Below are 60,222 nucleotides of genomic sequence, written 5' to 3' on the forward strand. Positions count from 1 at the left end.
CGTTGTCATTTGTGCCATCTGTACATTGCATTACTTTAAATATCAATAACTATTTTGGAAGGATTTCTTTTTAGCAAACTTCCTAAATTTGTAGTGAATTTTCCAAATGCTTTGTGGAAGTTTTCCTCAGTTTAGCAGAAAAGAAGGTCACCAATTCTCTAGAACACGAACTTGAAATCTACCATTTAACTAAAATAATCGTCATGTCAGAGCCCTTTTTATTTTAAAATAGCAGTCGCTTTCGATGATTTTTGTAATCTTTTCAAAGATGTTTTGTACTGTGTTTGTAAGCATTGGGTGTATTATCTCAGTCAACGAGGTGTATTACCTCAGTCAAAAGTCAACCATTTTACATCATTTTGACATTTGGCGATTAAAACGATATAAATGCGGGAACTTTTGTTAGCTGAAGTGGCTTTCGCAGTCTTGCTGAAAACGCCATATGTGATAATTATGCTGTTGTGTTTCATTTATCCTTTTAGTTGGCAGCTTTTGTCGGGTTGTGGCTGCTCTTTGTTTTTGAATATGTTATGGTTAGATCAGCTAAGCCTAGGTGTGTGTGTATTTGTCACAACCTTGCTGTAAGGTAGTGGTTTTAAGGTTTATACCCAACGCACTCCGTTTGCTTTCTGGATATAATGGAGGCAAGTTGGTGAACATAATTAGTCAATGAATGAATTTAAAAGATGTCGTGTTGACCCCTTGGAAGTTTTTCACGGACTCCAGTCTGAAAACCAGTGGTTTTAAACCACTGCTGTAAGGTCATGTCATTGCGTAGAAGTTGTGATGCAGAGGATTTAAAACTGCATAAAAGGCCATTTGTACAACTTGGAAAAGATGTCACAGACTTAATTTTGTTTCGCCTAAAGGTAAATAAATTCCTTTATGATATAATGTGATAATTATTCATAAATTTACCAAAAAGATTTTGAAGCTAATGTCATAAGCACGCATAATGTATCGAATTTGGCAACTATGTGTTGCTCTGACTGGATTTTGGTTTGAAACACAGATAAATCGTGTAGAATAGAATATTCATAATGTTTTCAGCTGTTCAAATATAATACAATATGCAAGATTTGTTATAGACTCGTAATGACTTATCAGCAAAACCCAAACTAGCAAGTAATATACAAGCTAACAATTATTTACTTTATAGATTGGTCAGATTACCATTTTTAAACATCAAGCTTGCAATCTCAATACAGTATTTGCACGCGTGGTGGACAGCCAATGTTGCCAAATGCTAAGCCCGACCAATTGAGTTTTCTATTGGCGCTTCTAAACTTGCATTCTCATTTTCAGCAGCCCTTTTTCTTTGAAGATCATCTATCTCATCGGTCTCACAGAAGGGTCTGAATCACTCAAGCGATACGTAATCCTTTGTGACATCACAGTGACGAAGGACTTGACTTTGCACAATAAACTTTAGCTGTTTTTGTTAGTAAGCAACACAAAAGTGAGTGGTGAGTGACTATCAAAATCTTAAAACGCTAAAGTTCAACTTTTCTTTGTAAACAAAAACAACAAGCTACTGCGTAACTTACAGAAGGTTAAATTTCAGAAGTTTTTATGTGACTACTTAGAAAAATAACTAAATTTTGTTCTTTTAACGCCAAGCAAATCAACATTACATGGAGCAGTGATTCTGAACCTTTTTCCTCTTTGGCACCGTCTTGAAATCACCAACTATAATAATAACAATGTTATAGTTTATTTATTTTCGCTCTACTTCTACAATAGCTAAGGTCTTTTAGCGACAGGGCTCATTTTTAATTTTATATCAGGTTTACTAAGTCATCACATTATTACCCGACTTATTTTCACTGCGTTATAGAAGAAAAAACAAAATCGCTACGGTTTTTGAAGTCTTTGGTTTGACCCGACCTGGAACCGAACCCGGAACTACCAGCACTAGAGCCGAAGGCGATAACCACTCGGATCCTGATCTGGTCAAAATCACTGACCAGTTCAGGCAGCTTCCTTTGGCGTAGCTGAGAAGTAATAAGCACATGCAGTTAAAAATGTGGGTTACAAGCCTGGTAGCCTATAGCTTCTTACAACATGTTACATGATTAATCATATGGATTCAGCATTCTTGTGCCAGCACTTTTGGTTAAGTATCATTGGCATAAAGGTATACAGAGTTGCATTTGTTAGATCGTTGCCAAAAAATAGAAAATAAATTTTGATATGCAGAGAACCTTTTCAGACTTTTGAGCTTGCCTTGAGTAGCAGTGCTACACATTTGAAATTATTTCATAATTTACTTGTCTGAAAAAGCCAAAGAATACGGAGGCTCGATTGTTAAGACTCAGACATAAAATGTAGGAACGTTTTTGAAATGATGGATTTGTTTTTGACCAGTCATTTTTCGGCTCTTCCTCAAATGACGGAGACGGGCGTCTGGCTAACGGGACAGATGAACTTTTGCCTTTTCAGCAAAAGCCTTGAATGTATTCAATTCTTGTCACGAATTGCGTGTGTTGGGAAAACCGTAATCACACGTATATGGCAAATTATTGATGGCAACTGACTTGCAGGCAAACTTCCAAGCCAGCATTTTAAAGCGTCAGTTTTGCCACTGCTGTGTATCCTGTGGGGTTTTATGATCTAATAGTTGACGTAGTTGTGATGCTTTGGACGAGGCTAGAGGTTGTGGCCGCGTGAAAAGATTGTTTTCTGTTGATTGATTGCAAAAATGGTTCATGCAAAAAAATTACTTACCTATTTTTGTTGAAATAAGGTTTCAATTTCAAATAAACGCTTCTGGTGTGATGCAAGTTATGGCTGTTCTTCAGGTTTTTGAATCGAAGCGTAATTCTCAATCAAGAACTGAATTCAAAATCAACACAACTTTTGTCTAAAAAAAATTGAAAATTTTTGATACCGTGTTTCAAAACATTCTTGTATTTGTAGCCTAAGCTTAAATACTGCAGTGGGCGAATCGTTTCATTTTGAATTTAAAACGAAAATAAGACAAATCAATTTTGTGTTGAAACGAAATATTTCGAAATATTTATTTTTGAACAATCCAAATTCAATGATTGCCGATTTTTTTGTGATTGTTGAAGATAGAACTAAACGCCTTGGTGGAAAGGTCGTTGGAACGTTTGGTCTATCTGGAGTAGAAAACACAGAACCCCAAAAACATAGACCAAACTCATGTTCAGTAAATTTTGCCGAATACCAGTTACCATTAGCAACTAAACCCTGGTTTACAAATGGTTCACGTTAAAATGTGTAGGACTATTGCATAAATTGTAAACAAGGTGTTATCTATATCCTTGGACCGACAAAGCCTTGATAAGTTATTCCTGGCACTTGGCAGTTTCGCATACTTGTGGAGGCTTTTGACGCACGGCCGGTTACCGAGATTGACAGAGTGAAGTTTTCCGATTGTCCAAAGCTAGGCTCAACAACTTGAAGTCTTGTTGCCGGGGAATTATTGCATCCATTAGATGCCACTAAATGTAAAGCAGTCCTTAGAATGCGTTGCTCGAGCGCACACCCCGAGAGTCGAACCAGCGACGCTTGATCTTGAAGCTTCGCGCTAACCAACTAAGCTATCGGGGCGGACAACTATCGTTGGCTTTGTTTTCCAACAGTTAAATATACTAAATTTCTACTCAGCTAACATTGCACTAGTAAAATATGAGTTGAAAGTCAATATAAACATTAAACAACTTCAATTTCACATCACATAACTGTACTTTGAAATTTACTCTTAAATTGCAACTGTTTCTTCACACCGTACTATTTTTAAACATTTCTTGCAAAAACGGAAACCAAACATTAGGTTTTTTTGCATATAACATTTGCACATAAAATATGTTTCAATGTTTCATGGAAGCATTTATGCAAAGCATTGAATACCTTGCAAAATTGTGAGAAAGTAGTCCCGTACTGTGGAATGTGGTTTGCAAATTCTTCAAATTGTTCTTTGCCAAAATTAGACAGGAAGCCAGCATAACCCCAAGTCAAGCAAAGGACAATGAGCGTGTTGAAAAATGAAAGAAAAGTGGCAACGAGTGAGAGAAATGAGAAAGAGGAGTGAGAGAACAAATTGTGTGACGTCAGGCGACGTCAGCACAGTCTATTTTCGTAGCCACTTGGGCTAGTCTGTGGTCTGAAAAGCATGTTTACTTAGTGCGTGCTTGGAATCCCAGATAGCACGTGGTTGAGATGCATTGACTGTTTTCTGCGCTTTTATGCAGGACCATCCTACATTGCAGCGATAAGGTTTGCTTTTGAGTTGTTTGTTTTTATTCCTCTTAGCCATGGACGTTTTGTCGCTTCTACTTTTTTCTGGACTTCTGCTATGTTTGTCATATATTGTTTTGTTTTTTTCGTTGTGATGGTCAGAAAAGTCTTTTCTTGATACGTCATATGATGCGTCTTTGCCTCGTGTAATTTAAACGCCATGTGATGTGCCTTTCTCCTATGCTATGCCGTTTCATTTTGCATTTCGTTTTTTCAATTCAGTGTTTAGATCAGTTATTCATTTTCAGTGTAGATATGATAAGCAGTTATTTTTTTTTGTTACTTGATAAGGGCTAACGTGTGTATGGCCGAAAACGTTTGTAGCTTATAGTTTATTTTCAATTTTAATGGATTATGTTAAATGCCGTGTGGTTGCTTGGTTGTATATGTCTGTGGTTGAAGAAAGTGACCTCTTTACCAAAATTGTATGGTCAGAAATAAAAACAAACTGAACTGACGTTCTCACACTTTTGCTTGAACATTGCTTGAACATTGCTTGAACATTGCTAGAGAACATTGCTTGAAAACAGCATTATTGATTTTCCGACTATTTGCTGAGGCTGTTCCAAACACAAATATCGACAAGTATGTCGTTCCATTTTTTCTTGATTTTACATCATGTCAAGTAAACTTTTTTGGTAAAAAATTTTGAAATGAAATTAATTTTGTTGTTTGTACGAAACGCACTTGCAATTTAGGTTGGATAGCTTTGTTTGAGCCAAAGTTTTCCAAGAGTTACAGCAATGATTCAGGCTAACGTCCATTGCAAACAAATATGCTTGCATTATTTTTTGAGACGAAAAAAAATGCTTCGTCTTGAAACTAGTTTAGAATTTTGTTTCGGCTTCAGCGGCCTGGTATTGCATGTAGCCGCACTATGGTATTGCATGTAGCCGCACTATGGTATTGCATGTAGCCGCACTATGGTATTGCATGCAGCCGCACTATGGTATTGCATGTAGCCGCACTATGGTATTGCATGTAGCCGCACTATGGTATTGCATGTAGCCGCACTATGGTGTTGCATGTAGCCGCACTATGGTATTGCATGTAGCCGCACTATGGTATTGCATGTAGCCGCACTATGGTATTGCATGTAGCCGCACTATGGTATTGCATGTAGCCGCACTATGGTATTGCATGTAGCCGCACTATGGTATTGCATGTAGCCGCACTATGGTGTTGCATGTAGCCGCACTATGGTATTGCATGTAGCCGCACTATGGTATTGCATGTAGCCGCACTATGGTATTGCATGTAGCCGCACTATGGTATTGCATGTAGCCGCACTATGGTATTGCATGTAGCCGCACTATGGTGTTGCATGTAGCCGCACTATGGTGTTGCATGTAGCCGCACTATGGTATTGCATGCAGCCGCACTATGGTATTGCATGTAGCCGCACTATGGTATTGCATGCAGCCGCACTATGGTATTGCATGTAGCCGCACTATGGTATTGCATGCAGCCGCACTATGGTATTGCATGTAGCCGCACTATGGTATTGCATGTAGCCGCACTATGGTATTGCATGTAGCCGCACTATGGTATTGCATGTAGCCGCACTATGGTATTGCATGTAGCCGCACTATGGTATTGCATGTAGCCGCACTATGGTATTGCATGTAGCCGCACTATGGTGTTGCATGTAGCCGCACTATGGTGTTGCATGTAGCCGCACTATGGTATTGCATGTAGCCGCACTATGGTATTGCATGCAGCCGCACTATGGTATTGCATGTAGCCGCACTATGGTATTGCATGCAGCCGCACTATGGTATTGCATGTAGCCGCACTATGGTATTGCATGTAGCCGCACTATGGTATTGCATGTAGCCGCACTATGGTGTTGCATGTAGCCGCACTATGGTATTGCATGTAGCCGCACTATGGTATTGCATGCAGCCGCACTATGGTATTGCATGTAGCCGCACTATGGTATTGCATGTAGCCGCACTATGGTATTGCATGTAGCCGCACGTCTGTGTATAACTCACCCGGTGATCGTCAGTGCGAGCGTTATAATAGAATTGTTTGGTCTGCGATCAAGTTAGCTCTGAAAACTGGATACTTGTCAGTGGGAATTAGTGCTTTCTGATGCTGTTCATTCAATTCGATCACTTCTTTGTACTGCCACCAATCAAACCTCCCACGAACGTCTATTCAATAAAAAACTTAAACCTTCATTTGGAACGTCTGTGCCTACATGATTGAGTAGTCCAGGATCTGCTTATATGAAACGTCATGTCCGCAACAGCAAATGCCACCCGGTAGTGGACGAGGTTGATGTGGTACACACAACACCAAGTTATGCCATGGTCCGGTTGCCAAGTGGACGGGAAGCAACTATTTCGTTGCGTAACATTGCTCCGAGGATGGAAGAGCCTGCTCTCAATGAAAGCGCTTCCCCCAGCGGTACGAGTATTCGTCAAAGTGACAATTACTATGTTAACGGCTCTACCGAAGAGCACCCAAATGCTTTAAACGAACCAGCAGATCAACCCTTCAACAATCCTCAGTCTGCATGCTCCGAAGGATCCATTCAAGAACCGCGTCGATCTAGTAGTGTTCGAAAAGGAGTATCAGTAGACCGATACGGAGTTGTACTTTATATGTAAATGCCTCGTTATCTTTTTGTAATTCAGTATATGCTCATTTGTTTGTATGGAAGAATCTGGTGAAATTGCGTTATTATTACGTTACTATTATTGCTATTGTGTTTCCCTTACTGTGCTTGTGATTGGCTGATTGCTGCGTGACTCTGCTCTACTCGATGAGTCTGCTACTCACACTGTAGTGCAGTGGCTAAGAAGCGTTGTATGCTGTGTAATATGAGGGCAACTTTTATTATTGTTTTAATTTATGTTCCATAGAGTTAAGTTTGCAACCAGCTTATTAAAGCCTAACAAACGTTTACTGAAACTAGATGTGTTTTATTACACTTGGTTTTATTGAATAACTTTTTATCAGAAATTTAAAAACTGAGAAGAATTAAAGCATCCTATGTTATACTACTAAGATACCCGTCTAACCGCCCGATCGTTTTAAGATATTAAAATAAACTAGTGTAAAATAGTGTTCACACTGGCCCGTAAGATTTGGCAAAATTAATCTAGGTTTTTAAATGAATCAAATCCATCATATAACTTTGAAAGCTTATTGCATTTGAGGCGATTTCAAGCTCTCAATTATCCTCTTTTTTCCTGGAATATCTTCCGATTAAAACGTTGACATTTTTCGGAAGTCCGTTATATTTGCCATTATGCTTTTATTTACAACCGTATTTTAAAACTGACGTTTAAATGAGTTCAAGAGACGTGGTGGTAAGAACACAACTGACTTCCAGTCCTTTTTAGCTCTTGTTTACTGCATAAAATGCATTGTTTTTACGCCAGAAACGTATAACCAACGTCATTTGAAAAATGTATAGACAATTAGCAACATCCATCCTTTTACAAGGATAGTATGTCTGTAAACGTTGAATCCATATAAAATAAACCGACTTTGCTAATTGGGATAGACATATTTTGTTTTTGTCTTTCCCAAAAATACAGACGTCGCATAACGTAATCTAGGACACAATATACATACAATGAAACCAATTCTATTTCTTTTAGTTACTTCCTTTTATCATTTTCACGCTATTTTTGATACGGTTCTATCTTTGTCTCGGAGGCTTGTTTTTTTAGCTTTTCGACTAGATTAGAGTGTGCCTGCATGTATTTCTGGTACTAATTTCAGCACATTATAAAACTATACCAATGGAGCAAGACTAAGCCAACACAAATATAGTGAAGTTTTTGTTCAGTTTTCAGACGTGATTTTCAAGAATAACATTTTATTATTTATTTCAAAACAAAGTTAATTTGCATGTTTGTCCACCAGACCACACAATTGACGCACTTCAGAACAACCTATTGTACGTATAAATTGATTCTTGAGTTTAGGCAACCAGTAGTGGTATCGCCTTTTTGTGAAAGACAAAGTTGTGGATACCGTATCGCGACGTTAGTACCTTTAGTTAACAAATTTGGTCTTTTTTACATTGATACAACGTATGCATAGGTTGTAACGACCAGTTTTGCCTCTTTACATCAGCCTTTGAAGCTTTTGATCATAAATAAATCATGTGAAGCTGTAATCGTTCGATTACGTCACAGTCAAAACACTTACCGCAAGTTGCAAGTTAAACTAAAACTCCAGGGTTATCGAATTCATGACTTTCCCAAGAAAACGTAGTATTTGTACAAATTACGCTTTCACGCATGCACGTATGCTTATCTTAGTATCACCTTTCTTAATAGTTATGACCCAGCACCGTACGAGTACGCAACTTTGAACGTACATCATCTGGTTTGTCCTTTTAACTACAACGTTTTTGGTCGTAAATAAGCTAACTTTTAGCTGGTAGCAATTTGGCACTAAGATTACCAAAAACGACATAATTTGCTGGTAAATTGATATTGCTTACAAACTTTGACATCTTTGAAAAGATGTTTGTTTCAGATATGAAACAAAGTAATATTCACATTTAGCTAGATATCGATTTCGATCTGTAAGATCATCTTTAGTTATGTATAGCCCTGTTGAAAGGATATTCTCCAAAACCTGTTTTATGTGTGGCCTTGTCATGTTACCTGGCTACCTTTGGGTGTTTTATAAATGTTGTTAGCTTGTCTTTATTTGTCGGTTTAAAACTGTGTGTAAATAGATTTAGTTTTATTTAGAAGCTTTTATTTTTTAGTGTGACTTTCACAATTAGACTACAGTAGTAGAATGTTAAAAATTGAATGAGGCTGTTCATCATCCATTTAGTTCAATAAAATAATATCGTTTTCTGGAGCAAACTAAAGTAAGTTTACACCAGAATTTTGATGAATATACGTTTTTTTTTTACCTGAATGCATTTTGTGAATAAAATCACTTCTGCAGAAATTTTTTGTTTCTACGTTGGTTTGAAATTTGCCACTACGTTGGCCCCAGCTAGCAAGCCAGCCCTTTTTATATTGATTCAACATCTGTAGGCGTTGTATCAATGTCAAAAGAGTCTGATCTGCTAGCTAAGTGCTGATTTATATCTTCTGATTACTGTGAGAGTTTTATCCATCTCACCACCCTTGCTGCCAATCGATACTACTTTTCTGTACCTATATTTACCCTACGTATTCGACGTACGCACTTCGTCGCCGTACATCAGTTCTCACGCCCGTCCGTCTCTAGTATATTTACGCAATTTATGATTAACTGTGAAATCGATGTTTTGCGTATAATTAGCACTTCCAGACTTTTGATGTAATTAGCTACAATTTTAGTAGCTTTATAATTGATTTTACATCGTTTGACGTTTAAAATGGTAAGCGTAAATTGTAATTGGCAGTCGCCAGCCGTAGCAATGTAATCGACATCCGAACGAAGCTCTTAGTACTTCCTTAATGGGGAATAATTACTTTATTAATAATTCGATTTCTATTTGCTACCCTAGATAAGAATATCGTTGAGAATTTGGCCGATCTTTAGCCAAAATGAGCGCCAATTCAAAAGCTAGGCTCAACTACTTGGACCTTAATTTTATACATCATATGTCTAGTTTGTCTTGTCAATATTGTCACATACGCTGCAAGCTCTGATAACATGATTGGGATAGATTCGAGCAAAGATATAGTAGTGCAGTTAATGGTCTATTGCATCAAGTTCAATTAAATTTATTATAAAAAATGGGCATGGCCGACTGGCCATGTTACTCATTGTTTTTGAAAAACGGATTAAAACACCAATTTTGGATATAGTAGCACGTTCGTTTAGATGACTACCTCTCTGGATTTCCCATATATTGTCAAAAGTTGATTAAGCGTCATAACTGAGGGCAATGTGCACTTCATTTTCTACAATTTGAAAATGAGGTGCGATGGCAGGTCTGCTTGTCATAAATCTTCTTGGATCGCTTTTCCATTTAGCTTCCATTCTTGAAAAACTTTTGTAGACGCTCATGAAAATAAGTAAATCCAAGCCCAGGCAGCAAAATCCCTCATTTTTACATTGATTCGACATCTTCAGATGTTGAATCAATCTAAAGGTGGAGGATTTTGCTGTCTGGGAAGTAGTTAGGCCTACTGGTTCCAACTGTTTGAAAGTCGTTCATGGATGCGATAACATTTTTTTACAATGATTAAACGTGCATATTATTTGCAACATGGTCTGGTATTGTAAAAACATCTTTATCACAGCCATCGCATTATGATCTTGATTGCTGTTGCACACTCTACACTGGGACGGATGAAGCAAATAGTTTTAGGGGAGCGATTTCTAAAAAAAACACACTGATGTGTAAGTCTACGACTCTACGTTAATCCAATCTTGCAATATACCGTAAATAGAGTTACTTTTCTGTGTTTTAGCAGGAGCGATCGCCCAAAGAGCCACCCCTTTGTTGATCCGCTACAGACTCATCAGTACATCTGATCTGACGACTCGATGTCACACTGGAACGGAATCTTGTCGAGGATCAATTCGTGGCTCAGGTAATCCAACTTGGCCAACCCCATCTTTAACTCTATGTTTCTGGTTCGTGCATATTATTGTGGAAGAATAACTTTGTCAACAAAATGTTAAAAGAAATGATACAACGTATGTTGTAAAAGTACAAGATAAACTAAAAGCTGAGTTGAAATTCTCTTATTAGAGAGCGCAGTGCCTTCTTCGCTCTTCATCATAGTTGGAGAACAACACTAAGGATGGATGATAACATAAGCACAAATTAAGTTTGTAAGTTGTGTCGACAAAGTATTGACAAAAAAAAGCATGAGTTTAAATGTGCATGAATAGGAGCATAACCTTACTTTTAATAGCTGGGAAGGTACTTGATTGCTTGAAGAAACCGCTGGTGGTAATCTTTTGATAAGTTTCTAAAGTTTTTTATTGCATCCAACATTAGGGTTACAATATTCTAAACCTGTTCAAGTATTAGGTTTCTGATTTATAATTTTTGCATGGGATCCTTTGATAATCCCAATAAGCGTGATACAGCCTCTTAAAGTTTTTAGTGAACAGTAACTTCATTTGATGTAATTTGCTCTGCTTGGCTTTTTTGCTGGGCATTGAGCACTTGTTTGCAGTGCTAATAGTATTGTTTTTATTTTGTATGGATATTTACCAACAAATACCAATGCAAGCAGGGTATTCATGATTTTTGAAAGCTTAACTTAAATTTGTTTTAACAAATTTAATGCTTTTGTCAAGCAACTATTGCTTCGAAAAATTATTTGCTGGTAACAAAATGAATTTTTTTGACTTGTGAACTAACTTAGGTTTCTTGTCTACATCTGTTTTAACATCCACCGACGTAAAACCGTTTTGAAAGGTCGACTATCGTGAGTTAAGCAGCAATGAGTTCGTTTTTTCAAAGCAAAACCGGTACCCGCCCTTCATCAGATTCATTCTTTCAACGCTTTCTATTCTTGTCTTTCCTTTCTAAGAGGAAACGTAACATGAAACACGATCCTTGTTTGCGTCATTACGTTTGCGCTAGGCGTCGCAGACAGCTGACTTCCCAAGAGTAATATCGAGCGGACGTTTGCGTAAACGTAATGACGCCACATGCGTCAGACGTTAGCTAAGAATAGACCTGATACTATATTCTATATCAATTCTTTAGTATTCCGTGGGTGTTGATTGTGTAGCGGTTTTCACGCAGGTTTACGTCACTATGCGTGAGAGAGAGTAGAACGGCTGGTTGCCAGAGCGTACGGCCCTCATGGGAGATTGAACGGTTTACGCATTCAAAGCTAAGTTTCCCAAGATGGTTCATTTACACTTCATCAAAGCTTTGTTCTTTGCCCAGTAGAAACATATGTGAAAGTGGAACTGACTCCTAATTGCTTCAACTAATTGCCAACAAAGTCGCAGAACATCGAGTATTTTACTGGAACGCGTTGGCATTTCGCCTTAATTGAAATTAGCCTTTTGGAAGCTTTCTCTGCAAGAATTGTTTGCACGCAAAATGACAATTTATTCATGTTATTTTAAGTCACGAGTGTAGGCCTAGTGGCATGCTTTGAGAGGTTAAGCCAGTGCTAATTCGTAGAATCCCGTTCTGAAAAGTGGTTAATACACCGTTAAATCGCCACACCAACATATAACATTGTTACGATAAGCAGCAGTTGGCTTACATTTTTTGTTTGTCAAACTTTAGTAGTTGCAGTTAACAAATATCTTGATTTTTTGCGTTGAACAATTAAAATTGCTTGATAAATCAAAAACTTTTCAATAATCGGCTTTTTCTGTAACTTTTTCGTAGCAATGATTGCTATTTGCTATATATTTGCGTAGTGCACGATGCATCGTGAAATCATGCTTTCATCTGCCCCACACAACCACAGAAAACCAAATTTAATTCACGAATTATTCTGTGATGTTTGGTGAAATTGTTTCTGTTAGGCTCAAGAGAAGTTCGGTTCTTTTATGGTGTGAACCAGGTCTGTGGTAAAATAATGTTACAGAACAAAAAAAATATTTTTGTAAGTTGATTTGAATTGTAAAAACTGAGCAGCTGTTATAGTCTTACTTATCATCATCTCAGCTCGCCTTTGTGGCCATCCCGAGGCAACAAAGTAATCTAATAGTTAAAACATACGATGCACCACGCCAATTGAGAAAGACAGGTAGAAAAAATACACAAGGTTTGAAATATTAACCATATTTGCTTTATCAGAATCGAGTAAATTAGCCAGTTCATCTGTAACTACTTTACTGCTGCAAAATTTATTTAAGTGCAAATCTACTTTGAATAAATATGAAACAACGTGAGGTAAGTTTTTATTGGTGTACAACTGTACAAACCGTTTTCAAATTGGTTGTTTAATCACTTTTGACCGAAAACAGCTTTTGCCATTGCTACCCATCTGCATTCTGCAAAACCGAGTTTATAACATTTATTTTGCTTTTTTAATAACATTTGCTGCTTTCAATCCACAGGCATTTGTATGTTATTATAAACTGTCCAATATAGATATTATTGAATATCATTTCCGTAATTGGAAACAATATGTTTTTGACAATGCTTGCTCTAAAAATACAACAAAGGTATGTATAATAGGCACTTTATCTTTACTTGCTACTTTTCTTTATACCTTGTGTGTTTTCTATAAATAGTTACGTCGTGACGTATTTGCGTGGTGACGCTTTTACGTTCCGTCACGCAAAGAAAGGGTTCAAAGGGAATTGCTCGCTTCAGCGATTTTCAATTCTAAGTAAATTCTATTATTTTTTCTAGATCTATTTTATCCTATTGGAATTTGTACGTGCTCGTTTAAACGCGAGAACTCTATTGAGATGCATATGCTTTGTGTATATTAAAATTCCGATCTATTTTAATTCTTTTTCAAGGTGCAGTTGTATTTAAAAACCTTTTTGTAATAAATTGGACATTCATTTAGTAAAATATATCTTGTCTGAAGAAGTTTTTATTGGCTTGCGATGACAATCATGCTTTCAAATTCAAACATAACAGAATTATCGCTGGCTGGGGTGCTGATGAGGCCAGCTGCAATGTGAAACAGCTATATACCGCTGTAAATCGTTTTTTTTTTTTACATTTTCCTGTCGAACACATTGAACATTATAAAGACAAAACATGCTTTATCTCCCAATATGAGCGAAAAAGAAAACAAGACGGTTGATCTATAAAAGTGCCCAACACAGTGTGGAGGTTGACAGTAGGTCCAAAATATCTCTTTTTGTCAATTCTTATATTGCAGAATACAACAAGCTTTATAGCGTAATATTTAGCCAAAACATTAACCAGTGAACAACAAGTTTTATATTACTTTGGCCACTCAAACTCATCCCTTTTATCTTATCATTATTTCACTGGTCGTTGTTGTTCCTTGTGAGTTTCCTTACTTGTGCTTCCATCTACACACTATTTAATCATTCGAAAAATACTTGCAAATGTCACTAACATTCGTCTTCATCTTAAACGAAAGTCACAAATGGAAGAATGATGTTGCATTGAGCTGTATTGTTGTTCCTGATTGTGTCTTTGCAATTGCATGTAACGTTTTTATTACGCTGGCAACAACTTTATGGCAGCAACGTCATGGAACAGACTAGATAAATGTCTTATACCTACTTTTGTTTGACATTAAAAGCAATAAAAAAAGTACAAAGTGCTGTGTGAAATGTGAACTAACTGGCTGCAAAGGTACGTTTGTCGCTCTCCGTACCATTGCTGTTTTATGTACACTGAACAAATTATTATGTGATTTATCATGTTTCACAGCTTGTTTCACAACACAACGTCTAGGTTGCGAGGTTAAATCATTAACCTTTTTAGCCTGCTCTTCAATAGCAGCATGTCACGCTTTTCTCGTGTGCGTGAGGGTGCTGTATAATGTTTACAGAGCACGGGGCCGAAATATTCGGTAGCTATTTAGCGACATAGCACGCATAGCTGCTGCACCGATGACGCATTGTTTGATCATAAACAAGGCGTGTATCGCGAATACACTGAACACAAGTCAACGATGGGAATTTCTCTCTTTCGTAACCGCTTTCTCAAACGAACATTTACAGTTTACGCATTCCATCCACTGTGTCAACTTCACGGTTGTATGGTGTATGGAAGCGTTGCCTGCCATCTAAATACATGTTGTCTGTCAATGCAAAGCAAAAATTTCTTGAAACAATTCGTTTGACGAGCGGTTCTTGAAGGTTCTTGAATTGATTTTTATTGCAATCATAACTTTTTTTTTACATGAGACGGGCTTCTTAACGTCGAGTGACTGCACTTGATTAGGAAAACAAGAAAAGCCTTGATAACAAAGTTACAACATCCCCCAATGGAAGCATTTTGAGAGAGAAAACGAAATTAAGAAAAAGACAAAAAGGTAAGAATCAAAATTGACAGTAGCCTAACTGGAACGCGACAACTTTCAAAAAACATAACAAATGGAAACCCTCAACCAAAAGCTGCGATGACACGACGTTTAGGGGCCATTATGTTGGCACTTTTACAGTACATGTTGTGGGCCTATTTGATGTACTGCTTAATGTGTTACCGTAGAATCAGTATAATCTTGACACATGTTTATCTCAAAACATATTTGTATACACAAAAATACCACTCACGTAGTTATCTAGTGTTGCAAGGAAGACTATTTATTGTGGTTGCAAACATCCTCAAAAGCAATTTGTTGAGATTTTCGGTTTTCGTTGGCGATTAACTTTTAAATAGCAGCAACAGTGATAGTTGCAAAGCAATATGTCCGTTATGCTTCAATGGTGAGTTAGTTACGATTTGCGTATTTCATGCGTAAACTATCTGTCATCCTTGTGTCATCAGTATGTGTGAAAATGTCTTTTATGGTCACAAGAAATGCATGTGCAATGTATGTATGTCTTTACATTGCTATAAAAATATTCATGTGCAAAAGCTCGTGAGTTCACATTGTTAAATTAATTGTCCAAATGACAATTTGATGGTGAGGCTTGACCAAAATGATGCATTGATGACTTGGCTACTCAAGTGCTTGTTGATTTCTTCTGGCGGCATGCTGCAATTTGCTCCGCTTGACTTTTTTGCTTGGCATTGATCACTTTTTATAGTGTTAATAGCATGTGCTGTTCCATCTCTGATAGAAATGCAACGCGCACGCCCTCTAACGGGCATAAAAATCTTCCTAATATTTTCAGAATAGATAAGGACGATGTAGTTTTGATCATGTTCTGTTTTTATACTGCTCTGTCGTATGAGATTTTGTGCTTTGTCGGAGACTAAATAGTTTAAACCTTTCAACACCCCGGAGAATGAAAGGGTTTTACCCAGCATATATAGCAAAGCAATGATTTGCTACCACAGGTTTGTTAACACATTTAACCCGCAGTGGCAGGTCTTTAACTCCACTTAAACGCTACGCTGCAATTTGAACGTTAACTGACCTAGCATTACATTACCGCCTAGTTGATGCCGTGGTACTGTAATTTTCTGGCCTGCAACTTTGTCATTGCGATTATCAAAATACAGATTATTTTGTTAATTTGAAGATTTGCTGTTTTAAAAATGTGACTGGTAAAATTTCAACAATTTGTAATAATTTGACACTAACTTGCTAATTAGAAGGAGAAATCATAAAAACTTTTGCCTTGAGCCGCCTTGTTCAAATCATAGAAATATAACGATGCGTTTAACCACTTTTATAAAACTTTGCTAATCTTTAATTACAGGCTTAGCCTACATTACATTAAAATTAGACCTTGAACAAGTTTTTGTCTTTTTTTACATATTGGTTAAAATCAACGGAAACCTTTTTTCGCTTTGACAGGCTAATTCAACTTATAATTTATTATAGATTTTTTTCTGTAAATACATAGTTGTTAACATTCAGGTTATAAAACATCTTTTGCTTACAATATGATAACGTACAGCAGGGCGTGTGGTGCAGTACCCTTACTGGTGAAAATTATTCACGATAATGTGCTGAGTTCGTTTTGAAAAGCACTTCAAAGGCAACTTTCTATGTGGAAATGTTTTACGACTTATTACAACTTTGAAAGAGATATCTTGCTTTTCAGTCGAATGTTATCTGCCCCTAGTTGACAAACGTAGAGGTTGAACTATTAACCTCTGCAAGCCGCCGTGTACTTTGTAATTAATGGCTACTTGATTGGTACATCTTGGTAACGTTAACGCGTCAGTGTATCCGTCGTCACGACTTTTGATTCTTTTGTTTTTAGTTTAGATTCTAATTTGCATTTTAAAATATAACCTGTAAAACAAATTCCATGCCACCCGGTCTTAAAAGTGTTGTCAAACTTCATGCAAATGTTTTCTATTTGTAGCATATTCGAGGCATTATACGTTTTTTTAACTACAGGCCGGCTGGAGTGAAATAGCGGTGTTTAAAGCACTAAAATGTACGAGATATTTTCAAATCGTAATAAGTTTTCTAGGTACACAGCTTTAAAGTTGTGAAAATCCCCGAATGAACCTCCTTTTTTATAAAAAAGTTTATAACGTAATATTGAGCTGGGGTTCCAACTGCCCTCCCCGTCATATTTTGCCGACATTTTCTCATTTTCACTGCTTTTAGACAATGTAAAAGATTAAAACAAAACTAGGCCATTTTTCAAAGTAAAAGGGAAGTTGACAATGTTAAGCTTTGAGACGCCTCTTGCTAAAGTAACGTTTAATTGAAAACAGACTTAGACTGTGATTTTGTTACTTAGACAGTTTTAATTGCAGTTCAATGTAAAGCTGGTAATTACGATCGGCAACTTCTCACGCGAAGTAGGTCACTTGCGCAATTTGCACAGCTCGAAATGGAATGTAGCGACATCTTGCGGATACTTTTTTAAACTTTTTGAAATGGTTGGTTTGGCCATTGCAAACTGTTTGGAGCACACATTAACTAAAGACTCCATTTTTTTGTGTTTTCAGGGTTTTCATATGTTTTGTGTTTTCATAATCTGTGGCAGATTGTAATCACTATCTAAAAGGGCTGCAATTGGGTGGTCTCCAGCATAAGGGAGAGGTAGTGGATGACAAGAAGGTCCTTACTGAAGGATCAAGAAAGTTGATTCAGCAATAATAATTGATTCTAGTATTGTAACATCACAAACGTTTAAAAATGAGAGATTGTGACCCACAAATCCCCATCTTATGACTGCCTTGTTAGTCGTACCAAATTTGCGCATACACCCAAGACCATTGTCTTTCTGTAGGATCTCAATTTTTCCACACCGGCTCACTACACTACCAAATGTGCTTAGAAAGACTCGCTATGCTTAAACACGCAAAATTAAAGCTGCGACCTAAAAAATAACGGTCACAATACGGCGCCGTATGTAGGCAATACGCGCATACTTTTTGGATGTATCTTGTGTACAGTACACAATGGCCGAGATTTTTCATGCTTTTTTGGCTTGTACTTTTGTGTAGAGTGTACAGTGTACACCCTGGATGTATACATCTGCAACACCACCACTGATTGTAGTAGCTACTCCTCGTTAGCCTACACATTGTTTGTTGCACAATGCACAATATGCTTAAATTTTGCCATCCTTTAAATGCAGTTGCACTTGTAAAAATAGTCCTTCTTGATCTGAGTTTTTGCATTTTCTTTATAAGCGCTTTATTCAGCTTAACGCCTTTACCGTAGAATGAGCGTCGTTTACGTTTTGTGAATCACAATGGTTACACCCTTAAAATTTCAATTTTTGACCTTTATATGTTTGATAGGCTAAAATCATGGTACCCGGTCATTTGGTCGACAGGACGTTTGGTCGACAGACATTTGGTCGACAGGACGTTTGGTCGACAGGACGTTAGGTCGACAGAACGATTTATTTTAGGGTTAGGGTTAGTTAACTAACCATAACCCTAATCTAACCCTGACTCTAACCCTAACCCTAACCCTAAAATAAATCGTTCTGTCGACCTAACGTCCTGTCGACCAAACGTCCTGTCGACCAAACGTCCTGTCGACCAAATGTCTGTCGACCAAACGACCGTGCACCAAAATCATCTGGTTGGAAAACATGTTTCACGCTGCTCGTTTATGTGGCTTACCAGTTACCATTGTACTGTAGGATGCTTGAAAGGGTACCGGTTCGATACCGCTAAAGAGCTCGGAGTTGTGCCTTACGTTAACATGGAGATTGGCTTCCTTGCCTTCCCGTCTGCAATTTTTTATGTACATTATCAACCGGACTTAGCCTCAACACAGCTTGAAAGAAAACGGACAAAGTACTCACGACTGGAGATTGCTATCATTTCTATAATCAGGCAATGTACCAGTGGTGACAAACACATCCGCACCTCTTTTCTAAACGTTTTTGAACATTGGACTTTGTTGTTTATATCATAACAAGGGTCTTATGCAACGATTTACTAAATAGTGGAAAAAGCCGGTGTTATGTAACCGAATGAAAAAACTTTACATAAGCATGGTCACGATGTTACATAACTTGAAGTTTATCAGCGGTTACAAACTTACAATGATGATCAGTAATCGCGTTGATCGGTTCACGTCCAGCACTTACTGTAGTTCGGTTAGCAAAATGTCTCTTCAACATTAAATTTACATTGGATTGTAGAAACAATGAGCCATTTGGCTTAATAAGCACTGTGTGGTAGAGAAAATCACGAAACTGCGTATTTACAAAATACCAAGCCGGTTGTTTTGTAGCTAACTGCACAGCAATGAAGACCTACAGATGGCAACACTTTTCCAAATAAAAAATTTTGGTAGAAATTGTTTTGGCACAAAATTATGGTTCTGATTTTGTTTCGAGTTAATTTTTTTGTTCCGTTTTTGACAAAAGGTTTTAAGCAGTTCCATTGGGCTGTCACAATCTTCTATCATGCGTTATCGCCGCCAGCTCTGTTTAGTTCCTCATCGTCATGCTACAAAAGTTTCTTCACGCAATCTTTACGTCATTGCGTCAGCGTAAAATAGCGTAGCCACGTAATTAATCCCGACGTAAAATTCGACTAACAAAACAACAATTGGTAGTGCTTGAGTGGTTTCATATTTGGCTTAGTGGTTTTAATCTGTGGTTATACCTACGTCATTTCATGTACTGAACATGTTTACATGTCGATACTACAACGATTTATAAATAGGTAAACGTGCTTGCAAAACTCGAGGTTATTTGAAATCAAATGCCTTTTTGAGGCTGGCTGCAAAATATATTACGTTAGAATGGGAAAGTTATGATTAATTTTGTCCTAACGCACGTAACGCAAATCCTTGTAATGCGATATAACTACCTCAAACAAGGCTGATTTAAACTTGTGAGTTCAAACAAATACATTTGGACATCGCAGATCGCACCTATACCAATACGGTCCTAACAGATACATAACGCTGGAACAGGAACTTGTTTTTTTGCATACGATTCAACCTGAAATGAATTTGCACCAACAAGAAATCAGAAAGCATTTGCAAACAAATGAGTGGTTCATTCAAGTCTTGGTTAATTTTAAATAACTTTGTATTAATTTAACACTTTTAATCGGCAATGTTTAAAGTATTGTAAATTGAAATGAAAGGCACAAAATAGTGCAGTTTATAAAACCTTGTGGTCTATACATACATGGTAGTCGGCTAATTGTTATCCAAATCAGCACATAACGAGGTTTGTAAATATATGGGGTTATATAAAATATTTTTAAACAAAAACGCTGGAAACATTGATAAGCCAATAGATGTAGGCCGAATGTTTAGAAACTTAAGTTGCTACAAAACGTTTCCTTCCAGCAATTGTCGGTTAATTCGAATGCAAAAACGTCGTCCCATCGCGTTGGTCTCTATCAAGCCGCTAATTACATTCGAGTCGCGTGCGAGAACGCCTGATGTCAATCAATTTTCCAGACAGCACTACATCTTATGACGTAGTATGCAAGTTGTGTCAGTGGCACGCGACGCATCAGCAGGGTTTCATTTCCTATTCACCATTTTGTTTTCCGAAAACTGGAACGATTATTATCAATTGTTACTATTAGTATCAATAGGGCGTTTCCGAAAATCTTCACCAGTTTTGTGGATAAATCAATACCTTCCTGTTGAATAACAGTTCCTGCAAACTTATATATATGGTCACCGCCTTGCACTGGATGTGTGTTTCAACTGAAGTGTTTTGGCCTTTCAACCACATGAAAGTCTCGCCAAGATTTGGCCTACGTTTGAGCTTCGCACTGGAACCACTCAGCAAACAACACTTGAAGGCTTGAACGTTAAATGAAACTTCACGTCATCAATCTTGGTCACTGGACATTTGTCCGTGGTTAAAAACCTTAAATCTTTCTAGGTCAGGTAAGATGATAAAGATGCCTTTATAACAGAGAGGTTGTCCACAACCAGCTGTAGCCTACATGTCCACCAATAATGATTTTTACCACCAACGTTGTGGTATAAAAACAAGCGTTAAATGTGTAGTCAGTTGCTTTGCCCAGTGTTCAAAGCGCCTCTCAACGCACGAATGGACGTCGCTTCAACTCCGCTCCAGAGCACGGAGTTGCATCTAGGCAAAACACCCAATTTATTAAAAAATAACGGGAGCAGCTGATTCGGAAGCTACATGACCCTTTGCTGTTTCCAGCTTTGTAGTGTTTCGACTTGAATTTTCTGTGCACTGATGTTGTTGCAATAAAAGCAACAAAAAGATCAACCTTACTGACTGGAGATGCGTTATTGGTTTAAAACCTCTCTAGCCCAAGTATACAAAAATTGCTAAGATTTAACTTCTTAAAGACACACAAAGGATAAGGATAGTCAAAGCATAGGATTTTTACCACAGCATGCTTTACATGTCCAGCGATGACAATTTTGACTGTTTACCATGTTGTGATATAACTAACAGTTGAGCAAAAGTTCCATGTTTTCCAAGTTACTTGCATTTTTTAACAGAGAAATAAATTGTTTGTCAACATGATTGTATTTAAATTTTCTTTACATGCTTTGGCTGCGTATAATTTGTCGGAAAAAATTTCGTTTTCTCACCAAGCTTTATATCTGTTGTGTGAAAACATCACGAACAAATACAAGAAACAGACAAACGTGGTTTTTAACAGCATCCGCAGCAGGTGGTCGGGCATGGCAAAAAATTGTTTCGTTTTAAATTGATTTTACGTCTGCAGACGACAAAATATAGTCATAGGATTTTTTTCAAATATCTCTATTTTCTATTTTTGAAAATTTTGAAAGAGACTTCCAAAAGTTTGATTATTAAATTTTAAAAACTCTATAAAATCGCCACGTGGAATATTTAAGTACAGTGAAGTCATTTAACTTGTTTGCAGTTTCGTTTGAACCTAAAAATGAAATCAATCTTACAGCAAAATTTTGAGTCAATTGTCTTTTTTCAAGGAACTACACAAGAAAAACTCCAAATACTGGAACTGCAACTCACGTATAGATGTGTGTTAAAATTAAAATAACATTTACAAGAAAAAAAGAAAATTAGACTCACAAAGTAGCTGAGAAACTGGAACAAAGTTTTCGAAAACAGGATGTTTGTTTCGCAGGCCATTGCGTGCAAGCCTTCGTTACACGTCATTGTGTCATTATAAGAAATGAGTTGAAAGTTCTTATATAACAACAAAACAGGGTCATGCCCTTTGTGATTATATTCTTGGAGCAAGGAGAAAACGAAATTTGACTTCATAGACATAACGAAGAAGTTGCATAAGTAAAAGTAATTTATGAATGTACAAACGTGTGGAGATGGAAGACAGTCTTGTAGAAATGGATATTTTCTAGGTTGTACTTCAGACGAAAATGATTGTCGAAAAGCACTCCCCAAATGGCGAGGAAAAGTCTGTTTCTCGTAAATTCATGACGCAAAACTTTGATTGCAGCACTTTTTGGTAAAAAGCGTGTGTCGGTTTTTCACGTTATTTTGAAAATAAATTCATTCTCTATTCAAACGTTCTTGATTTTGCGATAATGACTGAAGCTTTATTTTGGGATTGCATAACAACCTATTTATTGCGTGATTTTATATGGTAGTGTGATTAATGCCAATAGACAATGCGTGGCTTTTTAACGCTTTTATATCCAAACAGCTTCAGCGTAACTGTAGAAACTTACACCAAAATATTATTTCTTGACTTCAAGCTCAACTAAATAAAATTTAGTAATTTCTTTGACTTGATAGGGCTTCGAATCCATGTTTACCGACATGGTGGGGCTTCGAACCATGTGACGGGCACTCGGAGAGCGATTTCAACAGACACAATTATGTGCAGGTCTACATTAGTCCGGCCTTGCAAATATAGCCTATGTGAAAATCTTAAAAGTGCTTTTCTTGGTTTTAAGAGAGGCGATCGCTCCCCCTCTCTGGATCCGCCGCTGCATTATACAGTATTGACGAATAAAAACATTGAATGCTGCTTTACTCCTTACTTCATACTTATATGTGGAAGAACTTTAGCTCCCTAATGTTATAAAATACCTTGTCGGTTTGTTCTCGTGTTTAATAACAATATGCTCATATGCAAAAAGTACCAAACTTAGCCTTCGAAGGCAGCTTTCCTAGTCAAAGGATTAACAGTTTGAAAAAGTCAATCGTTTTACTCTTGACAGAAATTAAAATCTGAGGAAAAGATTAAAAATTTTCATAGCGAAAGTTCAGTCTTTGGTGATCAGCAATGCGAACTTGTTGGATACAATGCTCTTTGCTGTCATCTTGCGGTCAAGATATTTGTATTTTCAAAGACACTAAAAATTAATTTGGTGCTCTTTTTTTATTGCATCTTATTCCAACGCCACAACTTTATGTATTTAAAATAACATACCCAGACCGGGAATTGAACCAAGGCATAACAGAACCAGCGATGTGGATGCCAACCACCAGTTAGTATCAGACCTAGCATTTGTTTGAGAATTTGAACGGAATAAGTCAACCTCGCTCAACCGGCCACCGGCTTAATCGGACCGATTTTGCTAGTCCCGAATCTAATTCGATTTTTCTGTACAATGTACTCAGTTTAATCGGACCATTGCTTTTGGTACATGTGTTCGTTCGCTTTTTGTACATTGTGTAGTTTATTGCTTTTTGTACATGTGTTCTGTGAGATAGCACGTCAAGAGTTGATGTTGGGCATTGTGCTATGTTTATACAAAGCTATTAGTGGCAAGGTTGCCAGATATATTGTATATTTTAGCCCAACCTATTTACAAGTTGAAACAAGACCAAACGTAGCCTAAAACTGATGACTAATTAGCACCACTTAACGAAATTTTCAGCGAGAAATGATGATTATTTTGTTTGAAATAAAATCAAACGGAACCAAAATCTACAAAACCCCGTGATAACGCCAAAAGACAGTAGACCCTAAATGCATTTTTTTTTAATGACCGCCTTTTTTGCAGCACTTTCTTGTGATGATTGTTGGTCGTGTCAGTTTAGTGTTTAGTTTATTTTCCTATATCTTTTGCGGATTAAACAACGCGGGACAGGAGTTGAAGCCGCACTACACGGAAGACTGGCAGCAAAAGACGTTAATAACACGCAAAAATAGTGAAACTTATTTTTCATGCTTAATCGAACCAGTATGGATTGGTTTCGATGTGGTCCGATTAAGCGGATTTGACTATTTCCACAAATCGCTAGAGATCGGGGACCTCCCCTCCCAGCCAGATGCCACAGGGGCGGTTTACAGGGCCCTTCTCATTATCAACACCTGACGACAACAGTAACCCTCCATGGTCGACGCAATCATGAACTGCTTTTGTTAGGTGAAATAGGCTCATCAGGGATAACAGAGTAGTTGGCACACTAGTGTAAACAGCGCTTTATGGTGAGAAAAAAAACAACTTCAACTGACTCTCAATCAGAACACTTGATGTCGTTACCATCGAGTATATTTAACGGTCGTCGGACCAACATGCAATAACTCAGCAAGTGCTTCACTCAGCAAGTTCATTTCAGCTACTGCCATGTCAGCAAATAAGATTTACGTGTTCACGTTGGGAGTGCTTGGTCATCGCTTGTCAAACTCATTTTGCTGACTTGTGGCTTGCTCAGTTTCATCATTTACCAACTTCAGCCACTTGCTGAAATTTGCTAGCTCAGTTGTCACTTGTTCAGTTGTCGCTTGCTCAGTTCACAACTGCTGACTTGTAGGAGACTCATATTTAACAATAGTACAATAAGTGACGCAACATAGAGGTTTACCAAACTATGCCCCATGTGCTGTAGCTCGCTTTTAGCTGCAATACCGGGTTGTTGAAAGACCAACTTGGTTGGTTGGTTTTGAATCTTTATCCTCGGACTGACAAAGCCTTGATAGGTTATTCCTTGTAGTTTCGCATACTTGTAGAGGCTTTTGATGCAGGGCCGGTTACCAAGATTGGCAGAGTGAAGTTTTCCGATTGTTGAAGTCTTGTTGCCGGGATGGGGCCCTATAGGGGAGAGTAATGTCAGAACCATCAGATTGGTTCGCGTAAAACGTTTATTTGACGTCGATTGTGAAGCAGGGTAGAAATTTGACATCATTCGATATTTCAATAGACTCCAAAGTGCTGGGCAGAAGTCCCGATGCGCAATATAAAGTGAAATTTGAAAGTACGGTGGCAAAGTACACGTGTTACTAAACAAATCTTAAATTCCCTTCAATACCAGAAGCTTTGAAGGCAACGTAAAGATCTGAAACGTTTGCAGTCAAAAGTGAAACAGACAAACACATTGAATTGATGAGTAGTTTTGTAGAAAGGTAATCAAATACAGTACGAAAAGGTCGATCCTCATGGCAAAACCAGTATGATAAACATTAATAACACATAAAGTTGAATACACTGATGCCGTTAGTGTACAATTGGCTACAGCACAATAGGTATAGAAAAACATGATACAAAATATCTTATAGGTCTAATAAGTTACGACAGTTCTCAAGCACAAAATTGTCTCTATAGTGAGGGCCAATACTTGAGCATAAACTCAGCGACAGTGTGGCAGTCATATGAAAGAATACAAAATAGCACGTACAAGATGTCGAAAAGTACCAGTGTTAATGTAACATTATTATGCGTTTATACAACGTAAGTACCACAATCATATTCTTACAACTTGCTATACATTTGATTGCATATGAATATAAATAACGACAGGATACATAGAGGGGTGTCCCTTCTTATAAAGGAGTAGGGGAGCTTTCCGATGAGCTGAAAAAATAAAGTAAAATTTTAGAAATCACGTTTTAAATCTGTCATGCAACTATCATGTTATGATGCGTTCCATGCCAACTACGTAGATGTACGGCAAGAACTCGCAAATGACGCTTAAAGTCATACTAAAAGAAAAACCTGACTTGGCGGTTTTCCACGTTCTTTGTGTTTAACATGCTACCATAAAACGATTTTGAAAAAACTTTAGCCCCATTGCGGTCTGACCACCATTGCGCGCGTGCTTTTGTCAGAGGTTTCAAAACCGGAATGGGCTTGAGCAGCGAAGCGTGCGATTATACAGTCTACATCACAAGCGACTAGCAATCAGCTGATCGGGCAAGAGTTTTTACTGCGGAGTTTCAAATGGCAGATCTTGTTCTTCAAACACTAAATCAGCTTCTTTTACATAGATTCAACGTATTCAGGCCTTCAATCAATGTAAAATGAAAATGTAAAAAAACAAGTTTTTGAAGGCAAATTCCACAAAGGCATGTGAAACGATTTCAGCTAGGCAATTCAGAAGGCGTGGAGTAATCACCATTTTTTATATGGATTCAACGTGTCCAGGCGTTGAATCAATGTGAAAATTCTTGGAACGCAACACCTCTGAACTTTCCAATCAACGCGCGAAAACACTTTTGATAATGCTACTGCTAGTTGCTGGTGACGTAATTCTCGAGCAGTTTTTCCACTTCTTGGTCATTTTGCAAAAAATAAAAATTAGTTTTGCTTTTTGCAGTGTGCAGTTTTTGTTTTTTCCTGTTTATAGATTTAGTTAACCATTGTATTTTATTCAGATGTAGTTAAGTTGTATGTATGTTATTCCTGAAGAGGACATCTTGTGATGTCGAAAACGTTCGATATTTAATTGTTGCGTAGTTTTGTGTTTTTTTGTAAATATAATAATCTTTAAATATGTTAAACTTGATAACGTTGCTCGGCTTCGTATGCCTATGGTTCAACAAGACAAACTCTCTACCGAAGCTGTAATAAAAATTAAATAAAACACTGGACTTTGCGCCTTGCCAGCGCCATTAAAAACAATTGTTTTTCAGTAATTTTTTATGAAATGTATTCTTGAGTGTTCAGTTTACGCATTTTAATGCTTAATTCCCGTTTGAAAATTTCATTTAGTATGCCTTTAAAAGGACGCCGGTTCAACACCGATCAAGAGTGGTTGTGTGTTGGCAGCACACAAAATGACATATTGAAAGTAGAGACAAGGATTGACTTCCTTGCCTGCTATTTAACTTAATCTTTAATTACCGGATACAAGTCTGAATACCACAAACCATATAAAGTTTGAACATCTTGCTATCAACATATAAATTTGATAAACTTTTCTTTCCTTAAGTTGTTTCAACACACATCGTTTCCTTACAGATTTATTTTGTGTAAAATCTTGAATTTTGCTTCATATATTCCATATTTTGCTTTCATATATTCCATATATTCCATATTCCATTCAGTACAAACCTGTCCTTTTGTTGGGTTCCCAGAGCAAACACAGAAGCGTCGTGGACAGTGAGAAACTCACTGTGGGCACCTGCTACATCATAATAGGATCCCGCTCGTAATGAACATCTGACGTTCCCTGGAAAAGTGTTGGAGGAATTATGTAAAACTGTGCGACACTTGGATTCTCAAAATATGGATTAAAGCATTTTATTATTCATCATTTTTAGACAGTGTGGGTTGCGGTTTAGGAACATTTATATTGCAATTGCCGCCATATGAGTGCAAAATTCAACTCGTGGTTTGTATTTTTAGATTCAAGACGCGATACTTTTGATAAGCTGCGCTTCTACAGTTGCAGCAGAACAAGAGAATTTTTTGGGAGATTACACATGGAGCATACATCAGAGCTTAGGTATGTGAACTGGGAATTTTATGATGTAAAACGCATAGAAAATATCCACCGTTTCTGGTGACAAACAGACGTGCCAGCCAGATAACAAGGATTCGGCAATAATTTTAGTATTGTAACCATTGCCTAGTGATCAATTAGTCAACTGATAATCTCTTAACAATCATTTGACATAATATTTTCAGTACTGTGTTGAAGACAATGGACACTATTACTGCTCAAAGTGCAATTCACTGGTCAGTTGCTTACCTGTGACGCTTGCTAGAAGCATGTTCACACCAATGTCTTTGTAGCTTTTGCACAGCTGAAAATAAAAATCAACTGATCAACTCGTAAGTCTTTTTTGCACATAATCAACGCGTTAGCGATGCAAAAAGGGATTTTCAGCTTTTAAATATCTTAAACGCCTAAATGAAACTACTGAAACATGTTACAAAAAATGAAGTAATGCTGTCCGATTGCCACACGTCTTCTTAACATAATAAACCATCATATCATGCATTTAAACTGACAATGCTATATGATACTGGATTAGCAGTATGCATGAAAGTTGCCATCTTGATTTTCAGTTCAAAATATCTTTGGTTAAACGCAAGTTATCTTTAGCCACCCGTGGGAACAATATCTGTGGCCCCCGTCTGAGCTTTAGAATACAAAATTTTAAAGGTTAGGCCGACGTTCAAGGGAAAATGAGTGAAGATTTTAATTTGACCCGCAAGGTGCGCAAAAAGAAAATTGCAACATGTGACTAGAAAAATTTGAGCTCCCCTGATGATGGGACATTGAACTCACCGCTTTCAGCGTCTTCATCCCAACCAGGTCGATGAAGGTGAAAGCCGAACAATCGATGATCAGTGTGTGAAAGATTTCATTTTGCTTTTTCGCTCTTTGTTCATGAGGACAAACAGCATCTTCTCTACCGCTAGGTGGCGCACTACCTTCGACATCCATCTCATAACTATCAGCCTTTGTGCAGCCGCTAAACAAAACCAGAAAAAAAGACAAATATTAGTTTGGCGTTAATGTTAACGTGTCCTTCTACTGGCACAAGTATTTTTTGTTGATTTGTGATAATGGTAGCAGTAATGCGAACGCCCTAGACAGAAAATCTGTCATTTTTACATTTATTTAACGTCTGCAGACGTTAAAAACGACGGATTTTGCCGTCTGGGGTGCAAGACGCTTCAGAGTTGGCAAGGGAAAGTTAACAAATACATAGAAATTGTTGCTTTTGAGGAAAGCTTTGGAGAAAATTATTTCTTGCAACTTGAAGTTATTATTGTCAATGTATTTCCTCTTTAGGTACAGTTATGTACACCGTAGTGAGTGCAGCTGTGTCGGTAGTTCAAAGCTGTTACAAGAAAGCAAACTTCCCAAAGAAGTAAGCTTACAAAAACATTACGAAACATTGAGATAAGATTTTTGTGATTCGAAAATAAGTAATTTTCGATCAAGAATCCTTTACAGCAAGAAACAAATAATTGCTCACCCAAATTGCATACAACCACATGGTGGAGTATTGTCAGGTGAGTCAGCTTTTTCTGCTTCTTCTTTTCTCAACGAAATTTCAACATCTGAAATGATGTAACAATATTAACCTGCACGTTAGTGCCACAATGCGATGAAATGTATTGGTTTAAACACCGCCAGTTGGCGCTAAAGCACAGATTGATAATGACGCAAAACATCGTTTGTTGAAACTGAATATGCAATTTTGAAAAGACGTTAAATCACTGTAAAACAGCATCTGATTTGCCAAGCGGGCTTATGACTAAAGTTAGACAGAAAATCAGTCGCTTTTTACATTGATTCAACGTCACGTAGACTTTGCAGACGTTGAATCAATGTAAAAACGACTGATTTGTTGTCTGGGTTGTTTAAACTCAAAACTAATCCACGTTTCTCATACCTGGATCTACCCCCGTAGCTTGGAGCAATTTCTTTTTGAAGAAGTTTCTGTTTGCGTAATAAAGCACTGAGTGGAACTTGAAAATAACGACGCCTGGGTGGGGGACGGCCTGAACATGACGTCATAGTTTTAACTTTCGTCATATCAGAAAAGTTATGAATGAAAATTTGAATTAAGACCGATCAACTACATGCAACAAAAATACGTCTCCAAATAGCTGAAAATAAGTTATTATCCGTACAGTCATGGCCACCTGGAGATGCGGCCTGATTTGTCACATTTTGCAGATTTTGATTACAGCTACTGCTAGTGCTTGACTGATATTTTTTGAGATGTTTTTACTTTTTGCGGTTTCCTAATGACATAAAACTTTTTTGTTGCCTTGGGGAAGCAGTAGCAAATGAGAAAAAGTAAGTTGAAAAACACAAAATCAGACTGTTATTGAAAATTAACAGTCTGACTAAAATCTTCGAAATCAAATTTTCTTTGTTTTTCAACATGTGAGAATGTTAAAACCTATTGTGTCATCTGGGGAAAAGAATAAAGAAAGCGTAAAGATCTAATTTTTAGAAAAATTTATTTAAACGTTTGCCCAAAGTTAGAAAAACCTGGAAATTTCTGCAAAATGTGACAATTCAGGCCGTATCTTTAGGTGGCCATGGTACAGTCAAGTAAAAAGTAAATTCCAATTCGTTTTCATGACCACCAACTTGTGGTTTAGCCGTTTAACTTTTCGATGTTTCATTTTGATTTAATGAGATAAAGTTAAACGCATTTTACAATAATAGAAAAAAAGTAATAAAAAAAGCATTGATGAAAATGTGCTACTCGAATTTTCCAAAAATTCAAAATACTGCTTCGTTTCACCTCACCTTGCACACGACCAAAATCAACAACAAAATATCTAAAGCAAATTTTCATCAAACATAAGCATCGTAGGTGATTGCTTTGAATACAAATATTAAAATTATCCAATCACTTACTGATAAATATCCGTGACAGCTTCTGTAGATATCAGTCCCACCAACGCTCCCCAAAACCTCACATTTGGGATTCTGTGTCCGCACGATAACAGTGAACATGGCAAATACGACCCCAGCCAGTAGTCCTATGTCGACTCCAAGGACAAGTACGGCTGCCAATGTCACAATCCAGACCAGCTAAACAAAAAAATATATTTAAGAAACTAAAATTGAAAATTAAAGTATTTGATAATAAACTGAGGACATGGAATTAAATTTTCAAAACAGACTTGGCCTGGTAAAGATTGTGAAACTTAACTTGAGGTATGTCTTTAAAAACTACTTGGCATAATTTTGAAACTGTGACTTGACGTTAAACTTGTACATTTGGGCTATTAATCAAAGCAAATTCCCGAGTAAAAAATTATAAAAAGGTTAGCAGTTTGGTGTTTGAAACATTAATTGCTATGTACTGTATTTTACTTTCTGCACCAGAATTTTATTCTTTGATGCGGATTGAGCAAATGTTTCAGCCATTTTGTTCTTATAAGTTGTCATACATCTCCAAGAAGTAAAACGATTTTATTTATGACAATACCAATCAATATTAACAATGAATTAGAGTTTACGATGTCAAAGAATAGCAACTGAAATGTATCTGATTGAAGAAAAGGAAATATTTAAAAACCTATGTTAACTTCCGAGAGCTCATTTGACAGCACCTAATCTCAATAAAAGTGAGTTGTGTAGGTAGATATTTAGCGCGATGATTCTGTCCTAACTCATAAGCAAATTTTTTTCAACGTTGCTGTTTACAATATAATGCATTACAATGACATTAGAATGACATAAAACAGGAAACTCGGCATTTCATTAAATTTGCCATGATCATATTGAGATTGAAGCATGACTTGGAGCAAAATATACTTAGCTGTCCAAATCACTTACAAAATCTACTTTAGACATTTTGAAGATGGGCTTTAGCATCGAGAACTGTTGTATGATTCCAAAGAGTCCCACCACTATGATGCAACCGAGCACAGATCGCGGGAGAGGTTCAAATATCGGCCCCAACACCAGGATGGTTATCAAGACTATGACGACAGAAACAATCCCGACAACCTATTAATACGTCATGCAAACGTCATAATCAAATGTAATCCGCTATTCAAAATCTTGGTAAGTAAAGCTAAAGCTAAGTAAGTAAGCTATATTTTTGTTCAATAAATTAACACTTTCTAAATGTGTGTTATGTTATACAATACGGTGCATGTTTTATTACACAGACTACAAATGTATTGCAAACACATCCAACTGTACCAAGATAAGTAACTACATAAATCATGACTCCTTAAAACGCATTCTTTGCCAACAGTATAATAGCGTTTCGCTTGTGACGTGGCCTGTCAATGTTACCGTACATGTCCATCGCAAATACAGAAATTAACTTATTCCAGTTTGGTCTTCAGCATGATTGCCATGAGTCTAACACGAGGAATGAATTTCAGCAAATCAAGCAGCTGTTCTACAGTAAGTGCTGCATTAGCGAGTGATGGGAAGCTCTGGTACGGCACTCAAAATGGCGCCTATTCGACACCGCTTATGAGCAATGAGCATGCGACTGTGTCTTAGGCAAGACACTTAAAGACACGATTGAAGGTGGACACGAAGATTGGCTTCCTTGCCTTTCCGTCCACTTAATCTAAATTTTCCACCACCGGGCGTGGGCTTGATTATGACGACTCAGTAGTTCCAGTGACCAGATTAACTTATTACAAGGTTTGTACCTGTGTCTTTCCTCCAGTGTTTTCTTGGATGACGCACCTAGCCAAAGCTGCGGCGTTGGGGAAACAAGAAAAGAAGGAAGGAATAATGTTTGACACTCCATATGCAACCAGTTCCTGAAGATGGAAAATTACATAACATAAGTTTCTTCATAGAGACGTTGATAGGCCTACTCATTAAAACTTGCGAATTTAAATTTCAAATTCCAAAACAAAACTTCGTTCCTAAACTTTTCATCAAATTTTCCTATAATTCAACTGATGATCCACTGGGATGCACGGTGTGACAAAACATTTTAAATAAAGTAAACAATATCACACCAAATCAGAAGAATCGGTTTATTTAATATTAAATAAACCGATTCTTCTGATTTGGTGTGATATTGTTTACTTTATTTAAATTTCAAAGTTTGTCTTAGTTTCTTAAAACGAAATTTGTTGTAAACTTACAGATGTTATAATATTTACAGATGTAAAAATATTTAATTTGAATAAGGACCTTCTAATGATCCCTCTTTTAGGGTAAAACAGGCTTTAGAGGTTTTAGAAAGTAATAACAATATTTGATGTAATAATTAAGAAATGTTTTATTTAAGAAAAGTTTATCATTTTATACCCACATTTGCGCAATGGGCATGGAAGATGCTTCGGTTGTGTTGGCGCGTTTACGCCGCATTATATTACATTACGTTAACGTTTACGTTTACGTTTACGCCGCATTAGTTACATTCAAAACTTCTTGTTAAAACACAAATATGCAAAGTAACTCTCGTTCATCATTTTAGCTACTTTTGAAACCATGTAGGCCAACCTGCCTAGAACCAATGTAGATTATGTACCTGATTAGAATCAATGTAAATTATGTACCTGATTAGAGTCAATGGAATAGCCATGCTTGTGAGCGTACATTTTGGCCAGGGACACACTTATAGCAAAACCAACTACAGAAATCGCAAATGCGTCTCCAACAATATTGCCGAGAATCGAAAAGTCTGGAAGTTGTGGGGGTGGAAGTCTAGAAATGAATGGACGACCAAAATAAAAGCAGCGGTCAAATTAAAGAGAGTAAAACATCTAAATAAGTTCATGCCAAAATTGTGGCTTAGATACGGTTTTCGTTTTTTTACATGTCCACACGTTGCGCCAGAGCAACTAAGCTTCTACAAATCAAGGGTCAGTGCAAGAATTGTTTATTATTAGCTAAAGCTTAGAAATAGTCATGCTGGGCAATTAAAGTGCTTCTCCACTTCAAGATAACATAGGTTAAGCAAGTCTTTCAGTCAAATGCAGATCAGATATGCTCATAAACCGAAATTTTCTTGAAATAACAATTTAATCCCAAGAAAAAGTATATTTAATAAACACATTAATTCTGTTATGACTTCCACATGGCACAGGTCCTTATTATAGCCAACGATCAAGTCACCCGACTAAAACGAAACCACACTTTATAAATTGAGATGTTTTACGCTTCAGACCTTGGTATTTCACAATTTGACTGATTTACTGCACAAAACATCATCATCTTAAGATTATCAAAAGATCAAGATGGTGATGCTAACCCACTCACCCTGTGGGAATGTTGTCCACGATCACGATTCCAAAGTTCTGTTGGAACATTCCAAAATGGGAACTCAAGGTTGCTATAGCAACCACAATAACTTCATTGGGAATTGGGATCTTCATTTTCTCTCTGCAGAAGTCAAACATTGAGGGTTAGATGCATCAACAGTGGATCTTTTAAGCGACCGATTAAACTGACTGTCCTATGTATTTTCTAAAATTATTCTGTTTTCGTCTAAAATATATGCTAATATAGGCTATAGCATATACTTGTTTTGTGCAAAAATAGATTTAAAAAAACAATATTTTACGATGGAAGTAGGCCTAGTCAAACTGACGATATACTGGTATTACGTAATAATGGCGTCATAAGTGATGCAACACCACGTATCGCTTACTTGTATCTGATGTTGATCTCTCTTCCAATGACGAGGAGGATGATGCAGACTATGGAAACCACCAGAGTTGGAACATGAGTGTTTGGTAAGTTCTTGAAGATCTCAATCCAATTCTGGAAAAAGACATCAAATGGAACATATGTCCGTTGGAATGTGAAACAACAGCGAGAATTGAAGCAAGAATCACCACAGGGTCCCGATGGTTATATTTTTTACCTTATGAGTTACGGTGTATGGATGAAGACACTAATGAACGATGATTGCGTCACTCACTAAACAGTGCAGACTGATGGAATTTAAAAAACACATCGACACACCGTTTGGTAGAGCTAGAGTTCCAATAGTGACGCAATGTTATTTTATAACCGGTTTAGTTTAGACTTTAGAGTTTCGAAACTTTAAAGCAATTTAATATCTGCCAATTTGCACGCTTTTTCATGTTATTTAGCCCCGTAAGACCGCAAGTCAATACAAAATAAACACTTGTTCCCGATAAAAAATGCTCAGGCCATCGTAACCCATTTTAAACATTTTGCAGCAGCGGCAATTAGTTATTTTTGTCCAACTTTTTGTTCATACAGTGCAGTGCAAGAAGTAGACAATAATGCTCTTCTAGAGCAAATTAAAACAAAAAATATTCGACGGTTTATCATAGGGAGCGGGCAGTGTGCGTGTGACCAAGCCAAATCTACTGGCCAACTAGCCCCATCATGCTCTTCTAAAGCGAGCTCAAAGGTTTTGGTTTAATTTAAACTTTAAGCAAAAATGAGCCCGACGTGATCTTACTCTGAAAAACGACCCAATGCCGCTGAATGATTGAACTCTCATTCCAAGTATAGAGGGAGTTTGTGATGTAACAACGTGTAAAGCTGCTCCGGTCGTGAAAGCCTGGATGAGAGGCTCAGAGAGATAGGTTGTTATGAAGCCCAATCGAAGCATCCCAAAAGCGAGCTAAACAACGGAGGGAATAACGTTTTAATGATTCTTACAGATTTTTTTTAGCTCTTAAAATCCAAAACCTTGCTAGCTAATCTGTGTGATGTGAGATTTCCTGGCACAGATTTTTTTCAAACCGTGGTCCTCGAATTGTGGTGAAAGTGGAAGTGTTGTCGTAGCAGATATTCACGATAGTTATATAGAATGAATTATCATGTACATCGTTGTTGCAGCACTGATAATGCTGTAACATGACACATTCCAAACTTTGAGAACGTGAAAAAAATTCTGCTTATTACAGATTTAATCATGGTAAAAAAATTTGTCTACTGTATTTTCTCTTTCCTCTGAGATATCAGCTGCAATTTAATCACTGCTTTTATGTTACGGTGCTGTACAAAACTTCTTAGAAAACTTCTTACAATACAGTTTTACCTGGAATATGCCCATGAGAAACATTAGTGTAGAAGCGACAACAACTTTACGAGCTTCGATGCTAGAAAGAATGCTGGCTTCTGTTGGCATGTCGGGAGGTGTCTGTGAGGTAAATCGCACAAGTTAGGTAAGCAAGCAAGACCAACATAAGCATTTTTGACAAGACTTTTCTTTCTCCAAAAAATCAATTGTTATTTCAGTTACTGAGCAAACCGGTACACAATGGCCTGAACATTAAAAAAAATGAAAAGTCTAAACTGAAAATACTAAACAAGTTCAGCAAACGATTGGAAGGTTAGATTGTTGTCGTTTTCAGTGCTACAATGAAGATAAAAACAATCAAGTTTTCCAATCGTTTGCTGACCAGAGAGTTTAGCATCTACATTTTGAACTGTTTATTCTTTGCTTAGGTTGACCAGGCCTTCCAAACATTTTTGCTTCTAAGCATGAATATAGTTATTGTTAAAGTTTAATTAGCCCTGAAACCTATTTTCATTATTAAAAATCACATCAGTGAAGCTAACAAATTAGAAATTATTTTCTGCGATTTGAAAGTGATTTAACACTTAGTTATCAACAAATAGACGCTTACTCAGGGCGTGGAAAGGCTTGGTTTAATTGAGTACCGCAATAAAATGTAGTGAGACTGAAGCCTACAATACCTAATGCAAAAATTGAGGTCAAATTATTATTATTAGATAAATCACTATTTAACCAATGTTCAACTTCAAACAAGTTAAAGAAGACGCAATGGTGAAAATCTTTTTATCCTTTTTAAAAGCTTTACGCAGCTCATTTCCGAAGAGAGACTGAAAAGAAAATTTCTTTTGGTAGCCTACTTCTGCTAACGAAGCGGTCTTTGTGTTTATACTCTTGCTTGGTTACATGCTTTGTGCAAATAGCTGCAAGTCACTTATTTTTTGTTTGATTTGCGTTATTGCAAAAAGACCTTAATCAATTTCAATCCGATTGATAGCAAGACGACGGCAATAGGTATACTGTATGGAGCATAAGATATATTTTCCATCCATGAGCTGCTGAGGAAAACCGTTCAAACTCATAAGCTGAATACACATTTTTTTCATTTATCAGTTCATATATTTGTCAAAAACATTATGCTGTTTGAGGAGAAAGAAATTCTGGAGCAGCATAAAAGACAAAACCTAACCAAGCTTATAGCAATTTATTTGTTATAAAAATAAACAGTAAATTGATCAAAACCAAATTACAAAACAGATGTTTTGTTGCAATTAATGTTCTGCCTTTTGCAATTCCTTACCGAGCTGATGTTCCCAAAATCCATAGCTAAAGGCACTTCGTCTGGTACCAACCTCACCACCACAGATTGAGTAAGCAAACTTGTAACTGCAAATGTGCCAACGGATATGTGTCTGGAAGTTCCCATCAGTGTGTATAGAATAACTGGGTAAAATGAGGTGTATAGACCATATACAGGGGGAAGACCGGCTAATAAAGAAAAAGCCATACCTGAAAACATAAACAGCACTGTATTAACAAATCAATAGCCTAGCTTTTTTTTCAAGTCTGAACCAACGTTTGACCAGGCTAACACTCACAATAGTATTTCAACAAAATTTAATTTATGTTGTGGAACCGGTTTTCGTTCATTAGAACTCGTCAGCACAACTGAATCGAAACAAAAATTAGCCTACAATATAAATAGATGTCAGCACAACTGACATTATTATACAGCACTGTATTAGCATTTATGAATAAGAAAAATCAACCACAGTAAAGATAATAATAATTGCATATTTTCAGTTATTATATTGCATTTACTGGACCTATTACATGTGTGAACTAATGTTTAAAGTTTCTTTAGTGTTGTATCTACAACTCACTTTGTGGAATATGCACAACCCCTACAGTTAACCCTGCCACGAGGTCTCCTGGTAACCACTGGCGAATCTTGTAGTTAGGAATCCAATTAAGAATGGGGAACAATCCAAAGAAAGCATTTAGACAAGACTTTCGGTTGAAACTCTTCGCGCAGTGTTTTGCCCGGTCCCTTATTGTGACCACTTCCGGTTCTAATTCCGGCCCGGAAACATGTTTCTCAAATTGCTCCACCGTGTGGGCAGGTCTGTCAATGATGTAACGGCAATCCAGATCTGATGATCTAAACAAGTGAACAAAAGCATGTACAGTATATAATTGTTGCATCATGAACAATGACGCTTATTGCCAAGCAATCGACATCACTGCGATGCAATTATGCGATCACTTTGATTAATTCACAACAATTTAATACATTGTTGAGGTTCAGTGAAATTTTTATGCAAGAAAAATGAAAGTTCTCCATTCAATCTTTGTGTGATTGGTAGAATATGTCAAAGGTAACATGATTGAGGAAACAAGCTTTCACCCTCCACCTCCTAAAAGCTTGCTTAAAGATATTTTTACTTAAATTTATTACCAAGACCATTGTAAATATCACCAAGACCACTCTATAAGAATTATGTTTTATTTTAAATGTGTTCAGACCTTTTTTTAATAGATCAAACAAGTTAAAATGTGAGTTAGACTATACAGTCATAAAGTCAGCTGTTCACAATTTGGCATTCCATTAACATCTTGCCAAGACACAGCCACATGTCCTTGGTAAGAGTCGAACCTGCACCCTAAGGAGTGTCGGCTCGACTTGCTCACCATTCGATCACGCAGCAAAATAAACAAACAAGAAAAGGATCTGAAAACAACTAAGTACTGCACAACTTAAAGAATATACAAACAATGGACCTATACACAGTAAACAATAGAGTAGACCAATAAACAATGAACTTCTTCGAACTTCAAAATTTTCAGAAGTTTTTTGTTTACGCGTTGTTAAAGAGCAAAATAAACTTTATAAAGAAAGCAAAACAAGCATTTTGGAAATTAAAAACAAGGTAGGCCTAATTTATAAGCTTTTAGCAAGTAAAACATAACAAATGAAAGTAAGACAAGAAAATATTATTACAGCTCAAGGTGAAATAGACAACGCACAACAAATTGACAAACACAACCACTTTAAATACAAAAGGAAATGACAGAACAAACAAGTAAGTTTAGCAAGGACGGTTTCTTCAATTGTTTTTTGTGTAAAACACTAGTGAAAAGACAAAAGGTTGTAAAACAAAGGTCTTAATGTGTTGATTTTGCTCTTTATCATTGCTGAGTTTAATATCAGTGAAGGCTTAAAATCTCTGGCACTTAACAACAAACAAAAATAACAGAAGGAACACCATGCCAACAAATTTTACTCTTCCTCAAATACTTTATCCTGTTTTTCAAACTGTAGTGACATCAAAACAAATTTGTTTCCCTCCATGGGGTTTTAACAATTAAATCATCCTCAGCGCAATAATCTGGGGGCAACCAATTCACAGTGGGAGGACAAAACATTAGCAAACATAAGCTGAAAACAGGAATTTTCAACATGATTTCACTGGGATAGGGTAATATGGGAGAAAGCTACACCTCAGGGTTGGGGACTGCTTTGATTAAGGCAGTAAGCAACTACGATTACTTGTGTGTAGTGTGACACTTGGTATGTCGGTTCAGTATAACTTTGAAATAAAAAGGACTGCGTCTAAATTCTAAAAGAAATATAACAAAATCCTAAGAATTCTCTTGTCAAGCAATGTTGTATTATAAAATTAAATTCTTGATAAAATATTGCATGCCCTATATCACTGGCTGAGCCAAGTCGACTCATGGTGTAGGATTGAGCTGATTCTGTTAAAGACGATTTTCTTATTTCAGTGGTTCCGATCATCCAATTAAACATTACCTATGAATTTTGGTAAATCTTTTCAATTTAGAATTTGCTTCACTCTTTTAAACTTTTATAGAGTCAAAATAACGTATGTTCAAGGTGATTTCGAAGCTTGCACAATAAGTTACCTAAGTTTGTGTTAAATTAAATGGCCTTATTATTTTACACAAATTTTGTTAAGTTTATTTCCTTACACGATTTACCAACGTTGTTAAGTGAGCTTATGATGTAATAATTCCACTATTTACAGGAAAGATATTTTTCAGAAATTGTTTAACCTAGGAGCAAAATGGTTGAAACGCCTGGTTAATCTAATCAAAAAATAAAGAACCCAAAATGTAGATACTAATGTTCAGCAAACAAACGTTTCGAAAACTATACTGTCTTCATCTTCAGTGTTATAAATGTAAGCAATCCTTGATGCCGCTCAGGTTTAAATTTATTTATAACACTGAAGTTACATTTATAACACTGAAGATGAAGACAGTATAGTTTTCGAAACGTTTGTTTGCTGAACATGAGTTTGGTATCTACATTTTGGGCTCTTTATTTTTTGATTTGTTTAACCTCGTTTGGAAATTTTTGAAAACAGCATAATATTTACAAAACTTACAATTTTGTTGAAAAAAACAAACAAAAAAACACGTTAACAATTTAATTCACCCACTTAAGCATTTATGTTTAACAGAAATTCTAGTGAAATTGAAAAGCAAGTTTTATATGAAATAATTCATGGAAAACGTTTTGGCTAAATCTTAATTTTGCATTGCTGCTTTAATAATTAAAATGTAGATCTTGCCTTGAATCTTGATAAGCATTGTTTCTCTACGAAATTATTTCAGTATATAGTTGTAAAGCAAAGTTTACATAAAAGAGTCGGCGAAGACAATATTTTGCAATGACTTTTGGTGGTAATTCTTGTTGAAAAGAAAACACTTATTTGAATCAAATTTTTTACAAGTCTAACAATTTTATTTGTCTTATTTGTTGATTTCAATCTATTCTTATTTACTGGTTTAACCAATTGATTCCAAGTCATCATACATGGATCTTTACATATTTTATTCTTCTTGCATAGTCAAAAGAAACGAACTCAGATTTAGATATACAAACATAAGTTTCTACCGTGCTACAGCTAGTGGTCTGTGTCAGTGCAAATTCATAATCATAATAAAACATTACTAATCTCAACATCGTTCGGTAAAAGCCATTAGTCTAATGAAAAAAAAAGGGGAGTTGTGTGTGTGGTGTAAGCCTCCTAACAAACAAAACTTTTAATAAACAATTATTCACACATTTCACCAACTTTCTGTGTTTCTAAACAATTACTAACGAGAGTCACCAAAAAAAAAATAACAAACTTTCATTGTATTCCATGCTTTATGTTTTTAAAATGTATTTTTAAAATATACTTGTTTTTTTTCATCAAACTTTATTGATAATATTCAAAATCATTGCAGAACTTCACTTACGTTTCTTTAAAACGTTCTACGAGTCCGACAGTAGAAGACATTTTTTCTCAAAATTTGCGACGACGATGTTCTTTTCATTAATCACACAGCAACGATATGGCCGGAATCTTAGTTGCGCGAGCATTTTATAAGAGGCCGATCAGATCACAAACCGCATGCAAAAAACACCAAGTCATGGTCCACAGAACGAGTTCGAAATACCCAAATAACTTAAGTGAATTGTCAGAGCAAACAGAAACACAGCGTAATCACAACGAATTCGGCATGTCAAGGTAATTTCGATGTACCGTATGTAAAACCACACTCAGTAAACAGAAATCGTTTTGGTAACAACGTAAAAGCTATTCCATTGTGTCATTCTAGCGTAGTTTCATTACTTGGTTCTAGCGTTCTAGCGTTTCAGCGTTTCCGTTTTTACTGCATAACTTCCGGCGCAGCAGTTAGACGCCGGTTTGACGTATTTTAGGAAAGTTTCATTTTCCGGATTCTTAAAATGTTTTAGTCCAAATTCCCACCACTATCTATCATTATAAATTATAAACTATAAAATGAGATAATAAGATGGCATAATTTTCACATGCTATTATATTAGTGTGTGGTTCCATTCTTGCAAAGTTTCTGAGTTTGAAACTAGGAAACCTTGATACTTGCAAAAACGGTACCACACACCAAAGACCACTGGTTGTTGATGTTTTGAAGTTACAATAAGTTGAACTTGCATTTTATGTTCCGTTTACGAAGTTACAATTGCATTGCCCACACAGCACAGTTTTTTGGAGATTATTCATTCGTTTTATCATAAACAAAGTGTTAAACGTGAAATGACTGTCAGAGAATTCTTTGGAAAAAAACAATTATCAGAAATCTTCAGACAATGCGGTATCATGTTTGTGTAACTTCAATGCTTTAAATTCAGACTCCCGAATTCAATTACTCGAAATTGTAAAATATTTCAGTAATTTATTTTATTTCTTCTACAACAATTCGGATTATGGCGTTTTATTGCTACCATTTATTCCATTTATAACAGCGTTTTTCAACCTGGGGGTCGCGACCCCCAAGAGGGTCGCAAAGATATTCATAAAAAATTTTCGAAATCGCAAAAATTTCCGAAATAATAAAAAATCTTTGCAGCAATCACTTTGTATGCAGTAATGTCGTAGCAAGTTACGAAAGAGAACGCGTAATTCGGTTGTAGGCCAATTTATCATCGTTTGTTCTAGTAGAACGATATTTCCCTGAGCTCAAAGAAAGAGATTCCGCATTTGTACGAAATCCGTTCTCTACTGCTTTGGATGTTGCTGATATTCCAGATGAATTTACAAGACCAATTTTATGATCTTGAAAATGATTCTTCCGCATGTGACGTTTTTCATGAAATGCCACTCTCTCAGTTCTGGTGTGCTATGCGTAAATCATACCCACAACTATTTGAACTAGCTTTTCGAATATTATTTCCATTTGCTACAACATGCCTCTGCGAAAGTGGGTTTTCAGCTCTTGTCCATATCAAAGCGGAGGCAAGAAATCGAAGGAAAGTTGAAGATGATATGAGATTGGCAATACAAGCACTCAACGACGAATTTCGAAGTTGGCCAAGCAGTTGCAGAGTCAACCGTCGCATTAAAAGTTGTGACATTCACCAGTTCATTGAAATAAATGTTATTGAAATGTATTTTTGTTCTAATTTATATATCTATAGAAAACATAGCAGGAAGGGGGTCGCAGGCTGTATTAAACACCTAAAAGGAGTCATGAACCACAAAAGGTTGGGAAACACTGATTTATAAGCTGACCACACGTTGGGAAGCATTTGTATTTCTGTTAGGGGAAGACTACTTTGTTAACCTCATAAACATATTAGTCTATTCCTGTGTTAAAACATTTAGAACAAGGTGAAATGAAGAAAATGAAAGCAATTCTCTTTTGAGATATGCTTGAAATATGTTGCGCAGCAGATTTTCAGAATTTTCCAAAATTGTTTCAATAAATCAATAATGTCATTTATCAAAATGAGGTCGTTTTTCTGATTTTCAACGAGATACATGAATCAGCCAACCACGAACACTTTGGGACACTGCACGACAAAGGGAAAATCGGAAAAATTTACGAACTGAGCATCTAGTTCACCAAAGGCCGCATCTGCTATGATACTGCAGTAGTTAAAAATAGAAGGAACACAAGTTTAAGGTAAAATGTAGTTCCCAGAATATGGCAAACACGTTCTTGGACGTTGAAAGGTTTATCATCAAAACGTTTGGATTTTCTTTACTGAAAATTTTTTATAACTTTTCTGACTTTGAGTCTAAAAAAATTGACATGTTTTTTGTTTTTGAAAATTTTCTGACAAAAATAGTTTACAGCATTGGTTTCAGTTAGTGTTTATTTCGTGAATCATCAAATAAATAAAAAATAAAACATTCAAAATGAAAAAAAAATATATATTCATGAACGTACTATAAAACTAATAAATATTACTGCCTTGTACAAACTCCGCCGCCGTAAAACGTCATCAATAAACTTATGACGTCATATGGTTTCTTTTGTAAACTTAGAAGTAGGCAACAAAGTTTCGATCTTGTTGTGATAAATTAATTATTGATTAGTGTGGTAAGCAATCTTAGAAAAGTGTGAATTATTGTATGTTTTCCCGTGATGACGATATACAATAGCAAGAATGTTTTCTGTAGCAATTTGTGACATATATACTTAATATATCAGACGCATACTTACGCGTATCGGTGCGCGTCACCGTATTGTTACGAAACAAAAATAAAATAAAACTACCCATAAAAGTTTTTATACTTATCGTAGCTTAGGTGAGCCATACAGCATACAATATTAGCTGGAAAGTTGGAAAAAGATTGAAGGATATGTTGACTTATACCCAGGGTTGCATTCCTGGGGGGGGCTCGGGGGGGCCCAGCCCCCCGAAAAACGAAAAGGCTTGATGTAGGGGGGGCTCAGGGGGGGCTCGTTCAAGCTTCCATTTTTCAGCTTTTCTGGCTGAACAACAACTTCTCGACTGAACAAGTAACACTTTAACAGCTTTCTCACAACAGAACTGCAAAAAAACACGAACATAAGTTGATAGCAATCGCCAATTATCACTTTTGTCAGAAACTCTCCAGACTGGGAATATCAACTTCGTAGTAGCTAATCGTCATGTCAAATGGACTGTTAATTCTCTACTTCAAATAAAAAAAGCTATTCAAGAAAGAAAGTATTCGTTTGATGAAGTTGTTAACTTGAGTCCCAGAAGTACAAAAAACTACTCCTTTAAAGGCACAACATTGGACCAGTTCAAAGCTCGACGTAGAGACTAGCCTACCCTTCTTTTGATCGTAATCAGTTTATTCAAGCTTTGGTTGAGAACATTGGAAGCAGGATGGTGGACACCAACAATGAAAATTCTGTGAAGAGCTTGGAAATTATTGCACCAGAGTTATGGCCTGCTGCAGTCGAAGTTCCATGGCAAGAAGGGGAGCAGAGATTACGAAAAATAGAGGAGAGATTTCATGTCATCACTCCTATTTCCGATTTTCGATTGTATGTTGACAATCCTTGTCATATACCAGATACGATAAAGTTGCTCAAGAACGTATAGTACTAAACATGATTGCTATAAGTTCTGCTGAAGCCGAACGTGGATTTTCACAAATGAACTTGGTCATCACACAGCTACGATCACGGCTGACCATATCACTTGTTTCAGCATTGTTGTTCATCAGCATCAATGGACCACCTCCTCATTTATGGAATGGCACTGCGGCAACTCAGAAGTGGTTGCAGACTCATCGGTCGGCTGTAGATGTTCAAGTTAAGCATTCTAAGCTGCCCACATTGAATGAACTCAGATCTCCGCAAAAACTGTTTGCTGGCTAAAATCAAGGACTGTCGTGGTGCTTTAAACTTAGCCCATAAAACCAAAGACCTGGCAGACAGGCTGTTTGTTTTGTGTAATCTCGTTTGCACCAACTTGGAATATGCTTTTGCTGTAATTGGAGTTTTTTAAACTGTTCGTTAATAACTAAATGAGATTTTAGTGTAACTGTCACATTGGCAGCTTATTGGTTCTTATATAGCAAATCTGCAACCACAAGCGCTCATTTCAAGAATTGCATTTCCTTACTTTCCTATTGCAGTCAATGTTTTTGCAAGTGTGCTTAGGATTGGCTCATACAAATAAGTTTACAATTGAGTTAAGAGATTGGAATTAGCTCATTCAAATCGAGTTTCAAGTGTAGGCCTACTCAGTAAAAAAAAGCAAAGGAGATTGCAGTGTAGCAACCAAGCCAAATTTCAAACTTATAATTTTATATCGGATTCAACCACGCTTTCACATTTTGTTGCTTCTACCTTTTTCTGTACTTCAAGCTATGTTTTAGCATGGGTTGTTTTTCGACATGATGTTCAGAAGTAAAAACATACTGAACAGTGTTTCCTTTTAAAAAAGGTAAACATTGTTGGCTAACCTACACCGATTACTTATACATACTTTGTCTATAACAACACAGCTAAGTGTTAGAGCCCCCCAAAAAAAATTTTAGGAATGCACCCCTGCATACCCCAATAAAATAATCGTATTCTCGTTACGTATCTTGCCCATAAAAATATAGCTGTAAATAACAAACTAAGCTGTCACATTTAGTCGCTTCAACGTTTATTGAAATTGTAAATGACATTGAATCAACGTAAAAAGAACCGGTTTTGCCAGCTGGAAAGTATGATGATGACATAACGCTTTTATCTTCATTCGGTGCCACATTTTTCATTCATAAATATTTTCAATATGTATATAACTTGTCTTCACAGACAGCAAATCGACCGTTTTTACATTGATTCAACGTCTGCAGATGCTGAATCAATGTAAAAACGGTCGATTTGCTGTCTGGGTCGATCAAAAACGACTTAAACAGATACACAAACCAAATTGTTTTAGACAATTGATATGTCAGCAGTCATGTGTAATAAACACGACAATGAATGAAAAATACTTTGTGAGATTTAACCAACACAAGTTGGTACATGCTATAGACAACTAATCCAAAGTTTGTTGTGTAGTTTTGAGTTTTTGTTTGCCACTTTTGATGGTTTAATTTTTTAACATCTTTGAAAACCTGTTTTGTTTGTAGCTACTAAGTTTAATTCAGAGTTGTTTAGAATCAAACAAGAATACACAAAGTTGTCACCATATACGTGAATATCCAGATGGATATAGAAGTAACCAGCCAACAAATCAGCATTTTTCACATTGATTTAACGTAAGCAGTCGTTGAATCAATGAAAAAAAGGACTGATTTGCTGGCTGAATAAATTCTTAAACATTAAACAGCCCACTCTCCTTACAAGAAATATGTTTACAAAAATAAACTATATTTAACACAAAAATCACCACGGTTTTACAGTGCAGCTAAAACAAAGTCGTAACTTATAATTAGGCCATGTTATAAAAGTTATGTGAGTCTAAATATATTCGCTGTAGTCACGGTGGATACGTCACACAGTTATAATTTTGGTTCATGTGGAAGAAAATATTGACGTGACTAAGCAAGTCCAATTCTAAGTTTTTAGGCCTTGATGGTTATCAAGGTACGTTTATTATATATAGAAAAGGCTTGAATATGGATTAATTTACGATATTTCTATTTTAAAAATATAATTGAATTAAAGAGTATGAAACCGCACCTAAAGCAAACAACAGAACTCAGTTGAAGTTTAGAATTTGAAAAGTCCTTTTGCAACAGAAGAATTGACTCGGTTGACAAACATCAGCCGACAGCGATAGAAAAAATACGGCTTGCTAATAAAATTCTAATCCCTTCTTTGCAGAGCTATTAAATGAAGCACAACTTTCCAATTTAATAGAGAACAGTTTCCACAACAAAAACATAAAGTTTACCAAAACGTTATGTTAAAACTGTAGTTTTCTAAACTAAATAACCGCTATTTTACGTGATTTGCTGTTTGATGTGAATACAAAACATACCGTAAAGCAGTGGCGTAGCCAAGGTTTTTTTTGCGGGGGCTACAACCCCCCCCCCCCTTTGGCACGCGTGTGACGTCACGATATTGAGATTGATGCTTTCAGTCTAAAAAAGAATTGCCTAATTTTATACAAAACTGCATTAAAAGAGCGAGTTTTGCCAATACCAAACATTTAAACATCTCAGCCAGGAATTAGCAACAAGAAAACATAGAGACTTCACTTTATTTCCGAAAAATGCCGAAGAAAACATAATCTTATCCTTTTGCTATGCCACCGGACAGCACCATTTTATAGGAATATTCATACCCACATTTTTGTTGAAAATGCTCTCAGAATGCACCAAATTCAAAGTAAATTTTTGAATTTTCTGGGGGAGGCCCCCCAGACCCCCGCCGCTGGCTCGTTAAAATCCTCCCCCTTTCAAAATTCCTGGCTACGCTACTGCCGTAAAGTAAATTATGATCTCAGCAAATGCAGATTTTGTGCCACTTTGATAATTCTGAATGTTCGCAAGTGACTTTTTTGCTGAATTTTACGCAAATAAAAAATAGAATTTTAAAGAATTTTACGTCGTTCAACTGCTGGGTAGTGGGTAGGGATCTCGTTTGTTCACCATCAAGATCAAACCCACGTCCTCAGCATACAAGACAAGTTTGTTGCACACGTACCTTGTCAATTAATAAGCTTATACATGGATCTGTTCGATGACATAACTGCGTTTGGGGTTTGGGTTATCAGAAAAAGCAACAACCTGACATAGTTCATTAACGAAAAATCTTAAGTACAGTAGAACAGGAATCTTAAGTTTACAAATATGCATTCAAGCAGGGACGAAACCAAGAGGGCTCGGGGGGGGGGGGGGGAGTGGCAACCAAAATACTATCTAATTTTACTTTGTGCCCCCAAAAAACTTTTTAATACTATTTTATTGAGTTGATACCATAGTAATTCATTTGATGTTACCCCCAGAAACGTTGCATTTTCCCCCTTAAAGTTTCTGTCCAGCTACGTCACTGCATTCAAGTAAAATCGTTTACAGGTGCATTAGGCTACTCTTGTGTGATTAAAGTTTAGAAAACGCATAGAAGAACGTTAGCTGTGGGCTGCATGGCAACACTTACAAACAACAGTGGGTTTTATTGGCGTTTTCTTCTCAACCGATATTACAGTAGGCTACATTTTGTAGCTTATTTCCTTGTTCTAGGAATTAAAATAGTGACGATGTTTTTGCATCTTAAAAAGAGAAGAGAAGCTTTGTTCTGAGTAACGACGAGGTAAAGCAACAGATTAACAACACTTACCTCAGTGTAGAATTGAAAAATAAACGCCCTGTATCTTTGACATGATAAATCATAAAGCAAGACAAACTTGCCTTGAAATTTAACTTATCTAATATTAATGACTAAATTATCATTCATAATATCAGAAAGCAGTATAAACATTCCAAACACCCGGTGGCTGGCCCCTCTGGTATGGACTTGCCCCGGCCGACTTGGGCTAAGCCCAATAGAAATTGAACAAGAGTCGGCCGCTTCCATTCCAATATGTACAAGTGGGGTTTGGCTCTCTCATTAGCCTGCGTGTGCGTTGCGGAGAAACAAACTGTTGACCACGTCATTTTGAATGCCCCATTTACAAGGCGCCAAATGGAATGCATAGCAGAAGCTACATTCACCTGCCTTTTCATCACCTGCCCTGAAGCATGAACAATCCTCTCTCACACGAAAACAGGAAGAAGAATATTCTAAACTTATTCTCACCGTTTGTTAGTTTTTGAGAGTAGAGGATGCCAAGATTGATCTTGCTCCCTGGAATCATCTTCTTTGAGCATCAACGCTTCAGCCATGACTCGCTTTTCCCATTCTATGGTGAAACGCTTTCTTGTTGGATGCTTTCGCAGGGCTGCATGACACACAGTTTTATTTGTAATGTTTCATCGTAATAAAGTGTTACATGATGGATGATGCTTAGTTTGGCTTGTCGCGTTTAAATTTACTGCACACAAACGCAAGGTGATTTTGTGTTGGTTGCTTTATTAGCAACTTGTGCATTGACTGCAAGAAATATAATTATACTAAATTCTAGTTATAAGAAATTTAATTCTTTATTAAAAGAGGGAGTGCATCAACACATTTGTAATAACATTCCCCATACTTGCGGGGGGTGGGATGGCAATATTCATTTTACGTCGAATGTTGTTAAAATATAATATAGGCTTATAAAATCTAAGTCAGTACGAACGACAACAAATATGGCATCCATGTTTATCATACTCATCGCAGTTGAATTTAGAACCTGTGACTTGTTTTTAGCTGAAAATTACTGTTTCATCAACAAACACATTGCTTGTGGTCTGAACATCATCATTACTCAGCATTTAACCCGGTGCGACACCTTACGGCAAAGGAAATAAGCATATTGGTTAATTTAATTTATTCGTTTTTCAATGGTGACACATAAAAGAGTGAATAGAAACTTTAAAAAAAATGCTGCGTGTTAACTGGTTGTAACATAGTGCAAATCGGGCGGCAGCGAAAAACTTTAAGCAAAAATCTCCTGGGATATGATTAATGCTTATCCAGAATGTATGGCCTCGATAGCTTAGTTGGTTCAGCGTCTGAATTTACTACAGATGGAACTTCAAGATCAAGAGGCGCGGGTTCGAATCTCGGGGTATGCGCATGAGCAGCACATTACCAAGAAAGCTCTTCATTGAGGAGCGCCTAGTAGATGGAATAATTCACAAACCAGACAACAACACTTTAAAAATCGGAAATTTCACTTAGTCAAACTCGGTGACCGGTCCTGCGTCAGTGGTTCAAAGTCTCTTCAATCATAAGAAAGTACCAAGATTAAGTTTTCAAAAAAACTTTCTCAGTTCAACAAGGACAAAGATATCTTCAAATTAATACGGAAATAGCTCTTTACTCTTGTCTTACACACAAATTAAGTTATAAATACCAGGGCTGTACTGTAGAGTCGGGCAAAAAATATGCGACTCCGACTCTTCGGTTTATAACAAGCCGACTCCGACTCTGGTTTCAGGTTTGTCAGATTTTTTCGAAATGTTGTCCTTTTTCATTTTTTAAAAATAAATTCAATAAATTTTTAATCAAAGCTGAAACAGCGACTTTCACAAAACTGACAAGAACCAACGCTTCTATTTTATGGTAAAGGTTTGAATTTGAAGCGCAATACAATATTTTGAAAAAGTCTATTGCGAACAAAAATCTATTGTTTACCGTTTTTGTCAAACCGGAGTCCTAGTCGGCCCTTTTTTTAACGACTCCGGACACGCCAAAATCCCACCGACTCCATAACCCTGGTAAATACCATTTATTAAATTAGCCAACTATGCGACTCAAACCCTTTTGACGCTTACCTGCTCGGTATTTTTTAAAATAAAACCTTTGCTAACAAAATTTTTGTCAATCTTCTGTCATTCCCAAACCTATGTCATACTTTAGTCATCTGACTTGCCCAATCAGTGTTACATCTGAAAAAGTATAAAACACAACACAGGGCCGCACTGTAGCACTAGTTGAAAGTAGTTAAGGTTAACAAAAGTTCTGTTGTTCATTAACAGACACTTAAAATACTGTTCCAATAATAAACTATAGCACAATATAATTACGAGGCAATGGCAATTTCTACTGGTCCGCTACAACGTCAGGACTGCAACAACAGCAGCTGCAAACTTTGCTTTTTGCAGCCATTGTTCGACAGCAATCTGTCTGGTTTCACTGCTGTGAACGAAGAATCGTCGGAATGATTAATACTTTTTGAATGACATTTTTTTTTCACAGTAACTTAGTCAAAACTAGTGATGGCAGAGATTTTACTGCAACTAAGAAAATGGTGTAAGCTGTTAAATTTATTTTACTAGCATTAAAAACCATACATTTGAACGTTTCATTCATTAGTGAATGGTCTATAAGATATTTTCCATTTAAATTACTATTTCAGGTATTGTAACCTAACGTATGTAACATGTAGCCTACCGGTACCCTATGCTTATCTTGCATTTTTCTTACTTTTTATCCGTTTCTGCGGAGTAGATACTTTACAAAATAGATCCAGCTGTCGACAGTAAAAGCCTTTTTTATATTGTCTGCTCATCACAAAAAATTCTGACTACAGTTGCATTTCACTGCGTGATGTAGTTCCTATTTAGAAATGCAGCTCTTTCGCAACTAAACGTTAAACTCAGGCTTACCAACTACTTTTCACTTCAGCTGAAGCAAAATCACTTGTGTACGGCAGTATCAGCCGGCAAGCACTAACACGCTTACGCTTGAATGAGCGACTGATTTTATGACATCACAATGGAACACAATGATGATGAAACGCAAACAAAAGGTTGTTCAAAGACACAAGAATGCGAACTAGATCAGGGCGATTGATTGATGCAAGCAGAAGCGTATGGAAGCTGCAACTGAGTTTTGTTCTCTTACGCTGCTCCTGGCCAATCACATTGAATCGATTGATTGAATCTTTATCCTCGATTAGGAAAGCTTCTGGAAGTTTCGCATACTTGTAGAGCAGCGGTTCTTAACCTTTTGCCTTGTCCGCACCACCTTGAAATTAACAACCAATTCTCGCACCCCCTCCTAAGATTGGCTGAAAAGTAATAGACGCCTACAGTTCAAAATTTTCGTTGAAACCTGGTAAAACAACTTTGCTTCTACGTCATACAGGCGCGGATTTATGGGGGGCCCAGGGGCCCTGGCCCCCCCCCGAAATTTTGTGAAAAATTGTATGTTTCCGCATCAAATGGTTTGATATGCTTCTAAACAGCTGATATTAGTCCCTCGGCATCACAATTGATGAAAATGGTTGTTTTAATGTCTATTTTCTAGCATATCGTATATGTCGTAGTATCATTGTTCATATCTGTTTAGCTTTTTCTTTCTTTTTAATTGATTTTCAAATTTTCTGGCCCCCCCCCCCCCCGAAAAAAACTCTTAGATTCGCGCCTGACGTCATATTATAACAAACTTTGATAATTCAGCATCCCTGCACCACCTAGGCACAGGTCTCGCACCCCTTAGTGGTGCGTGCACCCCTGGTTAAGAACCACTGTTGCAGAGGCTTTGATTCCTTTGAACCACTGACACAGGCCCGGTCACCGAGATTGACAGAATAAAGTTTTCGATTGTTGAAGCGTTGTTCTACAGCACTGAGTGACTGAGCGTACTTTAGCATTTCTCTATGTTTGTGAATTGTATGTTTATTGTGATGTAAGCTTATTATGTGCTTCAATACAATCTGATTGACAAAGAAAGTTCACTTTCGTTCTCTCTCGCCCACTCCCTCACTCACTGGGCCTAAATTATTCCCAACAATCCCTCTAAAAATGATATTTGATGCGTGAAGTAACCAGAATCTTTTGTGACTCCACGCTTTCCCGATATGTGCTACTTGCGGTTGCAAACACTCAATGATGTGCGAAAGTTAGTAAGTAGGCTGCTTAATCTGTTTTAACTTAATGCATAAGCATATTGTTCCATGCGTGTGTTTAACTTTTTTTTAGTTATCAACTCCTGTCATCTCGGCATTGTTTGAACAATCGGTCCACAGTTAGTTGATGTGAGAAAACCTCGTCGTTTTGCCTAATTCCCTGTAGCGTTGGCAGGGGGGTCCAAGAGGTAGGTTTGGATCTGGGCCTAAACTTATTTTAGAAGCCCTGAAATTATTCAGGCTGCCTAAGAACAAAGAAACTACCGCGCATTCCTTGCAGTTTTATTAGTTTCTTTAGTATTCTTTTGTTTGGGAGGGGTGGGCTTCTCATCTGTACCGAGCCTAAATTGTTCTCGCAACAGCCCTGATAATTCCTGTCTCGACTTAAATGCCAGGTTTGGTGTCCGTGCTTTACTTAGTTTTGTTTACTCGACATTTTTACGTTTGTGTGCAGATTTCAAACTATGATGGTTTTGCCACATTTTCAATTTTGTCGATTGTTGTACCTGAGTGATGTAATTACTTTGTTTATTATTGAATACCGACAAGAAATGATAAGTTAAATTGAATAGAAGGTAATTTTTTGTTGGCTATAATTTTAACGTTACAAGTTATTTCTCATCTATAAAGGAATAAGTTTGCTTCGATTCGATGTTTTTTGTTTATTTTGATGTAGCGTAAAAGCGTATGATTCATGAAAGCAAAAAAAATCTTTATTCTGTTATTGTATTATTTTTTTTTGTTGTTCATTACTTTTTATATGGGATATCTTTCAATTTTTTTTTCAACAGTATACTTTATTTATACTTCGTTTGTTTATTTGCACTCTTACAGCATTTCTGAAACAATGACCAAAAAAAAACTCGAAATGTTTTCACTTCTGCTCAAACTGAAGCCCTGTTCACAAAACGTCTTGTCGCAAGGTGGCAGGAGAGGTTTTTTCTCCTAAAGTTTTAATTTTTGAAGCAGGCATTATGCAGGTGACCAAAAAAACATCGGGCGTAGAATGAGATCATATGACTGAGACTGGATCATTCCTCAATTAACCCTTATCACCCAGGCAACAAATCAGTCCTTTTTACACTGATTCATCGTCTGCATACGTTAAATTGATGTAAAAATAGACTGATTTGCTGACTGGGCAGCACAAGAGTTGATATTTTGTCAACATCGAGTTTTTATGTGAGATTTCTTTCGTTAAATCTTCGATTTCAAAACGTTAAATCTTTTCCTCAATCAGTTATTTGCGTTTTATCTTTATCGGCGAATCTGATTGATTGATTGAATCTTTATCCTCGGACTGGAAAAGCTTCTTGCAGAGCTTAATCCTGGCAGTTTCGCATACTTGTAGAGGCTTTGAATCACTGACGCAGGCCCGGTCACCAAGATTGACAGAGTGAAGTTTCTGATTGTTGAAATCTTGTTGCTGGGGAACTATTCCATCCATTAGATGCCGCTGAATGGAGAGCAGTCCTTAACGTGCGTTGCTCAAGCGCACACCCCGAGAGTCGAACCAGCGCCGCTTGATCTTGAAGCTTCTTCGTTCCAGAAGTCTGTTGACAAAACTTCTGTAGGTTAGCTGCTATTCGAGAGATATAAGAAGCCTTCAAGAGTAATCTGCGCAACACTTACATCCCTAATGAAACATTGATTGTATGAACAACTGGTCGCATATCGAGAAAAAATTTCCAGAAGAATATATTATACATGTCATCGAAACCAAGAAAATATGGGGAAAAATTGTTTTGGCTGTCTGAAGCCACGACAGGTTTTGCTTTGAATGGCATAATTTATTCAGGAAAAGAACCTAACTCGGCATCTTACAAAAATCTTGCAAATGATATAGTGATGAACCTGTGTTCTGTTTATTTTGGTAGGCCTACTGGTAGGGACATTTACGTTGACAAGTATTTTACATCACATGGTCTGGTTCGCAATCTTTTACTTCAAAACCTTACATTGGTGGGAACAGACAACAGTAATGGCTAATCGGCGTGAATTACCATCACAGCTCAAATCAGCATGGGTAGGAAAGGTGGAAAGTAGCCTATTGAAGCATTGTATGTCCATTTGAAGAACATTTTGCTATTGTCATCTGTACCATAGTCGGCTGCGGCTCCGTGGCTGCGTGGCATAGTCGGCTGCGTGGCCGAGTGGTGAGAACGTCTGCGCGACGTTCGAAAGGACGTGGGTTCGACACCGCTCCAGAGCACGCGGCTGTGTCTCGGCGAAAGACACTTAACGGCAAGCCAAAACAAGGGGAGCAGCTGACTCAACGACTATATGTCACTTCGCTGCTTCCTGTCGTCTGTTGTATCGCATCTGTGATCGCAGTGTTATGTATGTTATCGCAATGGGTACAAATAAAAGCATGATTATTATTATTATTACCAAAGCGAAACAGGAATGTTCTCATGATGTCTCCATCACACTCTTCTGTTTCAATAACTGGCTGTCACAAGAAACTTTCAGTCATCATGGATTATAACAAGCATAAAGGCGGAGCTGACACTCTTGATGAAGACAATGTGGAATTCAAATGCTTGAGGAAAACCAATCGTTGGTCAATGGTTATAAATTACAATTTGATAAAGGTTGCCAGTAACAATGTATTTATCATAATGAGACGCAATGGGAAAAGCAACAAAAAACACTTTTTTCAAAAAACTTACCATTCAACTTGCTCAACCGTGTGTCAACAAAAGGAAATCGGCGGGAGAAACAAAAGTACTTGCTGAAAAGTTGGAGTTCATAGATGCTGCAGCTACTTCCAACACTTTGAATCACACAGTTCAAAGTATCAAACGGGGAAGATCCTACAGATGTGGAAAGCATAGTCGATCTGCATGTGTCACTAGCAGCCGACGGATTTACCCAAGACACAGAAAGCTTCAAAAGAACCAATATTGCTTGGAATGCTGCGCAATTTATTTCTTGTTATGCTGTATTATATTTCTGCATTTTCGTGCTTGTTAAGCTTTCTTTGTGCTTTGCCTATTTTTTTGATAAGGTTTTATCAACATCAACTCATCTAAAAGGACAACTTCACTTTGAAAGCAGCTCTCATAGGATGCACGCTGTACGTTTTTGTTTTATGTACGTTTCGCATCCAAACAAAAATAAAATGACCATCCATCCATTTATATTGAAAAATACAAGGAAATGCCATGTTGACAATTTGTCAGCATCCATGCCCACTGAGATACCTAAAATCTCTATCCTAAGAGCACCAATAGTGAAACAATACATTGTTGTGGCAAGACATGGCAATTACATGCTTGAAGCTGGATACAAAGATTGTCTCCGTTGTCTGCTTTCCTGTAAGTCTTAACTTTGTGGGTATTTCCATTAACCCAAATTCTTGGTATTAAACCAAGACAATTTTAAAAAGTGTACCCAACAATGTGATAATTTTAACAATCATTGCCCAAGAAATTTAATGCAACTTATTGTCAAACAAAGGAATTATTTATGGTTGCATTATTACAACGTCGTAGTTGGAATATATTTAAAGTATATTTGAACAAACTATATTTTCACTTTGACGTTTTAGAGTTACTTCGATTCTTCTTCTTCTTCGTCTTCTTCAATTATTGTTGACCAGTGGCGGATCCAAGGAAAAAACATAGTCACGTGATCCCACAAACAAGAAAAAGAAATGAAACTTTACTGTATTTGCGAAATTTTATCGTTCGCTTTGCTCGCTGAACCGCTAAACCCTGTTGGACCAACCGCATAAAGGGATTGTGTATATCAGTATGATATTTAAAGAAAGTAAAAGAAGCTTCATTGCAATCGCTTCAAAATATGAAAAATAGTTCTACTTTTGCAAGTACAAACATTTCATTCACTTCTCTACATAAAGTCAGCAACTAATGTTGCTCAAAACGTTGTCAATTGATTAAGTTATTAGCCTAAGCCCTAAAGTATCATACTTCAGTGGTCATTAAAGAAATAGTTTTAAGCTTTAAATTGGTCTTTAGACTAGAGTTTTTAAAAATAACAACTGCAAAAATCTAGCTTTAATTTGAGGAAAATAATTAGCTACAAAGTGTAGCCGACGCCTTGAACACAAGCATTTTAGTTTAAAACTACGCAAAAAAACATCAAGTAAAAGAAAAATTCTGTGTCTATTTCAGACATTTTTACTTCTACTGAACTCTGCTGCTCCCCCAAAGTTGTATTCTAGATCAGACACTGATATTTGTTTGGTATAAAATGCACAGAAAAAAAACTTGTCATTCTTTGACGCAGCAAGCAGGGGCGCCGGACGCGGGGGGGGGGGCGGATGCCCCCCTTGCCCTCAATTTTTCTGCAGACGGAGGGGCAGGGTGGGCAATAGTGCCCTTTTAAAGTCATGTAAGCTAATGCACATTTTGCAATATAACAATTTCTGCTATTCGCTTTTAGCCTAATTATAATCTTTCATTTTTGCCTCAAAATAATATTTACGACAAAAAATTTTGGAACACAGTAGGCTACAGGCCTTAATACTTGTTTTTTTTTTCGGCAGCCGTCGTGGCCTACCGGGAGCTCCTTCTCGGCAGCCAAATCTGCGTGCTTGGAGGCCAAAATAAAAATAACGATATCACAAGTAAATAGAATTAAACTTGTAACAATGCTAAAATGATCACTTAGCGTTGTTGAAGTCTGGGTCTGGGCGACGTCCTACAATAGAATCGTTGCACCACGCAATAACTGCTTCATCGGGATTGTAATCCAGTACTGCGGGACCATCTAACGACACTCGCACGAGTGTCTCCAATGTGGCTGATTTTAAAGAAGTTCGCCACTCCCCTAGAATTCTGTTTAGCAATGAAAAACAACGTTCGACATGACTGTGTTGACGATGTCGGCAAGGTAATAAAATAAGTATTTCAATGATGTGAAGGACATTACTAAACGAAGCATGATTTTTGCAAAATATGATCAAAAATTGTTTTCCCCTCGGATGTCAACTAACCTAGTTCTCCTTTTTAACAATGATTCAATGTCCGACAACATTGAATCGACATAAAAACGACAATATTGCCAGTCGATGTAAATTAGCACTTCGGATTAAGACTTTGTTAAAATAAACGTCGGAAATTACAAACAAGACTGACAGCGCTGGTGATCGCAGATGGATATATTCCATCAATAACAAATATTCCCGTACAATGCAACAGTGGCGAATGGCGATTATAACGCGCTAACCTAATTTTGCGTCACTCTTTGATACTTTTCGACAGTTAATCCACGATCATTCTATTGCGAAATTAAATAATTGGCTAGAAGAGACCGGCGGCCAAACTTGGCCGATTGAGGAGGTGGCACCGGCGGTCATTCAAGCACTACTTAGCGGCCATGGCCGCAGGCTGCTTTAAGGCTTGACAGTAGGTTACATCGTAATAACATAGCATGATGCCCTTCTTTGTATACCGGACACTTGTAGGCTATCACTACTCAATACATAGTGAGCTGATAGATTAGCATTATCGCTATATCTTAAAACTTGAAAAAAAAATTGGCCCTTTAGTAAACAAAAGTGCCCTTTTTTTGTAATCTTGCCCCCCCCCCCCAGTTAAAAATCGTTCCGGCGCCCCTGGCAGCAAGCATGCGCACATATGGGTTAATATCGAAGCAGATAACCTACTAACTCGTACCTTAGTATGACCTAGGATCAGCAAAGACGTCATTGGATTTGAAGACAATTATTTAAAATGGAATGTTGTGTTTCCAACTGCGAAATACAACATTCACATACCATCAGCATCTGGGTGAAAGGTATGGAGTTGGCTTTGACACTAATAATTTCGTGTCAACTCGCACCTGTTTGTGGTTGGATTACAAGACAAGCAATGTAAACTATGATATAACCCATACGATTATTACCCGGTTTTGCGTATGTAGCTTTAGATAAGAAACGTAATGCTTTTGTAGCTCTGATGATGGGCACTGAAGTGTAACTTTTGACATGCGACATTCGTCAAATTTTAAGTGAAGGTGGTTTGAGATATTTTTTAAAATGAAACACAGTTTCCGCAGCTGATTGTGGATGATTTTGTGTGTGTGAAAGAAATTTCCTGTGCATTTCTCTAGAGACTCCACAAAGACGTTGTGGAAATCACAGTTCAATTGTGATTTAAAGCGTGACATAATTGTGACGTCAATGTTGGTTAAAACATCTATTCTAAACAATGATTCATTGCGCAATCGTTCATAAAGAAAATAAAAAATCTATATAAAGAATTTAAAATTCTAACCAATTTGATGACTATCCTTGTAAGTCCAGTAATGCCACATCTCTCAAAATTATAGTGCCATCTGTTTATCGAAATAACAATATGCTTATGCTCTGTTTGCTTCCACAAAAGGTCCAGATATTCTCTTAGTACTAGACCCGAACTGTTTTTTTAACAGTTCTTGCACTTTCCACCAATTAAGAAATGCGGGAGGCAATGCATTTTTATAATGAAATTTGTTATTATTATGCAGCCTATTATGAGACTGGTCGTATTTAAATTTTGCTCTGAATAAATAAGTTAATAATAGCCTACTCCATCAATTAAGAAGCTCTAAAGACTTTTCTTTATTCAGTATAAAATATGCGTTAATATTTTCTACTTAAAATAATACATCTGCCCTCATTGTTAGTCAGTTGAACGTTGATGGCAATCGGGCTGCGTAAGCCTACCTTCCATAACATACAGTAAAGCTTTGATACAGAGATCGCTTTGTTGTAGGCTACCACAGATAAACGAAACTGAGTAACGTAAACCGGTTGTAACATATTTTTCACCATTTTGTTCACGAAAAAATGACATATTTTATTAAATATTATGACCGTTTATTTTTTCACGTACCGGTAAACAAAATAATAGAACTTATGTTAAAACCATTAACGTTACTCAATTGCATTAGTAGTTAGACTACAGCAGGTTTAAGCTATGCACCGCGCAGACATAACTACTGTCCAGACAGCAAACGAATGATTTGCGATCTGGAAGATGAAACAACAGCGGCCAAGGAATTATTAGAGCTCCAAACTAATTCAAATGAAAATATCGGATACCGAGAAATGTTCAACTCTTGGGTTACACTTTTTAATTTTCAGAATATAAATTTGAAAAAAGTTATAGATGTTTTTGTAGCTTACAAACAGTGCTGTATTCGTAAACAAAGCACAGAGTATGCTGTCAGATTAGCCAAAATGATAAATAATATACAACTTGCAAAATACTAATCTTTATTCTACCATAACATGAATTATCAACATCAAAATTGGACGAGAGGTACCAAATTGTTTATTTTTTTATGAATAGGCTACATTCCAAACAACCTACCGAGAGGAATCTACATCTTTATCCTGTTTACAAATTTGGGATTTAGTATCCTTAGCTGATCGGTGGTTTAGCAGCCAGGATCTTACATATTTTTTAGCGCTAAATTGAGCCACAGGTGGTCCATAGCAATTAATAAACATCAAACAGCTCACATTATCAATGGTCCTCAAAGGGTTAAATAGTTAGTTAATAGTTGTCAAGAATCAGTAAGGATAGCATAGGCACTCTCTTTGGAAAACCAGAGGGTATACTAATAGTAGCTCAAAAAAGCAGAGAGTATACTGCATATACCGCCGTATACCCTCGAATACAGCACTGCTTACAAATGCGTAGACTTTGTGTAAAAAAAAGGCCTTCCAGTCGAGGTAACACCAAGACAAAAAGAGATACTCAACACGTGACTTAAAGAGGTAAAC

General features: G+C 36.9%; 1 protein-coding gene across 2 annotated transcripts; it reads right to left on the bottom strand.

The window, feature by feature from the left end:
- Positions 1-24,731: 24,731 nt before the first annotated feature.
- LOC145774127 (prestin-like) lies at positions 24,732-50,511 on the bottom strand. Of its 2 annotated transcripts, XM_082585284.1 has the most exons (18): positions 50,404-50,511; positions 48,782-48,923; positions 37,645-37,922; positions 37,062-37,270; positions 35,783-35,884; positions 35,198-35,362; positions 34,412-34,524; positions 34,021-34,143; positions 33,318-33,465; positions 32,454-32,567; positions 31,615-31,788; positions 30,688-30,864; positions 29,705-29,813; positions 29,285-29,369; positions 28,588-28,774; positions 28,045-28,099; positions 27,405-27,522; positions 24,732-25,925 (listed from the first exon to the last, which is right to left on the bottom strand). In XM_082585284.1, exons 2-18 carry the CDS (start codon positions 48,865-48,867, stop codon positions 25,895-25,897), a joined length of 2,274 nt encoding a protein of 757 aa, XP_082441410.1. In that variant the 5' UTR covers positions 48,868-48,923; positions 50,404-50,511; the 3' UTR covers positions 24,732-25,894. The 2 variants fall into 2 exon arrangements, with proteins under 2 accessions (XP_082441410.1, XP_082441411.1); XM_082585285.1 differs by lacking the exons at positions 48,782-48,923; positions 50,404-50,511 and adding an exon at positions 41,033-41,115.
- Positions 50,512-60,222: the final 9,711 nt, after the last annotated feature.

This window comes from Aplidium turbinatum, chromosome 7, assembly GCF_918807975.1.
Source record: "Aplidium turbinatum chromosome 7, kaAplTurb1.1, whole genome shotgun sequence".
NCBI classification, from domain to species: domain Eukaryota; kingdom Metazoa; phylum Chordata; class Ascidiacea; order Aplousobranchia; family Polyclinidae; genus Aplidium; species Aplidium turbinatum.

Excerpts from the sequence above, each read along its gene's own strand:
- LOC145774127 (XM_082585284.1), bottom strand. The coding sequence starts at position 48,867 with ATGGCTGAAGCGTTGATGCTCAAAGAAGATGATTCCAGGGAGCAAGAT. Across the intron at positions 37,271-37,644 it reads GGTTGTGCATATTCCACAAA|GTATGGCTTTTTCTTTATTA; the intron begins GTGAGTTGTAGA and ends TTATGTTTTCAG. Across the intron at positions 34,144-34,411 it reads GAGATCAACATCAGATACAA|AGAGAAAATGAAGATCCCAA; the intron begins GTAAGCGATACG and ends TGACTTCTGCAG.